The 72,089-nt window shown below is 31.7% G+C and overlaps 3 protein-coding genes and 2 pseudogenes across 3 annotated transcripts; all 5 read left to right on the top strand.

Annotated features, from left to right (window-relative positions):
* Positions 1–33,903: 33,903 nt before the first annotated feature.
* LOC116127243 (60S ribosomal protein L28-1-like) lies at positions 33,904–34,405 on the top strand. The gene has a single exon (XM_031412883.1). The coding sequence runs from the start codon at positions 33,905–33,907 to the stop codon at positions 34,403–34,405; it is 501 nt and encodes a 166-aa protein (XP_031268743.1). The 5' UTR covers position 33,904.
* A 157-nt stretch (positions 34,406–34,562) lies between these two features.
* Positions 34,563–37,652, top strand: LOC116127401 (4-hydroxy-tetrahydrodipicolinate synthase, chloroplastic-like). The gene is made up of 3 exons (XM_031413047.1): positions 34,563–34,748; positions 34,899–34,982; positions 36,460–37,652. Exons 1-3 carry the CDS (start codon positions 34,687–34,689, stop codon positions 37,385–37,387), a joined length of 1,074 nt encoding a protein of 357 aa, XP_031268907.1. The 5' UTR covers positions 34,563–34,686; the 3' UTR covers positions 37,388–37,652.
* Positions 37,653–38,826: 1,174 nt separating this feature from the next.
* LOC116127277 (cell division cycle 20.2, cofactor of APC complex-like) lies at positions 38,827–42,008 on the top strand. The gene is made up of 5 exons (XM_031412935.1): positions 38,827–39,182; positions 39,831–40,106; positions 40,529–40,798; positions 40,929–41,510; positions 41,630–42,008. The coding sequence occupies exons 1-5, from the start codon at positions 39,090–39,092 to the stop codon at positions 41,765–41,767; spliced, it is 1,359 nt and encodes a 452-aa protein (XP_031268795.1). The 5' UTR covers positions 38,827–39,089; the 3' UTR covers positions 41,768–42,008.
* A 5,413-nt stretch (positions 42,009–47,421) lies between these two features.
* On the top strand, positions 47,422–48,175 carry LOC116127242 (annotated as a pseudogene).
* Positions 48,176–48,682: 507 nt separating this feature from the next.
* LOC116127241 lies at positions 48,683–51,156 on the top strand (annotated as a pseudogene).
* Positions 51,157–72,089: the final 20,933 nt, after the last annotated feature.

Here is a 72,089-nt window from a genome sequence, read left to right as displayed (position 1 = left end):
TTAGCAGTGTTCCTAGAAAAGTTATAAAAAATTATAAATATAATTAATTACATCATGGTTATGGTTCGACAATGGAATGTAGACCTCGATGATACCTTGATCAGTCGAAATTCCAAGCATTATTAAATCATGATATCACAGTCGGTATTTGCCCTATCACCATTTCATAAGCCAAATTGATGGTTTGACAGTGAAGTTATTGACCACAGTAGGCTTTGAACAATCATAATTATAGAAAATGGTTAGGCAACGAATTCCATACAGTTTGTTAGACAATTTTTTAAAGATGTCGAACTATAATGTTAATAAAAAATAAAGTGGCTTAATTTCTCTTTGAGTTTATTTTAGCAAAGCTGTCGAACTATAATATTATTAAAAAAATTGAAGCAGCTCAATGTCTCTCTCAGTTGAAAATTTCAGTATTAATCTATAAACGATAAAGGTTATGATTTCCATTGTAATAAACCATTTGCTGTGCTGTAATTTATTCAGTATATCAAAGGTGTGGTTTCTGAATCATGGTATTTTATGTGGATAAGTTGTAATAAACAAAGTGCCAAACTAATCATGCAGCCTGATGGGTTAATACACTTACTTTTTCATTGATATGTTCGGTATTTTGATGATTTTTGGTGTTCTCATATTTAATGTTGTTCTTTATGGTGTTAGTCTTTTGATATCGTGTTTTGTAGCTTTACAATTGCTCCTTTTTGATGCGTTGGATTTGTACTATTAATAATTTTATAGGTGCATTGTGTTGACACTGTAAATATTTATAGATATATATTTATCCAAAATCAATGGGTGCGTTGTACTGTTATGTGATACTTTCAATGTGATATTACTATTAATGGTTAGGATATCAGAATTTGGGTTTAATTATGGGTTAATGTACTTCCTTTTTTATTGATGTGTTTGGTATTATGATGATGTTTGGTATTCTGATATTTAATGTCGTTCTTAATGTAGTGTTTTTGTTAAAGTGTTGATGAAATAAATGGTACTGTTTATGTCACATAATAGTATAAGTTTGTATCAAATGCAACTTAAATAAGAATTACAACTGTCCCCATAAAAAAATTACAAAAATAAAAAAATCCCAGTCATTATTTAATTTTGTTATTATTGTTATGTTGTTTATTAAGTGTTATTGAAGTTGATGCAGTTTTGTGGATTTATATTTATTTGAAAGAGATCGATCCATTGTATTTGCTATTTATTATGTTTAATGCAAAATTAATGTGAAGTGTGAGGAGTATTTATGTGAATGTGAAAGGTTTTATACATAACTCTTGAAATTAATGTGTTTGTTATATATATGTAGTTGTTTATGTTGTCGTACACGATTAAGAGAAATAAGTAAAGGTACTTGAAAGTACATCATTAGATCATTGTTCCCAAAAAAAAAAAAAAAAAAAATTGCTGGCATAATTGAGATATAGTTCCTGTTACAGGTAATGTGATACTTTCATTTGTTTTTATCTTTCTATTGTAATGCTGTATATGTTAGATTATGAATTCGTCTATAAAAGCCATTAATTTGCGTATAATAATATTATAAAATTGTAATAAAGAACTTGGCGAACAATATTGTAGTGACAATTGTAAATCAGTAAGTTCTTCTTGGAGTTTAAAATTTCAGTACCAAACAAAAAATTCCGCATACTATTCAATTGTGATAAGTAATAGTTATAGTATGAATTAGATTATAAAATTGAAACATTATTTTATTTATTTATAATTGTGATACAATGACATTTGCTTAGTTGTAAAATCTCGGTTGGAAATCTTTATTGCTTTTATTGAATTGTATTAAGGATGAATTTCTTTTTGCAGGCAAGTCATAACAATGTCTAATACTTTTCTTAAAGATATTGGTGAATCAAGAGATGATTGGATAGTCACTGTCAAAGTATCTAGATTGTGGGTATGTAGGAATTTCAGAATGGGTGATGAACTTATGAGCCTTGACATGATTTTGATTGATGAACAGGTATACCATATAATCTGAAAATAATGTTAAGACTTTTATTTCCGATTTATACACGTTTGTTTAAATTTGTGATTTTCATTGGTTTTTTAGAATCAAGTTATTCATGCCTCGATACCAAAGAATAGGATTGCAAAGTTTAAAAATCAGCTTCATGAAGGGTCGATATATTTGATCTGACATATAAAAGTCATACCATCTGCTCCCTCTTACAGACCCGTTGACGGTATATACCATATACAGTTTCTCATGATCACGACTGTACAAGAAATAAAATAACCGAGAGTTGTTATTCCAAGATATAAATCTGAATTGATGGTCTTCATGATCTTCAGAATAGAACAAATGATACAAGGTTATTATCAGGTATAGTTAATTTGAATATTTGTATTTTAAATGTGTGAGAAATATTTTTGCACATCAATATATGATAAATTATATGCAGATGTCATTGGAGTTTTGAATGCAATAGGAGAAATTGAAGAGATCAAGTCGACAAAGAACAAAAAAAGAGACATCAGATTGCAGATGGCAGAGTAAATTCCTTTGTTATTGTTTTTACGTTCTTCTTCCACTTTAAATAATTTACACTAATATTAATTTCAGAGAAGTAGTTGACATTACGTTATGGGGAAAATTTTCTGAAGAAATAGGTGAAGATTTGCAATCAGCAAGTACCAACCCAATTGTCAGAATAGTTACTTCAACAAATGTTAAAGATTTCCAAGGTAATAAAAATTTATTACATGAAATTAATAAAATTTTTATTACTAACTTATGTTTTTTTTTCCATACAGAAAGATTGTATCTCAATACAACTTCAGCATCTAGAATTTATATAAATTTAGATATTAGAGAGGTGCATTCTCTATAGAAAGAGTATGTGTTTGAGAAACAGTTTTTTAAAGTAATTTCACGGATAGAATCATATTTAAAATTTTATCTGCTCTTTGTTATTTCAGAATGGGAATTCTGCCAGTAATTCAATTACAGATCAAGTTCCGATTGAGAAGGAAATGTTTGAGAATAGAACATCACTCAAACATGTTACCAATCTCGTGTGGCATGATGTTGATGAGGTACATTATTCACTAAAATGTTAAACTGATTATTATAACATAGTTTGTGAACATAAATTACAATTGTATAGGTGATGGAGTATACAATTAAGGCCAAGATAACCGAAGTTAATGATAGATATGGTTCGTGTTACAATTCCTGCACCTATTGCAAGAAGAAAATCCTTGATATTAATACATATTCATATTGTGACAAATGCAACAAGGAATCAAAATCTCCTCAAATAAGGTATATCATTGTTTATTTTTTACTATTTATAATTATGTATTGTCAATGTAATAAGAAGTATATTCAATTTTAGACATTTATTTGTAACAATGTTTAGTTGATGTTATAACAGATACAAGGTAGAAATGAAAGTGTCAGATGGAACTGTCGAAGCAACTTTTATATTGTTTGATACTGTAACCCAAAGATTGGTTGGGTTATCATGTTCTCAACTGTTGAACAAACAAGGTAATGATCAAAAGAATATCCCAAAAATTTTGAGTGACCTGTCTGGACAAATGTTCGTTTTCAAAATCAAGTTGAGAATTATGGATCTGAAGGAAGGATACGAATCTTGTATTGTCACAAAACTTTTTCCGATTGATAAGAATCTTGAGGATGAATATAAGTTACAAGAATTGCAAAAGGTCAGTATAATTTTTATTCTTAGATAGTTAATTTTCATAATATTGAAGTGATATCAATGTTTTGTAAAAAACAATAGGCAAATAATGGAGAGTATGGATCACAATCGTCGATGTCAGATGTGACTGAATATGAAATATTGACACCAAAAATCAAAGATGTGTCTGGAAAAATGGTAGCAAGAGTTGAACCTGATGATGCTGAAAACAGGATAGATAATTCTTGTATAGACATGTTAGACACATTGAAAGAGAGGGAAAGAGGAAATGAGCAAAAAGAAAGTGACGATGAGAAAAGCAATCCAAGAAAAAAGTTGAGGTCTTGATAAAGTGATCATGTCACATTTGATAGATTAAGTATATAATGTAATTGGGACTTCGTTTCTGAAAATGCTTTATCTTGATTGATGGATGCCAACAAAAATAAATATAACATTAAACCACAATTAGTATAAAATAGTGAACAAACTATTTCGTGTAAAAAAAAAAAAATATATTGCAACCTTCACTCAGGAATAACAAAATTGAACATTTGAGTCTATGAACAATCAAGTTGAATGGTTGGAATATGAAATATGATCAAATTATATAAAGCGTAACAACAAAAGAAATGCAAAAATGTTATTAATAATCAAGTATAATTCTATATTCGACATATTGTTTACTACAATCTATTTCGTGTAAAAAAAAAAAAAAAATCGTACCCTTCACTCAGGAATAAGAAAATTGAACCTTTGAGTCTATGAACAATCAAGTTGAATGGTTAGAATATGAAATATGATCAAATTATATAACGTGTAACCACAAAAAAAATGCAAAAAATAATCAGGTATAATTCTAGATCCGACATATTGTTTACTACCATTAGTATAAAATGTTATGGTTTAGTTTTGATATTTTGAGCTGAAATAGATAGTGAATTACTTCATAGATATTATTGTGAAAGAATTAAATGTATGTCGTCCCCTCAAATTTATGTGATTTTACGTCAATATTTATTTATGGGATCAGATTTGTTTGAATTATAGTATATTGATAGTAATACATTATTGAGGAAATTTTTTTTAAGATAAATTATCGCAACATTAATAGTTCGATATACTTTTATATCTGAAAATCTTTATTTTAAAAAAAATAATAATAATGAAACTATGAAATTTTGAATCAATTATAGTTTTCAAATTATTAAATTTTTTTTTACTGTTTTAAATGAATAAAATAAGTATGACATATGTTTATGGTTGGTCCGGTAATATGACCATTCTTTATTTAATTTTAGTGAATTTTTCATTAATGTTATAACAAGAAAAATGTAGATGTGAGTATGTTTGATGGAACTGCCGAAATAACTTTTATGTTGTTTGATGTAGTAATCTAGAAATTAATTGGATTATCATGTTCTCAATTATTAAACAAACAAAGTTTTTGAATGAACTATGTGAACAAATGTTTGTTTTGAGAACTGGACTAGAGGTTACTGATTTTAAAGAAATATATGAATCATATATTGTGAGAAAAGTTTTAGTAGACAATGTTCTTATAAGTTACAGAAATTACGAACGGTATAAATTTTAAGCTTAAATAGGTGATCTCAACATTATTCAGGTAATATTAAATATCATGCACAATTCACTACGAAATACTGACATCGAATGTCAAAAACATGTCTGCAAATATAGTATAAATTGTACAAGCGGATGATGCTGAAAATATAATTAGACCATTTTTATACAAACATATTAGGGGCATCACAAAAGAGGAAAAGAACTATAAAAGCGATCCAAAAGAAACAACATAACATTGCAATATTCATGTAAAAAAGCGAACCAAATGTTTTTTAAGTTCACATAAAAACTATATAAGCAATCCAAAAGAAACAACATAGAAATTTTCATAAAGTATTCATTTCATATTGAATAGATTAGGTACGTAAACGAATTGGGTCTTCATTTGTGGATATTCTTTCTGTTGCTCGATGGGGGTCTACCCCTGCGACGAGGTTGATGCTCATGCATTGGTTGAGAGGATACATTGACTGTATCTTGAACTTCTATTGAATTTGTTGGCAAGATTGTGTTCTTTCGTTTGTTCATCAATTCCAGACATAATCCAATGTACTTCTCTATCTGCAAGCAAACAAAATAAACACAATTTTTTTGATCTTCTCAAGCATTCAAAATCATTTCACCAATTTCATATATAAAATATAGTTTGTGGAAAGACATATTATTTTGCTATAAAAATATTGTGAGTTTATAAAAGTGATACAACAGCATATCTGATTAATAATTTGTAGAAGTCATAATGCTTCAAGTTATCCAAATGCATTTTGTAGCTTAAAAGCCAATTGATGATTTTCTTCTGTTAAGATTTCAACCTGAATTTGAGTGAAAGCAAAATCATTAAAATCATTAATAGTACTTAAATAGATATAGCATTTGAAATAATCTAAAAAAGTGAATCATATTCTACCAGAATCTTTATACCTTCTTTTGGGATTCGAAGTACAAATCTCTATATTTGGTTTTCTGATTTTAGATTAGATGTATTAAATGGTCAACCTTTCCTTTCAAATTTTCAATTGTATTATTTGGTTTAGCCTGTTTCATTTGCTGAAGTGATTGCAGTTCGACTTCTTAGTTGCTGTCAGTGAAAACCACTGATTCTATCATACGCTAAACACTGTCATTATGAGTATCCACAACTGTTCCTTGGAGTCTTGCAGAGTGCTTACCAGGACCTCTACCGACTTTCTTCCGTTTAGTTTTCGGAGATAAATTCTTTGCATTTTCTTTCCTCTCAGTTTGTGATTCTACCATCTTTGATGATTGATTCATCTTTTCCATTCTACCAAGATTACATAACAAAGCAGATCAAATATGAAATTGAAATATATTAACAAGAATAACAAACGGTAAAAAAAAAAAATTGTTATCTCAAACATGTAAATTCTGAAACAAGAAATTTCTCTGTAAAAGTAGTTGTAACAAATTTTTTTTTTGTTTCTTCCCTTTTTGTGACCCTTCAAGTATTAATTTCTTATGAACAGTAAACCTAGGTTTTCATTTTCAATAATGCTTGATCCAAATTTTTTTACAGGTGTTATAATTGCTAGAAATAATTTCAATCCGTAGGAATGCCTATCAAATACAACTGTATACTATAACATTAAACAAATTTTCATGATAGATTACACAAACAAACAGATGAAACTACTACAAAAAACAAAGAACAATATTGAAAAAAGGGATGAGATATACAATAACTGAATCAACAATGTAGAAGATGTCGACACGAAAGCTTCAAACCCTTCGGAAGAAAATCGACACCGACACGAGAGAAAGCCAAAATGATTACACTGATAGCGTGTTGGACAGACAATGGGTGTGAACACAACTTAAAGAAATAGAAAATGCGTTAAATAAAGAAACACCAGATAAATGAATATATTAATGAAACATACATGACTGTTAATCCGTCGATTGTAGAAAATCGGTTGGACCGATGTTTTTGAAATAACAGGTGTACTTTTTAATAAAATAATATTTAATTTTTTAGGAATACCCCGAACAACATTATTGTTAAATATTGCAAAAATTAGGTGAAATATATTTAATTCAAATAAGCCAACCGGTGAAACATAAATGGAATGAAAAACTAAAATGTCATTAGTAATTTAATAAACTATTTACCTGATTAATATAAAACCATCAACTAGATTAAAATAACAAATTACTTTAATATACGATTTCATATTAATCAAGTTTGCTAATGTTTATAAACATTATATCATTTATTGAACTATAACATTCTTACCATTGGTCTATTGAACAAATTTTTATGCTAATATCAAGATATAACTGTTGTATGAAACAATGGACTTTAACTAAATATATATTATTGTTTCTTTTGAAACTATCGGAACAATTTTTTTTTTTTTTTTTTTATCATTATACTTATTTATTACTATTTCTTTGTTGGTTTTCCAAATGTAATTATTTATTAAATCAATGAAATATTTCAAGTCAATGCATATCACCTGGTTGGGTTTTTGATATTTTCGAATTCTTCAATAGTTGCATTCATTTAACAGAACACGTTTGTTTGTTTTCCATATGTTCATTTTCTCTTCTTATTTAAACTCTTCTCAAAACTGTATGTATATATAATTATCAATCTCAACTTTTTTTCATATAACTTTTATACGTTTGTAGACTCTCTTTATCTCTTTTACCTTTAACTGATTCGATAATGACTGGAGAAAGAGAAGACTTGAAACGGATTTTGAGCAACGTCGACCACAATGTATCACACCCAGCCTTCTGTCGGCTTGCCCGGTGGGCCTAGGCCCAGACCCGAGTGTGAATTCTACTCGGTACTGTCCCCCCCCCCAGGGATTTCTTCGCCTCCCCCACCACTCGAACCCAAGACCAAGGGGCTATAGTCCCTGATGGTACTCACCATGCTTCCCAATTGAGTATAGCCCTTTGGTCTTGGGTTCGAGTGGTGGGGGAGCTAGCCGTGGTACTCACCATGCTCCCAATCGACTATAGCCCCTTGGTCTTGGTTCAAGTGGTAGGGGAGGCGAAAGAATCCCTTAAGGTGGGGGGGGGGGGGGGGACAATACCGAGTAGAATTCACACTCAGGTCTGGGCCTAGGCCCGCCGGGCAAGCCGGCAGAAGGCTGGGTGTGATATTTAAAAGGCGCCTTTTAAATGTCACGACCCAATTTGCACTGTGGGCACGGCTGGGCTGGGCTCGCCCCAGGCCCACTATCGTGAACACTCTACTCAGTACTGTCCCCCCCTTAAGGGATTTCTTTCGCCTCCCCCATCACTCGAACCCAAGACCAAGGGGCTATAGTCATTTGGGAAGCATGGTGAGTACCATCAGGCTATTTTAAGTGTCACACCCAGCCTTCTGCCGGCTCGCCCGGCGGGCTTAGGCCTAGACCCGAGTGTGAATTCTACTCAGTATTGTCCCCCCTTTAAGGGATTTCTTCGCCTCCCCCATGGCTCAAACCCATGCCCAAGGGGCTATAGGCAAATGGGAAGCACCATGAGTACCATCAGGCTAGCTAGGCTGGGTGTGACATTTAAAAGGCGCCTTTTAAATGTCACGACCCAATCTGCACCGTGGGCACGGCTGGGCTGGGCTCGCCCCAGGCCCACTAACGTGAACACTCTACTCAGTACTGTCCCCCCTTAAGGGATTTCTTTCGCCTCCCCCACCACTCGAACCCAAGACCAAGGGGCTATAGTCAATCGGGAAGCATGGTGAGTACCATCAGGCTAGCTAGCCTGATGATACTCACCTCTCTTAGCACAATGACTTAAGCCTATAGGTCTTGTGTTCGAGAGGTGGGGGAGGCGAAAGAAACCACTTGCAGGGGTGGGATATCCTAGAATTCACACTCAGGTCTGGGTCTGGGCCTAGGCCCGCCGGGCAAGCCGGCAGAATGCTGGGTGTGACACAATGTTACCGATATAACTACTGCGAAAACAAAAATCAAAGAAGGCATGCATTTGCTGGTCAAGGTCATGAATCCTATAGTCGCTGTTGTTTCGGATTTGAAAGAAAAGGATACTTTGCTTTTTGCAAATGGGGAGCGACTTGGAATGGGAAGGCGTCAAGAGAGAAGGTAATACAAATTTTGTGAATATAAAACTAAACAAAAAATATTATAAATTCTCTGTTATTTGGAATTCAACTTTATATTATCCTATTATATATATATATATATATATATACAGTTATAATGCAATTTGTATTTCTAGCATGTTTAAATATTTATTTAAATTTATTCTTTTTTTTAAACCTGTTAGTGTGGCAATGGGTGTCAGACAAAAGAAGTTCAAACAGATACTACCCAATGTTCGTAGCAACATAGAAAATCTAAATGATGCAAGAAAAAAATGCAACGATATGATTGGTGCTTTATTTGAAATCGTGGATGATGTTAAGCTTATTGTTGTTGATGTTAAGACACGGAAGTATTTGATCGATCTCAAATCGAATGTTCTGATCAGATGACTATGGAACCTGGACCTACACCATTTGCTGAACCTTGATAAATATATAAAGCAATGCACGCATGTATTTTGATATTAAAATATATTAAACAAATCTTTGTTCTCATATAAATTGTTCTTTTTTTTTTTTTACTTTTTAAAATTATTTTGTATTGGTTAAACAATAGATTCGCAATATTGTAATACAAGTATTTCAATAATTGCTGATACAATCCAAATTAACGTTCTTAAGAGTGTACCAGTCATTAACCAATTATAGCAGTTACAATAGCTCCACACACAATTCATTAATAATATATCAGGGAATATTTTTATAAATACAAACATAAACCACTATGAAACGTAACCCAGTGAACACCAATCGTTCAACACAATCCCTGTTGATCGAAAGCTCACCAATTCGATTCACATCAATACCCTTCTCATTATTCTTCTTAAAGTCAATCCCGCATTGGCGCAACAACTCCACCGAATCACTTGCAAACCACAAGTAGGTAAATTTCCATTCTCATCTGAAAATGTTAGCCCCAACTGAATCAATTTCAACATATCGACATTATCTTTCAACGTCTGGTAGTTATAATTGTTTATATTCTTGAAACTCCCAACTAGACACAAAACAACGCCAGGAAACTCAATATCCATGGCAACGTAATTATACATAATTCCACATCTCTCAAAACATAGCATGAGTAACAGGAAACCTCAAAGTCTGAACTGAGTTATTGTTGTTACCAAAAATGTCAGCATTTCAATCATCTTTTACCAGATCTCTCTCTTCGTCTTGCAGAATCAAACTCCTTAAGAAACTAAAATCTTCATCAGGAAATCTGGACTTTAGTGCATCACAATAGACTTCTCGAGTGTTCAAGAACATGCGTGAGACAACATCAAAAGCTCTATCTCTTTCCTTGTCAACTGCAACAAGGGTAGATTTCAATTTGCTGTTGCAGTTCAACAATTCATTCTCCTTTCTTTCAAGAACATCGTTTTCTAACTTTGCATTTGAACATGATTGTTCAATAACTGATAATTTCTTCTTATGAAACCTTGATTCATTCATAGCTTCTGCCATCTGTTTCTCTAAATCCATTATTTCCTCTGTTATTTTGGCCCTATGAACAACAAATTTTTTTGTCTGTTGTCAAATTTGCAATGACTTTATTGGAGGCCAGCCATTACCTCTTGATTTCCAAATAAACCATAATTTTTTGTTCCACAAACATGTCAACAACAACAACAATAATATAGATTTTTTTTAATAAACTAAAAGTAAACCAAATTCATCAATTTTAAATCACAGAATTCACCTCTTCTAATGTAAGTTCTTCAAGATCTTTTTTAGACCTTGTCTTTAAACTGTTGGGAGGAATTGAAAACTCTAGCTTCCTCATCACAAACCTTTTTACACTTGCTTTGCCTGATCAGTGGTAGCTCTTCTATATCTTCATCTTTATGTTCAATTTCAAATGTAGATGGTGCCGTAGAAATAGGGCCCATCAATTTGGGCGTAGAAGTTGATATTGAAGCTATTGAATGTGGGGAAGCTTTTTTGATATCCACTATAACCAGAAAAAAAAAAAAAAAAAACTACATGAGAAACAATTAATAAATAAATGTAAACTGATCATATAAAAAATTACAATACCTGTTTTGAATTGAAGAATCGAGTATTTCTCCAACATATCGAAAACATCAAATGTTTGTTGATTGCGAATAAAATTCTCCAATGTTTGGATGCCAGATTCATTCACATGTATTTTATTGAGATTGTGGTGGGGTATTTAGCTTTTGTCTATTCTATGGGTTATCCACCCCAACCTTTGCAACCCAATAGAAAATATCTCATTCCATCCACGCACTTTATTTGATAATCCAGTTAACAATCCTCGATCTTTTCTACCCTGGATAAATTAGAACAGACTATTCGGCCTCTTTTTCAATGGGTAGAAGTAGTTAAAAATATAAAACGTGGGTAGAATATCATGCATCAAACATAGAGCTTCAAAACCCAAAACTATTTTCCAGGCATTAGGATGAAGCTGACTGGGTGTAACGTTATAAGAAATCATGACTTTTTCGACAAACGAAGAGAAAGGAGGAACAAGACCACACTGGAGAAAAATTTCAAAAAACGTGAAAAACCCATGCAAGGGATGCGAATCTACAAAAAATTTAAAACCATCGCACGGTAATAAATCGAAATCATCGTCGATATTGTAATGTTTTTGGAATTGCAAAAGATCAGCACAGGTAATTGTGCTAGGAATTTCCATAAGCAGATTGTCAGATAGAAAAATGAGATGCAAATAAAACCCAATAAGAAAAACTAAAATTACCCACAAATTATGGTTAATGCAAGTAAAAACAGAGTTGAACAGTGATGTGAGTCGATAAAAACAATAAATTTAGTTAGTAAAGTAATGTAATTCAGTTTGTTGATATATACGAAAGCTCTTGAAGTGCAACTGTGATTACAGAATAAACGGAAAAAATGCCCTTAATCCCTAATTTGGTTTTAAGGACGATGAACATGTTAAACGACAACGTTTTAACCAAGCAGAATGTATCCAACTCCGAAACCTGATAAAAAACTTATTGTAGCAATTTAAAACAGAAACAAAAATATTTTATACTTTAACGACAATAATTATTTATGAACTTCATGGTTTCGTTATTGTTTAAAAAAAAAAAATAAAGATTTCATGATATAAAAATATATCGAACTATTAATTTCCTAATGATTTATTTTGTAGAATTTAATTTGCTAATTAATAAATTGCAAGTGAGATGAATATGATCCTATAAATAAATGGTGAGTTATAATGCATGACATTTATAAATAAATAAATAAATAAATATATATATATATACATGTGAATTTCAACGGACTCATACATTGTATAAGTTATAGAATATTGTGTTTGATTGGTTATTGAAATGAATAACATTGCTATATATATATATATATGAGAGAGAGAGAGAGAGAGAGAGAGAGAGAGAGAGAGATTTATCTGAATGTTAGACTGCTGCTATCTTATGTATGATGTATTTGATCTACTTTAAGGTTTAGATTTTCTTTTTTCTTTATATCGTACTGCTTTCGTTTGTTAAATAATTTATGCATAATAATATTTATATGCTTCTTACTGATGTATTTCTCTTACATCTTTATCTTATTGTTCGTTAATATAGATATATGCAGTTGGATGAAACGATTGCTCTTTATAGTTACTGTGTAATTCCTATTAAAGGTGATGAATATATTTTTTCTGTTAACTATTTTTGTACAATTGTTAAATTGAATATTGATTGTGATATCAAATTCAAATTACTCAAGTTTTTTTTAATACAAGTCAATTTGACGATTTTAATTTTTGAAAATATTTATATAAATTCTTGGAAAAGCAATAAAGTACAAATTGAAAACTTCGTTGTTCATCATAATTTTTCATTAGAATTGTAATCGATTAAGATTTCCATGAGATCAAAAATTAATTGACAAACCATTTATTTATATATAATGGGCATGTAGAATTGTGAGGAGTTAATTAGAATACCATAATGTAAGTATAACTGCAATAGATGCAAGTATCTTTTTGGTTATAATGTCAGAGTTGAAGTTATTCTCAGTTGTCAAATCAACAAATGCATGATATACTTTTGGTAGACCATTGTCGAACCAACAATTTATTCAAAGTTATAATAATAAATGTCTCCTTTGTTTGGAAATCTCTTTGTTGCTGAACCATTTTAATGCGTGGCTGTAACAGATGAAGCTCTATTTCAGTTCAAATCTTGCTGCAAAACCATAATATTCTATGTAATAAAGTTTTAATAAAACAATTGTCGATCCATAAATTTACATAAAAAACTGTAGTAAATCATTTGTTATCAATTTTTGCATACAATTAAAATAATTTGGACTCAACCAAGCTGAAAAAATGAATGCAATTAACATAATATATTTTTTGTTTTGGTCAGGTACAAGATTGTAAGATGGTTCTTACGGATCAAGATGCAGCAACTATACAGTCATATATTTAGGAATTATATTTGCAAGCGATTGAAAATTACAGATTGGAATATGATTTTGGAAAAATAAATATCGTTGATTTGAGAACAAAAGTATGCAAGGAGAATAGAAAATTGAGAATGTCTATATGGAACAAAACAAGGCCTAAATTTCCAAAGCCAATTGGAAAGTCAATCTCCAAAAAGAAAAAATGGTGTTTAATATTAGAACTTCATATAATTATTATCTAGAGAGGAAACAAGTTCAATCTATATCTTTGTTGTTTTAGTTATTTATCAACTATAAATTGGTGTTTTGATGTAAGAATTTCACAGCAAAATGATCCATAATAAACTTCCGAACAAAAATAACTAGCTTATTTATTTTGGTATAGTCATACAATTATTTTGTATATTACATGGTTGTCAATACTTTTTTGATAGATATGAAACAATTGTTGAGCAAATTAATTTTTGTTTTCTTTAATGATATAATTTGTTGTGTAATATAGTCTCAATCATATTATTATTATTTTGAATTCCGAGTGACACATTTGAAAAGCAAAAACAATGTGCATCAAAGACAAAAAAAGATCCAATAATTTCTTTAAATACTTCTATAAATATAAATGAGATATTTAATTACTGTGTTTGCCTTTTGGGTAAGCTTTTCTATTATATAATTTGTTGCATGGTATAGTATTAATTATATAATTATTATTTTGAAATCCATATGAGAGATCTAAAAGCCAAAAACAATGTGTATCAAACACAGAGAAGGGTTCAACAAGTTCTTCAAATGCTTTTGTAAATGTAAATGAGAAACGCGAGGAAAATATAATGGAGAGGATGTCTAAATTAAAAAGGAAGAGAGGTAAAAAATATCATATTAGTGGTTACCTATGTTTTTTAGATTATAATAAGTTAAATTGGTTGACTAAATCTATGTTTTTCAAGTGCTTCTTCGTGTGCAGATCCAGATTCTAATATTCCAATTACTAATGCAGAACAACACAATCGTGAGTTTTAAATTTGACAATATACATTCAAACATTCAGTTTGTTATATTTTAAAAAAATAACGTTATTTCATTACATTGTAAAAATAAAGGTGTGGAACTTTGCCGAACCATTCTTAACATTGCAAGTGTTGTTGAATATTGTGATGACCTTTTTTTTTATTTTTTTATTTTCATTCCTAGGTCAGACATTGAAAAAACAAAAGAAATTTTTATCAAAGACAAATAGAGGTTCAAAATCTCGCTCAACAGAAAGAGGTGACAAATGTCATAATAAGTTAAATTGGCTGACTAAATCTGTGTTTTTCATATTAGTGGTTACCTATGTTTTTTAGATTATTTCATTACATTGTAAAAATAAAGGTGTGGAACTTTGCTGAACCATTTATAACATTGCAAGTGTTGTTGAATATTGTGATGATCTTTTTTTTATTTTATTTTCATTTCCAGGTCAAACATTGAAAAAACAAAAAAAATATTTATCAGAGACAAATAGAGGTTCAAAATCTCGCTCAACAGAAAGAGGTAACAAATGTCATATTGTTAGCTAGACATATTTAAATGTTGACTCAAATATTAAAGTTACTTGGAGAAAAAAAATGTCGTTGTGAGTTCCCAAATTAACAGAACACATCTAAGTATTAACTTTATTACTTTCTAAAAATATCACGTTATTTCTTTGCACAGTGGAAAAAGAGTCTTGGAACTTTGGTGAACCATCCTACAAGTGCATTCATTGTAGATCAGTCATGTGGTACGAAGAGCAAACTGTTAAGAACCAAGAGCCATCCACCCTTTGTCTTCATTATGTTGTACGGATGGCAAAGTTCAGTTACCGTTATTGAAAGAATCGCCAAGACCATTAAAAGGTTTATTGGATGTAGGCAATGGTAACAATGAGATTAGTTTCAAAAGCAAAATAAGGATATACAATTCATTGTTCTCATTTACATCGATGGGAGGGCATGTTGACCATGAGATTAACCAAAGGGGTGGTCCATATTTTTTCAAACTTTGCGGACAAAATTACCACCGAATAAAATCGTTACTTCCACCTAGAGGAAGGAAACTTCAGTTTGCGTAGCTTTATATTTATGACACAGAGTATGAAACCAGTCATAGATTAAATTCTATATGAGATAACACAGCTGAGGGTATTGTTGACAGGGAATTAGTGTAGGAATTGCAATTGATGTTTAATGTGAACAATGAATAGGTTAAAAGTTTTCGTTCTGTTAGGAACCATATGCATTGGAATGATATTAGAAATATGCATCTGCGGTTGAAAATGAATAGGGAAAAAGATGGAAGACAATACAATTTGCCAACTGCATCTGAAATTGCAGGTTTAATTGTTGGTGATATTGGAATTTCAGAAACTGGAAAAGATATCATTGCTCATCTTTCAAAAAAGGGTCTTCAAAGAATTTCTGACATGCATCCAAGCTTTATGGCATTAAGTTATCCAATATTATTCCCATATGGAGAAGATGGATGTAGAGTTGACATTAACCATAAAGAGTCTTCTAACAAAAAGTCTTCAAAGAGAAACAAGCTGAGCATGAGAGAATATTATGCATTTCGGTTGCAGTATGAACGAAATAGAGAAGCAACAGGAACAAAATAATAATAGTAAAACAAAACAAACAGTAAACAAAGAAATTATACGTGCGATTTACCCTGGTTCACCCAATGTGGGCTACGTCCAGCTGAGTCAATATTATTGAAATATGCCTCACCTCTCTCGTTTATAATGAATGAATTGCTCTCACCTCATAACAAGAGAAAAGTATGTTTATATACTAGGTTTAAGAGATTAAACCTAGTTTTACATGGATTCCTAAGTGCGTCTCCGTTACCCATTAATGCGGAAGTAGTCGACAACTCCAACACAGTATAGATTACATGAAGGGAATGCTCTGATGAGATCATGTAGATTATTGCAGCCATATATTGTGGATGCATATATGGCTGTTGAAGAGGAAAGATTTCGTTGGATTAGAAACAATCAGAAAAAATTGAGGAGTGATTTGTATAGTGGGTTGATGGATGCCATTTCAAAAGATGATGTTAATGCACAACATCTAGGGAAGTCTACATCGCTCCCTTCATCTCACATTAATAGTCCCTGATATCGTGTTTAGAATTATCAAGATGCAATGGTGATTTGCAGATGTTTAAGATATCCAGATATTTTTCTAATGTTCACCTGTAATCCCAAGTGGCCAGAGATACAATATCTACAAAATTGTATTGGAGAATGTGATCAAGAAAGTAGAGGAACTGTAGTTTGCAGAGTTTTTGAGATCAAATTACTTGAGCTAATGCGAGAGATAAAAAAAAGTTGAATATTTTGGTGAAACAGTGGCAAGTAAGTAATCCAATGAATAATATTTCTACCTTCCTTAAAAAAAATGGTTCATTGATAATTTATGATATGAAATTATATTATACCAAATATTGCTAAACACGTTATAATTTTTTTTGTCAGTTATCTACACTATCGAGTTCCAAAAGAGAGGCCTCCCACATGCTTATATATTGGTTTTTCTACATTCCGAATATAAGAATCCTTCAACATCCAAATTAGATGAAATAGTTTCTGTTGAAATACCAAATAAGGAAACTAATCTTGTTGCCTTTGCAGCTGTCGAGAATCACATGATCCACAGTCTGATGATGTTAACAAGAATTCACCATGTATGGAGAGAGGAAAATGTAAAAAACATTTTCCAAAGAAATTTGTCGATCAAACATCTGTGGATGACAACGGATACCTAATGTACAAAAGACAGAATAATAGAGCATTTGTTGAGAAAAAGGGAATCAAACTGGATAACCGTTTTGTTGTTTCTTATAATAGGAGTCTTTTGGTTAAGTTTGATGCTCACATAAATATTGAAATATGTAATCAACATAGATCGATCAAGTATCTATTCAAGTATGTCAACAAATGGCCTGACAGAATGAGAGTTTCTATGGGAATTAAAAACAATGGTCAACAAAATAATCTATGCGAGATTTTACAGAACGAAGATGAAATAAAGGCATATATGGATTGTAGGTATGTACAAAATACATCAAATATAATGTTTTTATATTGTTTGTTCATGTTTGTTATAAATATAATATTAATTGATTCAATCGAAAACATTACAGATATATCTCTTCTATGAAAGCTTGTTGGAGGATATTTCAGTTTGACATGTATTACAGAGAACCGACCGTCAAAAGATTACCATTCCACTTAGAGAACGAACAAACAGTTATTTTCGATCCAAGTAAGTGTTTGGTTAAACTTTTGGAAAGCAAGGTTGTTACGTAAATGAAATTGATTGAATGGATGAAGTGTAATCAACGATACCAATCCACAAGATCATTGACTTATCCTGATTTTCCAAGCAAATGGTTTTGGAAGGATACAGAAAGAAAATGGTCCCCACGACAAAAATCAAGGTGTATTGGTAGGGTGAATTTTGCATTTCTGGGTAGTGGTGAGAAATATTATTTACGAATTCTTTTGAACTTAGTAAGAAGAGCAACATCATTTGAAGATATTCGAACTGTCAATGGAGAAATATTCAGTACATTCAAAGATGCATGTTATGCATTAGGATTGCTGGATGATGATAAAGAGTGGAATGATTGCTTGGATGAAGCATCAACATGGGCTACCGAAAGACAGTTAAGACAACTCTTTGTTACTATTCTTGCATATAATGAAGTGGTGAGTCCAAGAGACTTGTGGAAAGCAAATGCAGAACTCCTATCTGAAGACATTCCCTACATTCTTAAATAGAAAATGCGGATGACAGAATTGAGATGCACTGAGGAACAAATTTAGAATCATGCATTGTTCAAGATTGAAGAACTAATGAAAAAGGTAGGAAAATCCTTGGCTGATTTCCCTGGAATGCCAATTTCAAACTGTTCCATTTTTTAGAATTCACATAATAGATTAATTTATGAGGAATTAGATTATGATATCGACAACATGAAAACACTGCATAGTGATTTATGCAAGGGTCTCAACAATGGCTAGAGACGCATATATGATTCAATCCTTGATTCTATCAACAATCAAAGTGGAACACCATTTTCTGTTTAAGAACATGGTGGAACAAGCAAAACCTTCCTATGGTCAACAATCATGGCCAAATTAAGATCTAACAGTAAAATTGTATTGGCTGTAGCTACATCAAGAATTGTTGTATTGCTGCTATCCGGTGGAAGAGCAACACATTCACGTTTTCGAATTCCTTTAGATATCATTGAAGAAAGTACATGTGATATAAAAAAGGGGACACAATTGGCAAAACTACTTGAGCAAACAACTTTGATCATTTGGGATGAAGCACCCATGGTAAATAGGCATTGCTTTGAAGCTCTTAATAGAACTCTGAAAGATATTTTTGCCTAAAAAAGATCAATCAAATGCAGATAGAATATTTGGAAGCCTCACTGTTGCCCTAGGTGGTGATTTCAGACAGATTCTACCAGTTATACCAAAAGGGAAAAAACATGACATAATCCATGCTTGTTTATCATCATCTACCCTTTGGAAACATGTAACAGTGTTGAGACTTACAGAGAACGTGAGATTGAAGACAAACTTGGTAAACCCAACATAATTGGATAACTTGAAGACTTTTGACAAATGGTTACTTGATATTGGACAAGGAAGGGACGTTGCAGAAGATGAGAGTTGCATCCAAACACCTGAAGACTTTAAAATCGATCAACATACTAGTCATGAAGAAACAATTATGAATGCTATTTTTCCAGATTTATTTGCTCAAATAAATAATATTGACTATATGAGAGAGAGAGAGAGAGAGAGAGAGAGAGAGAGAGAGAGAGAGAGAGAGAGAGAGAGAGAGAGAGAGAGAGAGAGAGCAATATTGCACCCAAAATGAGATAGTACATAGGTTGAATGCCTATATCACCTAGAGTTTACCAACAAATGGAAAGACATATTTCAGCTTAGATAGCACTTGCAAAGCAGCAAGTATCTCAAACGATGATGACATTCTCTATTCGACCAAATTTCTTAATTCTCTGATGTGCTCCAGCATGCCCAAACACAAATTACATCTGAAAATTGGCATTCCAATTATGTTGTTGCGTAATTTGAATCAATCTGATGGTCTTTGCAATGGAACCAAACTGATTATAAGCCATTTAGGAAAGTGGTCTATACAAGCAGTGATTATTACCAAGTCAAATATTGGGGATATTGTTACAATTCCTAGAATAATAATGTCAGAATAATAATGTCGAATGCAGATATGAAGTGGCCTTTCAGGTTGAAGAGAAGATAGTTACCTGTGACAGTTAGCTTCTGTATGACAATAAACAAAAGCTAGGGTCAATCACTCAAAACAGTAGGATTGTATATGAAACATCAGGTCTTTACACATGGTCAATTATACATCGCACTATTAAGAGTAACCTCAAGACAAGGTATCAAGATTCTGCTAGCCCTATAACAAGATGAATTGGCAGAGACATTGACAAATATTGTTTTCAAAGAAGTGTTTAATTGAAGGGATTGATATGTTATATATAATAAAAAACATTGTTTATAACAGAAAGAATTGATACATTGTATATAATATAAGACATTGTTTATGAGAGATTAATGTGAAGAATTAAAGATATTTATATGAATATGAAAAGGTCACATTAAATGATTGAATATATACAGAAACATAAATTCCTTGATACAAAGATATTTATACGTTTTATATTATTATTGTCAGATACAATGAATGCTACATTATATGTATTATGTGTTATAAATGCATATTTTTTACATACGCAACTCAACCACAAACCCTTGCACGATAGACATCATCAAGATATTTAACATCAATAGTACAATTAAACACTTTAAATATTTACAAAAGTAACATTACATGGGCTAGAGACTTTTTTTCATATATACAAAAATTAGCATCAACTGAATACATCCACGTTCGTAATAATAACACAACTATAAACACTTGTGTGACAAATATTGTCAAAATATTGGCAAATACTGTCAAAATATTTAACAAACGGTTTAAAAATTTACAAAAGCGGCATTAAGTGGACCAGAGAAAGGTACAACAGCATTGCAGTCAATATAATCTCTATTAGGCGACATCTTCTCATTTTTCAACACAATTGTCTCTAAAAAACTAGAATCTTCATTTGGGAATTTGTGATTAAATTCTTTGACACAAGCTTTTCTGGTGGCCAAAAACATTTCTAACACCAAATAAGCCTCTTCTTTATCTTTCTTAGCTTGTGCAATTAAAGATTCGATGTTATCATTTTCTTTAGACAATTCATGACTTTTCTTTTTAAAGACTTCCTTTTACTGCCGCTCATTTGCAAAAGACTGTTCAACATTTCTAAATGATTCTTGATAGTGTTTCAATTTGGTTTTGACCTTTTCAAACGCCTCCTTTGATATTTTCAACAATTTTTCCAATCTACGAACCTCGGAAATCACATCTTCATTTTCTTTTTTCAAATCTGTGATCACATCTTCTGAAACAAGCCCATGTTCTTTGATTACTAAGAAACTTTCATAAGCCTATTTCAAAAACAATGAAACCATGTTAACATCGTTGTGCCAAATAAAGTATATATTCGCATGATAAAGTGAAAAAACGTTACCTCTTTCCCCAGACTGAATGTTTTGCTGTCTAGCTCTTCTTTAGAAACATTTTTCCATTTTCGTTCAGAATTCGTATTTGAACCCTCTTGTTGACCGGTTTTCTGCTGTTTCACCAATTTATGTAATGGAATTTCTTCTGACTGATTATCTTCTTCTTCAATCAATTTAACATGGCAGGAACCAGAATCAGGTTTCACAGAATTGGAGGTTGAAGCAGGTAAAACAATAGTCTGTAAAGGCGTTAACAATTCTGACTTGGAATCACTGCTTGATCCTCCTTTATATAGAACTTCAGAATCAAGTCTTCGAATAAATTTCATCAAGTTTTTGGGAGCCATTACTACAATGAAAAAATAATATCATCAAATAAATAAAAATAGAGAAACAGACAAATTCAACTTAATAGAAATTGTAAGGCTTTGTTATTACTTGGGAGACATTTATTCTTTGTGATACGTGATAGAGACACAAATTAAATCAACAATATCTCAGATGTACTACAGAGAATACCAAAACCTTGGCAACTGTTCCGAAAAATAAATAGATAATTAGACGATGACAATGATGGTAACTTCTTCTGAAGCATTTTTACCACTGGCATTTCATTACATCAATTCATAAAACAACGACAGTATTACAATATACACTAAATACAACAAGACAATAAATAAAATCGTAATGAGAAAAACACCAATTTCAGTAGTAGATTTACTGAGAAAATAGTGTGCAATGCGACTACGAGAACAATAAATAAACAACCTGACCTGAACAAACAAAATCGTAGTAAGAAAGACACCAATTTCAACAGTAAATTTACTGAGAAAATAATCTACAACACGACTACCAGAGAAACCAATAAACAACTTGAGCACAACAAATTATCAGCACAACCATCTAACAACAACTTCTTATAACAATAATGACAAATCTTAGAACTCAGTAAGAATAACATGCACTTTAATCAAAGTTAAAATCGATGACAAATTAATTAGACCAATGTAAAATACATTGTCACTGTAACTAAAGAAAATTTACTTTACTTATCTCAACTTCAGTCAACGAGAAAAAAAGACGTGGAAAACGTGACAAACGGACTAGGACAAATGCCTTTAAAGCCGAAACTGACAGAGAAAACCCTAAATCCCCAAATTTACTTCAAGTAAAATACTGAATATTAAATCCACATATTTTCTTTAAATATCAACAGCATTTTAAACAACAACATTTTTCATCATTTACGAATTTTACAAAGCCAAAATGACAGCGCACTGTAAAACTTTAATATTACCACTTCAACCGAACAATGTCACTATAACTTAACATAAAAGTATAAAAGAAGGGGAAATCAGAGATTCCTTCAAAATCTCACTATCAAATACTAAACCTGACAATAGAAATGAATTTGACACTAACAATTACAAAATCAATAGAATTTCAAATTCAATAATATAAGCAATAATGATTCCATACATAAAATAACATGAATTGGAAACAAATAAAATACTCAATTGCGTATTACTTTGAAACCACTTCATTTTGAAATAACATTAATGGACAACAAAAATCAACTTGAAGCAACAGAAAGTGAAATTTCACCATATGTCCATAATTATGCAGACATATAATACTTTTCCCATGGGAGAAGATCATCATGCAAGTATTACAATGTTGACGACCTAAAACGAAAGCATTAGGAGGATGACAACCTAAAACACAATGGATCGATTGTATATATTCTTATTCAACAACATATTATGTAGATATTACATACAAGCAAAACAAAATGTTAAAATTATAGCCTCTACAGTGTTCTAATCAAAGAGTAAGAGACCTCGTCTCATCCATTTTCCATAGGCCTTCCTCATACTTGTACCACCTCATAAAACTTTCATCACTTTGAGTGTGCACAAGTGCTCAGTACATGTTAAGAACTCACGTAATCGAGTAGCCTTCTCCAAGATAATTTTGTCTAGCTTCTTAATAATTTTTTCGGGCATCAATGGAGGAAGCAGTGGACCTTTTATAAGAAGGCAATGTGATATGTTGAGGACTTCCAGGTTTGGTAGGTCATCCAATATAAGCATTAGGGCATCCTTAACTATCATTGAGCATCTCAAGCTCAAAATCTTCAAATTTGGAAGAAATATGGCTATTGTAGAAGCAAAGAGAATGTTAGAAGAACCCATGACCTTGAGTTCACTGACGTTCTTGCAATTTGGGGCTATTTCCTCTATAAGATAAGTAGATTTACTATACTAGGCATTGTCAGGGATTTAAGAGATCTCCATGTACGAATGACCTTGCAAATTACATCCTTCTTTATTCTATTCCAAGCTACCATAACGAGATGCCTTAGTTGGGGGCACCTGCAGACAACAATATATGGTGGGTTACTTCCCAATTCAATGTACCAAAAAGAAAATTAAAGACGATGATCACTGGTACCAAAGGCAATGCCAAAGACTCAGTCAATAAACGGAGAGAATAAAAAAAAATTACCTTTTAGCAAGGTTTTAAACAGAAACATAAAAAAATTACCTTTTAGCAATATAAGTAAATTGTTTGTCCCATACATACAAATTGAAGTGAAAAATCAAGGTTCTTATGTGTCCCCAGCTGAGACTCAACGAAATCTTCAACAAGTAGGTCAATGTCTTATCATAACACTCATCCACGTAAACATATGACTCTAATGGGATTTTGATGAAATTTGATCTCAACATTGACAAATCAAGAGTTTTCCAAAGCAGAGGATCACAACAAGCTGAACGCCATGAATTACGAACGTGAGCAATCCCTGAAGTCAACTATAAGACATCAAAACACATGAAGATTTTCACCAATATGTCAGTGTCCAGATCCTCCCTTCTTCTTACAGTAGAGGCACCCTCTTTCATTTGACCAGTTGCCCAATTATCTTATAGAACTTTGAGAGCATCAGACACCTGTATAAGATATGCACATAATACATGTACAATGCACAAAATATCATTCAATACATTAATTTATATGAATTTAAAAAGATTCATACTAATTGAATGTATTAAATACTTAATATACTTGCGTAGAGATATAGATGAATGCAAACCGTTTACACTTAAGATAAATTAATACTTAACATTAAATGATTACGACCAAAAAAGTTTATATTCATTGAATAGAATAATCGATTTTTCTCGGTAGAATCAACAATGAAGCAACGATATCTGATATATATAACAAAATCAAATAATTAATGTTCAAAAAAAAAAAAATTACCATCATTGATTTACAAAAATACTAAAAACGAAATTCAAATAACAACGCTAACTCTCATTAATAATTAACACGATAATATCTACCAAATCCAAACACACAGAAAACTGTTCACTATCCAATATCTACACAAAAATTATATAAACCACTAAGACCGTAACAACATTTTAATTTCCACACACACACACACACACACACACACACACACAAAAACACCACCAAAACATCATGATTCCTTACAAAAGAACGAAAACACAACCCACAAATCTGTTACAATTACCATCACAAATTGCGCAACGAATCATTGCAAAAGCAATTCAGAATAACAACACCAGTCTTCAAGTAATACGGTTAACGTAAATTTACTAATATCATCATGTTTCGTTAATCCGTTGATTTCATTGTTTTGTTAGTCATACAAAAAACCGTATGTCGACTCCCAACAGTTGAAATGGATTATGCCGAATCACTTGTGTCTTTAGTTCTTAACAGTTTTCTAATACATAAAAACCAAAATACATGTTAGAATCAATATTTAACTGAAACATATTTTTCACACTTTTTTATTGTTAACTTCTGATCATACAAGTAATGATATTATGATTACCAACTGTTGAAACTATTATTTACACCTTTTTTTTTGTTGTTGTTATGGATCTTGTGTTTGGAAACACTTTTATTATTATTATTATTATTATTGTGCATCTTGTGTTTGAAAACCATTATTTACCTTACAATTTACAGTTGCAAATCTCTAAACCAACAGACAAACGTAAAGCAAGTCTTACATAGAAGAAACATCTTCAAACAATGACACAAACTACCAACAATAACAACGGTGGGATTTCAATTCTGAAGATCCTTGTAGAAGCAGAAAATAAGCATGCTTCACTACTGCTTGGAACACATTTATTCTTCATGGAACATGATAGAAATTGAGGATTACAACTACTTATTACATCTTGCAAACAAAATAACCAGCAAGCAATGTATCAGACTGCTGTTGCTCTAATCACTATGCATGACAGTAGAGGTGTAAAAATTCTAATGAAATTAGTGAAACTAACCAATCAATTCCACAAACTGAAAAGTTGCAAGGAAGTGTTCAAGTCCACGACTCCAACTACGACAATTCTCATTAAAAGGAGAATATTTCAGATTTGCGACAAAGAGAATCAAAATCATATACATTGGGACAGATCAATGTCGCCAGAAAATATCACATGTCCAAGATGTAACGTAGATTACCAAATAGTATGTGTGAAATATAATCTTTAGTGAGTCCCTTATATGATTTATTACACATATAAAAATTTAAATGCTTTTTAATTTATTTTGAAAATAGAAATTAAAACTCATTGAATTGTCTGCACATGTTTGACAAACATCAATCTAAATATATTATAATGTAAATTAACAAAATGTATAAATAAACATTCCTATCGCACATAAAAAATACTTCCATTCTATTACCAACCAAATTAAATCCCACGCCGAACGATAACATCCATTTGGAGCACGGTTGCCGAACCATTATTCACTATCCAACCGATAAATTATAATATCATCATGACATATCAAAATTGAATACTTAACAAAATAATTATTACGTTTGCTACCGTTTTGTATCCTCTTATTAAAAAACATATTAACTTTTTTTCGATTGATATGTTTACTTATTCCTAGACATTTATACGTTTTCCCAAAGCACCTTTTGTATTCTAAAAAAAAAAAAAAATTAATTTTAAATAAATAATTTACAAATTAAATCCCATGCTGAACGATAACATCTATTTGGAGCACGGTTGCCGAACCTTTATTCACGATCCAACCGATATATTATAATATCATCATGACATTTCTGACTTGAACACTTAACAAAATATTTATTACGTTTGCTACTGTTTCATATCCTCTTATCCAAAAAGTTATTAATGTTTTTTCAATCAATATGTTTACTTGTTATTAGACATTTATTCATTTTCCCAAAGCACCTTTTGTATTCTCAAAAAACAAATAAATACTTTTAAATTTTAAATAAATAATTTACATAATATTAAAGTGATACAAATACAAATTCAGAGAAGTCATTGACCAGATGTTAAGATAAAATTAATAATTATACATCTATAATTATTAATATCAATTGTACACAGATGTTATTAAATCACTCATGCAAGTTGAGAAGACTATCTAAATATTATATGGTCTAATAGTACAATCGATATTATTTTTGTAGACATGTCTTTGATATTCAATGTCATATTTTCATGCATATACATTTTTACTGCCTTTTCCAATTTTTTTTTTTCTTATCCTTTCTATTAAACTCATGCCAGTTAGATCTTATTCTTCTTAAACAACCATGTTTATTTATACAACATCTTTATTCATATTCCATCTGTTTCTTTTGTATTACTAATTAAACAAAATAAATCAAAATATATTTTGATGTGAATCAACAAAATTTTAATTAACAAACTAACATACTCAATAAAACATAAGCAATTAAACAAGACCAATGCCGAACCGTATAAATATTTTATATTAATTGATATATTATCACATCATCACAACATCTGACTTGAATATTTAAAAAAATATTTATTACCGTTTCCTTTAAAATTGTGCCAATAAGATATCATTATTATTAGGTTACCATATTTATTTATTGTTGATCGATGCATTGTACTATTATGTGATATTTTTGATGTGACATTACTATTAAAAATCAGGATATTAGAATTTAGTTTTAATTATAGGTTAATGTACTTACTTTTTGATTGATGTGATTGATATTTTGATGATATCTCGTATTGTGATATTAAATGTCGTTCTTAATATACAGCTTTTGTTAAAGTGTTGATCAAATAAATGATACTGTTTATGTAGATATTTATACGATATTAATGGAATTCATCAAAAAAAAAAAAAAGACATTTATTTTGATGAAACATGATCCGTTTCCCACTGGTTTAAAAAAATTCGTACTAATCAAATGTCTCAAATGATTAATATACCTATATAGAAATTAACATGAATGCAGACCGTTTACATATAAATAAATATAAGTAATACTTAACATTAAATGATTAATACAACCATCATTAATTTACAAAACTATTAAAAACCAGATTCAGATAACAACGCCGACTCTTATTAATAATTAACAGAACATTATCTAAGTAGTTGAAATACAAAAAAAAAAAAAAAAATTTGTTCGCCACCCACACGTGAACTATATAAACCACAGATACCATATCGACAACATAATTTACATATACTTGCACCCAAAAAATAGCACCAAGACATCATGATTCCTTACAAAAGAACAAAAAAACAACCCACATGTCTGTTACAATTACCATAAGAAATTCTACAACGAATCATTGTAAAAGCAATCGACAAAGATGACACTGCTTTACAGGCAACACAATTAACGTAAGTTTTACTAAAACCATCGTATTTCATTAATCTATTGATTTCGTTATTTTCTTAGTCATATTGAAAATGATATTATACAAAATGGTTAAACGTACAACTAATAACAATAAGATAGTAGTTTATTCCGCAGCAGTTTTATAACAATAATGGTTAACCATACAACTGACTATGCCGAACCATGTGCATCTTTAGTTGTTAATAGTTTTCTAATACACAAAAAACAAAATGCATTTTAGGATCCATATTTAACTAAGTCATATTTGACACACTTATTTATTCTTAATTGCTTAATCATAAGGTAATAGTATTGTGATTTCCAACTATGGATTTTTTTTTTTACTATTACAAATCTTGTGCTTCGAAACCATTACTTACCATACAATTTATAGATGCAAATCTCTGAACAAACAAGCAAACATAAAACAAATATTACAAAGAATGGACAGTTCAAAACAACAACACAAATTGCCAACAATAACAACAACGAGACTTTCAATTTTGAAGACACTTGTAGAAGTAGAAAATAAACAAGCTTTGCTACTGCTAGGAACACATTTGTTCTTCATTGAATATGATACATATATGGGATTAAAACTACTGATTGCAATTTGCCAAAAATATAACATGCAAGCAGTATATCACATTGTCGTTGCTCTACTTACTATACATGACAATAGAGGTATACAAATTCTAATGAAATTAGTAAAACTTCCTAATCATTTCTACAAACTGAAATATTGCAGGGAAGAATTCAAGTCCCTGACTCCAACTGCAACAATTCTCATTAAAAGACGAATATTTGGGACTTGCAACAAGGAGAATGAAAATCCTATGCACTGAGATAGATTAACGTCCCCAGAAAGCATCACATGTCATAGATGTAACGTGGATTACCAAATAGTCTGTATGAAATTTAATTTTTAGTAAGTTTCTTATGTAATTTCTTGCACATGTACAAATTTAAATGCTTTTTGGTTTAATCTGAAAATAGAAGTTAAAACTCACTAAATTATCTACGATTGATCCAAATATTTAATAACTTATAAAGAAAAATTGATCAAAAAATTATAATGATCAGTAAAACGTAAACAATATTTAATAAAAATATTAAACACCAATGATTATGACAATTTCAAATAATTAAACATGTTCAACAAACAACAATCTAAATACTGTTCCTATAACATATAAAAATAAATTTCCATTCCATTATTCATTAGATTAAATTCTATGCCGAACCATAACATATTTTGGAAACCCGCTTGCCGAACCATTGTCAACTATTTATTACACTTTCCTTTAATGCACCACAAACAGTTTTGCTACCGTTTTGTATCTCATCGCGTAATAAGTTGTCAACACTTTTTCAATCAAAGTGTCTATCTGTAACTAAATGTCTGTTAATTTTCCCAGAGCAACTTTTATATTGTGTGATACAGTACCCCATAAATTGTTCAAACATTCTCGCATAAAAGATGAGTTCAAATTTATTCCCTCTGTTTAATTCCTATTTATAGTTACATAAAACAAGTCAAGATATTTTCTAATGTGAAGTAACAAAATTTTAATTACAAGACTAGAATACTGGATAAAACATAAACAATATTTAATATTTTAATAGATATTTAATAGCAATATTAGACAAAATTGTTTATAAAAATGTTAAAAAAAATGAACATATTCAACAAACATCAATTGAAATATATTATAATCTTAATTAAAAAAAATTAGAAATAATCGTTTCTTTACAGATTTAAAAAAAAAAAAAAAAAAAAAACTTGTGTAGCATTATTGATCAAATATGATCGAAGCCGAACTATATGCATGTTTCATAACCATATTGCTGAACCACAATTAAAAAATTAAAAAATATATTATGACATCATCATATCATCTTTGACTTTGATACTTGAAAAAATATTTATTGTCCTTTCTTTAAAAATGTATCAATAAGATTTTATTATTAGTAAATCACAGTGTTTAGTTATCATAATAACTCAACATCTTGCCGAACCATCATTAACTGCCTAACTAATATGTTGCACACTTAACAAAATATTTATTATGGTTTTTTTTTTAATATTGTACAGATAGTCTACTAACCCGTTTCATATTACCTTATCCAAATAATTATTAACACTTTTTCGATCGACACGTTTATTTATTACCAGTTTTATGTTCGTATTCCACCTCTTCGTATCCTATTCTCCTATAAATATTGCTCTGACATCAATCACTCATTTAACTTTCTTCAGATACTATACACTTTAATTTTTCATTTCTTCTCCACAACTTAATTCGAAAATGGCTGATAAAACATCACAACCAAAAGAATTTGCAACGAATACTAGCAACGGCCTCAACAACAATAATTCTCCACCGAGGCAACCAAAAGGTATGAATGGTCCACATCTTTTGTATCCTAAATTACAAAATGTCAAACAAAACGATGATACATATTTGCGGGAATATAAAAACCATTAATTTTTTTTTTTTTTGATATGTCGAGAGTTTATCTCATAATTATATTTACACATTCATGTTACTGTTTCCATATATTTATAAAATTTGATTGTATATTGTTTTTGTAATTGGTTTAGACATTTTTCAAGGAATGTTGGAATTGAGGGAGATTTTCAAAAAGGTTGAAATCAATCTGGATGATCTACATACTACTAGAGACAAATTCAGAGAAGTCATTGACTAGATGTTAGAAATCATGGAATCTGCCATGGATATTATTTATAACATAAACAAAAGAGAGTATGCATATGCACTAGAGGAACTGAACAACTAGAAGAAAAATAGAAAATAAACTCTACATCGTCCAAACCCACTTCACAGTATGAAAAAGCGATGTACTTATTTCTTTTATAATAAAAGAATTATTCTCTATATTCAATTTTATCTTGATTTTGGTGTTACTCATTAATTGATTGAAAATTGTTCACCATCATAACACGTTAGTTTTGATTTAATTTTTCCATCTTCACACATTGGATGAGTATTAATAATAATTATATAAATACATTACATAGGCATTCCAAAAATCTAACCATTTAAAATAAAAACGTATAAAGATGGAAGTTAGTATGTTTTCAAACCTTGGCTGGAGAGAATCCTATACTGTGAAAAAAAAATTTACCAATAAATGTCAAACCTGTAAATGAACTCAATATAAATTTTAAGTTTAAATAATTGATCTTCATAATATTAATTGATATTAATAATTATAAAGGTACAATTATTAATTTTATCTTAACACAACTCATTATATATATAGACGTTATATTTATTCTAAAACTTGTATAATTTAACAATTATTATCTCTTAATCTAATTACTTTATTCTGTTAGAATAAATTTGTTTACAACCTATTTAAAAAATATTAAATAAACATACCAGTGCAACGCGCAAGCCCCATGTCTAGTTGAACATAAAATAGGATTACTTCGAGGGAACTCAAAACCTCCTTTAAAAGAGACATTAATATTTTCTTTGATAATTCCCCCATTTTCTTTATTCCAATTGTCACTATTTATAATAAATACAATTGGTAAAAAATAAACATAAAATAAAATAAATCTAATCAACTAAGATAAAAATTATCCATATCCTAATCTAATTTATTTAAATTATTGAGATAAACTGAATATTAATTAACACATAAATCCATAAGAAAACTCCTAAAAAATATAAAAAAATACAATTTAATTAACATTTACCCATTATCGAAATGGGTATGTAACAATTTATTTTACATATCTAATGTAATAATACTCTTAAGGGGGCGTTTGGTTGGCGGTAATGTCAGATTATTGGGGTAATATCATCTTATATTACTTGATTACCACGTTTGGTTATCAAGTAATATAAGATTCCGGTAATCTTCAAATACCAATAGTAGTTACTATTGGTAATATTGGAGGTAATCTGATTACCTCCATTTTCTTAGGTATTATGAGATTATCAAGGTTATCTTTTTTTGTTACAATTTTATCCCTTATTAATGAAAATTTTGGACAATAATGCCCTCATTTTAAAATAAATTTACATTAATATCCTATTTCAATTTTACCCTTATTTAACTAAAATTTTGGACAATAATGTCCTTATATTTAAAACAATTTACAGACCACCACTGCCACTCAGCCACCACCACCACTGCCACCCAGCCACCACCGCTGACAGCGGCCAACCACCACGGACCGCCGTTGAAAACTCGCCGGAGTCCCTAAAAAAGAACGAGTTTCGGTGGGAGGCTTCGCTATGGCTGTTTTCGGCCATATCAGGCCAGATCTGGCCATTTTTTTTTGGCCGAAATATATTTAGCCGGAAATGGCCAGAATAGTTCTGGCCATTTCCAGCCAGATCTGGCCTGATATGGCCGTTTTTTACCACCAATATGGCCGGAAACGGCCACAACGAAGCCTCTTGGTCACGGTGAGTTGCTAATGGGGACTTTCAGAGACTTCCGGCGGTGGTCTGCGGTGGCGGCAGGAGGTGGGGTTGATTTTGTAATAAATTAAAGTTTTATATAAGCAGGGGTGTTTTAACTAAATCTGAAATATTGGGGGTTAAAAGAAATTATTCAAAAATTAATAATAAAAATAATATTATATTAATATTTGTAAAGGGGACAATTTAGTAATTTAAATAAAATACCCACCAATTTATTCTCCATAACCAACCATATTAATATAACATACCCACCAACTAACCAAACACATTTTCTTAAAGATTCCCAGTAATCTTCCAAGGTAATCTATCCTTCCAGTAATCTAACATTCCCAATAATCTAACATTCCTGAACCAAACGCCCCCTTATAGGTGTACACTTTATGAATAAATCAAATTAGATATGGTTAACATAAAATATTTTTGAAGTTACATATTTGTTTTTATTTTTATTTTTTATGATCATCAATTTGTTAATAAATTATCTAATATACTTATTTGCTTGGATTTAGTTTTATCGATGCAAAAAATAAATCAATTATATATTTGTTAAAAATGTAATTATAACAATTTAAAGGATAAATTAAATCGATTCTAACAACACCAATTTAAATTGATTTGTTGTGATTAAGCATATTAAGTGTATTAAATATTTAAATTTATACAATACACAAAGTTGAAAAACTATTACTTTACAAATTATAATGAAAGTTTAACAATAAACAATAACTACATCCATGAAAATTAGATATTTAAATGAATTTGAGTTGTTTTGGGTAAACTTAAGAATAAGATGAAGGGAAATAATTTTAGCTAGCATTAATTCTCTCTCTCTCTCTCTCTCTTTATATACTATATTATATAGTATATATATATATATATATATATATATATTATATATTATATATATATTATATATAATATATATATAATATAATATTATTCTTTTTTTAAGTAACCGGAGGTGTCCGAAAGATTACGTACACCTCAATTAGTTTTAAATATGAAGTTAATAGACAGGTAATATGAAGGTAAAAGGATATCGTATTTTACATTTAGTTAAAAATATTTTTAGAATTTTATTTATTGAAAGTAATTTTACAAGAAAGACCAAATCTAAAAGATTCATCAATTTGAAGTCAAACAAAGATGATATAAAGCTATTCAATTATAATAAAGAAAAGATATTTTATACAATGGGAGTTATCACATCAAAATTGTGACAAAAAATTTATAAGATTATGTTATAATTGTAGTGTGGTCTTTTAGTTATCACTGCCTTTCCCAACTGCCACTCGTAACAGAGGGACCTGTATGATTTGGAAGATCGCGAAGAAGAACAACTGTTTCTTGGTGAAACAGTTCGGCAATGGCACCGCCGGCGTTCGGTTCAGCAAGGAACCCAATGACCCTTACGATCTCAACTCCTACAAGCACTCAGGGTTGGCAAACCGCAAAACCGTGTCTATTCAGCCAGGTGGCAAAGATCTATCGGTGGTGCTAGCTACCACTAAGACCAAGAAGCAGAACAAGCCTGCTCGCTTGCTTCACAAATCCGTCATGAGGAAGGAGTTCCCTAGGATGGCCAAGAAGGCTGTTGTCAATCAGGTTGCTGATAACTACTACAGGCCCGATTTGAAGAAGGCAGCCCTTGCAAGGCTTAGCGCCGTTAACAGAAGCCTCAAGGTTGCTAAATCTAGTGTCAAAAAGAGAAACAGACCGGCTGTGAAGATCAGCGGTATGATTTTACGCACAGTGGGGGTGGGAGTGGGCTACGTTCTTGAGTTGGGCGGGGAACTTGTAGTTTTTCTATGAAAAAATCTCTCTTTTTCGAGAATAAAAGGGTTAAAATGGGTATTTTAACGCGCGCCGGGGGTCGGGAGTTATTTCCAAAACGAGATGGGGTTTACTATAATTAGGATATACCCGGGCGGTTTAGAGAAATTTTCCCATTTATTTATGCAAATTTTCCAAAGAATTATTGAAAGTATTTCTGTCGACACACTCACTCTTCTTCTCATTCTGAGTCCGGCGGCGCCGCCCCTCTCTTCGCTCTATCCATCTGAAGTTCCGGTGGGATTTTCTGCGGAAACAAAATGGGTCACTTGAATGTATGTAACTTGAACACTAAGAGCTATGGGCCTGCCACTATCTCCCGGTACACTACTTTCAATCTCATCACTTTTTACTTTCATGTTTAAGCGCTTTTTTTTTTTTTTTTAATTTAAAATTTAAAATTTTTACAAGAAATATTCAGTTTTGTTGTTAAGTGTTATTGATATTTCATTTCTCTAATGTTATGATCCAGTAAAAATTGGAAATGGAGCCCCCCACAAGCTGCCATAATCCCTGATCACCATCTTCCAATGCGAAGTTTTGAGGTCAAAAACAGGTAATTTGTTGATGTTTATGGATGAATATTGCAGAAATGTTGAATTTTACTCAATATGTTGTATGTGATGGTCACAATGTGGCTTTTGGTTCTGCCCTTTTATTTTTATACTTTTTAGGATTGTTGATAAGATGTAGAAATAAAGATTAAAGAGTGAACCAGTTCTCCACAGGGACGTCCGAAAACAATCTTGTTGTGGGGAAGTTTAATGTGGCACTTGGTTTTATCCGATTTATTTTGAGTTTGAAATTCGGAGTTGAAGTGTTTGTTGAAATGCAAAACTTGTTTCTTAACTCTAATTGAAGTTTTTTTACCTTTTCTATGCGTTGTGCGGAGGTTTGCAAGTAAAGAAAACATGGTTAATCATCTTGGTCTTTATACAAAACATTTAGTGACTTATTTCTCCGCTTTGCCCTTTTTGGTAAGTCTGTGGGTTACGACATTATCTTACAACTATTTGGTTAAAGGTTTTTGCATGCTCTTGGTAGAGGCTATATTCTTGTGGAGGTATGTTATGGCAGTGTTCTTTCTTGTTTGGAAATGAGAAAATAACTGGATTTTTTTAACATAAAGGCAACTTACAGATTAGTTTTTGTGGGAGTTTGGTTTTTGACTTCTCTTTGGGTGTCATTGTCAGTAGAATAACTGGGTATTTTTTCTCTGTTCATGCACCTAATTGTAGGGGGCTTTTGAGTTAAATCTGTTATATGTTGGAATATATTCTGTTGTTTGAGAGTTGGTTTGATATAAGCAGCTTGTTTTTGTCTCTAGCTTTGAACAATCTTGTTTGATTTTATATAGGACATTTTTTGCCTTTTTGGTTAGGTCTTATATTTCTAGGCACTTGTTCACATTTCATAAGTTTTTCTCTGTTAATATAAATAGTGTCCTATATATTGTGGACAATTTGTTCACTACATTGTAAATCCTTCTTCAATCAATATAAGTTTTTGGGAGTTTCTTACCGAAAAAAAGAAAAAAAGAAAAAAATTCCCTATTCAAAAGTAAAGAAAAGAAAAAGGTTGCATTTATCTATATTTCGCATCCAGAATCACTGAAGTTTTGATTGCAAAAATTTTTATTTTGGAGGGAAAAAGTGTGAATAGACTCATTTTGCCTAGAGTACTAGAATTTTAAGTTATTTTAGCCAAAAAAAAGTTTGAACATGTTTTAACAGATTCTCATTTCGGTGCCAGTAACTGGGGTATCAGATGATTTATGTGTCTGGATGATGTAAAAGTTGACACCAGGATTCTATATCATTTGAACAAGGAGAAACAATTTGTCAGGAATTGTATTTTGATTGAATAAAAATTAATATTGGATTAAGTTGAATTCTTTTGGTCTCCTTGCACAAAGAATTGGTGAAACTAGAGATGTGATTATTGAAACTAAGGCTTACTGGAAATGTGCTTGTTTGTTTTGAAAGGATATTTGCTAATGGGTTTTTTCTTTCATACTCTTACACTGATTGTAGGACATCAACAGAGGATATAAAGTCACTTAGATTGATAACAGCTATTAAAACGCCATATCTACCTGATGGGAGATTTGATCTTGAAGCTTATGATGACCTGGTTAATAAGCAGATAGCAAATGGTGCTGAAGGTTTGATTGTTGGTGGCACAACTGGTGAAGGACAACTGATGAGCTGGGATGAACATATAATGCTTATTGGCCACACAGTTAATTGTTTTGGTGGATCAATTAAAGTAATTGGAAATACTGGAAGCAACTCCACCAGGGAAGCAATTCATGCCACTGAACAGGGTTTTGCTGTTGGTATGCATGCCGCCCTTCACATCAATCCTTACTATGGTAAAACTTCTTTGGAGGGCATGGTTTCTCACTTTGATTGCGTGTTATCCATGGGGCCGACTATTATATACAATGTGCCATCACGAACTGGCCAAGATATTTCCCCGCGTGTGATTCAAACTCTGGCTCAGAGTCCTAACCTGGCTGGTGTTAAAGAATGTGTCGGTAATGATCGGGTTGAGCACTATACAGATAACAGGATTACCGTGTGGAGTGGTAATGATGACCAGTGCCATGATGCTAGATGGGACCATGGGGCTACTGGGGTGGTATCTGTTACCAGCAATCTTGTTCCTGGGCTGATGCAAGAGCTTATGTTTGGAGGAAAAAACCCTTCACTCAATTCTAAGCTCATGCCCCTGGTTGAGTGGCTCTTTCAGGAGCCAAACCCTATTGCCTTAAACACAGCTCTGGCTCAACTCGGAGTTGTGAGGCCAGTTTTCAGATTGCCATATGTACCTCTTCCTCTGCAGAAAAGGGCAGACTTTGTGAATTTGGTAAAGAAAATTGGGAGGGAGAATTTTGTTGGAGAGAAGGATGTTCAGGTTCTCGATGATGATGACTTTATTTTGATTGGTCGATATTAGTTATATTAGTTTTCCCGGTCCAGCGTTTTGCCTAGGTGGTTTCTGTTAGAAATAAAGTTTCATGATATTTTGGCAATTTAACTAGTGTATTAAATAGTTTCTACTGGGAATTTCAGCATGTGTGGGGTGAATCTCTTATGCTTTCTTGCTTGCTGCGGCTGCCTATAGATATTAGTTACAGAATACGATATTACGAGTGTTGGTGTTGTTGATTTTCTTTAGTAACTTATTTGTAGTGATGTTTACTTGTATGTTATACCTCTTATCTTTTATGGTCCTTGATTTTTAGGGTTAAGGGTTATCAAGTAGTTTGAACATTTAGATTAAGGGTGAATTGGCTGACTGGCTTCTGTGTTGCATTTTTAAAGCTTGTTAAAGTTCCCATTTCATTGATAAAAACAATGTCTCTGATCAAACCATACAAAATAAATTTGTAGACATCACTAATTTATACAAAAAACTTTTTCGGTCGGCAAAAGGCTGCCGTATTTGCCGATGATCTATTCATCGGTGTCAGCAACCGCCGGCAACCTATTGTACTTTCAATATTTTTATGATTTTATTAATTTAGTTTTAATTTTAATTTTTTTTTTTTAAATTTAGAATTTAAGCTAATTTCATTAAATCAGTTCTGGGTTTAGGCCCAAATTGAATCAGCCAATCGTTCATATGATTGGGTTGAGCCCTTACACATTCAGCTCTTATTTTCTTTAGTAATTCATTAATTCTCTTCTTATATAACATTTTCATTAAACCTAAACACCAAGTTATTTCAATTTCTATATTGAGATAAATCAACACAAACAAATTTTATAAATTCTAACATAAAATTAACCAACCCTTGGGTGACTGAGTGGTTCGATAAAGACTTTTGGGTGTAACTCAAAAGGTTTTGAGTTCGAATCTCTCCTCAGTTGCTAATAAGAGTTGTCATTGAAGTTCTTACTTAGTCGATAGTTCTAGGGTCTTGAGAGATTAGTTGAGGTACGCGTAAGTTGACCCGAAAACCGTGGGTCATTTAAAAAAAATAAAATTGAACCAATTGTACATATATCAATATTCAAATATTAAAAAGTTTGTTTGTAAAATTAAATAAATTTCAAGTGTTTTTATTTTTTTATTTTTGAAATTCATTCCTAGAAATGTGTTAGATTTTTTTTATATTTAAAAGATATACAAAATATAAAATGATAATTAAATTAATTTTTTAAAAATTATTTAGAATAACATTTTAATAAAAAAAAAGACGTTTATTTTTTCTCCAAACAAACATTTGAATTAGGAAGGTAAAATCTAATGAAAAAATCAAAATACTAAAATGCCCCGCGGCAGAATGAAACGGAAGTCTCACTAGGGGCAATTCCGTCAAATACAGATTCCAACGGTTAATTATCTTTAAATGGTAGGCATGGTTTATTTCTTGGCAACAAATAAATAAATAGAGTTCGGTCTCTTTGTTTCATGAAATTTCTTCTCAATTTAACGCTTCGCTCTCTGAGACTCGATTCTAAAATCAAGAAACATCAAGAACAAGCACCTTCTCGAATCTGAATTTCTCGTTCTTGTGCTCTGTTTTATTTGTTTATATTTCTTTTCTAATTTGTTCCTGCTTTGTTTAATCTGAATTTCTGTGTTTTTGCAGGCTTGGTTTCTTGTTTCCGTTTGATTTTTTTTTTTTTTTTCTATATATCTCTGTAAATTTATGGATGCAGGGCCAATGAATTCGTTTAATAAGATCCACTCAAGAAACCCGCTTCAAGAACGGTTTCATCAGAGAAAAAGCTCCCGGGATAATGTAAGAAAATTTTAGGGATTTTGATTATTTTCATACTTTAATTTCATTATAATGCTTTTTGTTTTGAATTTTCATGAATTCTGATTTTTTGGTTTTAATTTTTTGTGGGTATCTTATTTTCTTTGAATTTAGAGTTTAATATTCAATATTAGTGTCATGTAGCTTCGTGTCTACCATATGTTCTATTAATTGTTCGAAAGGGAAAAGATTACTATGATTATTCTATTTTTTGAACTGTTTTTTCTGTTCAAATGTTAAATTGATATCGAATTCTTAATTCTGTATTTCTTTTTTCAGAATATTCATTAAAAAACTCTTTAATGCATTTCAATCAAAAACGTTTTTTTCTTTGTTATTTAAAACAAGAGATAGAGGCTATTTTCTTATTTGATTTTAAACTAATTTTTAATTTTGTAAGCAAAGATATATATATATTTTATAATATTCTAAATCAGACAGCATATACATATTCCAAATAAGCAAAAACCATGGACGATGCTCGTGTTTTTTGGATTTGTAGTACACACACATGACACTCAGCTCAAGATTCATACTGATAAATTTTTGTTAGCTGAATTTTGTTGGCAATCAAGTAGGAAAAAGAGATTGTTTTGAGTTTCTGATTCAACTTTTGCTTGTTATTGACAGTTGGATAGATTCATACCTAATAGAGCGGCTATGGACTTCGACTATGCTGACTACATGCTGACAGATGGAAGAAAGGGCAAAGAAAATCCAGCTGTGCCATGCTCTCCATCAAGAGAGGCTTACCGGAGGCAATTGGCAGAGGCGTTGAACATGAACAGGACACGAATATTGGCGTTCAAAAGCAAGGCACCTACAGTGGCTGATCCGTTTTCAAAGTATTTTTCTTCTCCTGTTTATCAGTCCAAACCTGTCAAGCCCAGACGGTACATTCCTCAGGTATGTGTTTATCCTACTTTTACATCAGTTTTTTGTTCTTTGAAGAATTATGATGACAATTTGATGATCAAGAATATTTGGACCTAATATTAGGAAACATATGAAATTTGAACTGTAATTGTAGTGATGGTGGGCTAGGCAAGACATGGATTGATAGAAGTGGTTGTGAACATATGATTTTGAATGCAATTTTAGTCATTTAGGAACGTTATATGATCTGTATTATTGAAAATCCATGAGTTTTACTGATTGATGGTAAATTTGGGCAAGATGACATATAAGGGATGGTACAAGTGTCTATAGATTTATGAATTAATCAACGTTGGTTGGATTTGGTTGCTAATCATTTTTGTTATTTCTGGTCTTATGCTTTAACTCTATGCGAAATTATTGTTTTTAATATTTTGTACTTGCTTATACAGTCTTCTGTGAGGACATTGGATGCCCCTGAGATTGTAGATGATTTCTACCTGAATTTGCTAGACTGGGGTAGTAGCAATGTGCTGGCCATTGCTCTGAGCAACACAGTGTATCTCTGGGATGCTTCAAATAGTTCAACTTCAGAACTTGTTACCATTGATGATGAAAATGGGCCAGTTACAAGCATTAGTTGGGCTCCTGATGGGCAGCACATAGCCATCGGCTTGAATAATTCACAGGTCCAGATATGGGATTCTGCTTCCAATAGACTGGTTTGTGATTTGTTCTATTTGCTTTTGATTGTTCTTGAACTAGTATATTTTGGTTTTGAATATGCTGATGACTTCTTTTAATCTGTTTCATTGGTTTTCTTTGTATTTCTTTTTTCTTTCTTTTTTGCAGTTAAGAACATTCAGAGGTGGTCATAGATTACGAGTTAATTCACTGGCTTGGAACAATTACATACTTTCTACTGGAGGAATGGATGGTAAAATAATCAACAATGATGTGAGGGTCAGAGAACATGTCATTGATACCTATAGGGGACATCAGCAAGAGGTTTGTGGACTCAAATGGTCGCCTTCAGGCCGGCAGTTAGCAAGTGGGGGAAACGATAATCTCCTTTTCATATGGGACAGTTCCATGACCTTTGCAAATTCACGAAACCGGTGGCTTCACAGACTAGAAGACCATACGGCTGCAGTAAAAGCCCTAGCTTGGTGTCCCTTCCAGGGGAACTTATTAGCCTCTGGTGGAGGTGGGAGTGATCGATGCATTAAGTTCTGGAACACCCACACAGGTTCTTGCTTGAATTCAGTGGATACTGGCTCTCAGGTTTGTGCTCTTCTTTGGAGCAGACATGAGCGTGAATTGCTTAGCTCTCATGGATTTACAGAAAATCAGCTCACCCTTTGGAAATACCCATCAATGGTGAAGATGGCAGATCTCACTGGCCATGCCTCTAGGGTTCTTTTCATGGCTCAGGTACACTAATATCACATTGATTGAACATTACCTTCTAGATAGATCATTTTTGAGGAATGTTGGTTTGTCATTTATGTTCTAACTATTCCATCTATTGCATGATTGTTTTCTTTTTCCAGAGCCCTGATGGATACACAGTGGCATCTGCAGCCGGAGATGAGACTCTGAGATTCTGGAAAGTCTTTGGAGCCCCTGAAGAGGCTAAACCTGCGCCTAAAACAAACCATGAGCCATTCTCTCATTTAAGCCTCCGTTGAAGATCAAGACAAAAGTGGTCTAAGAATGTACCATGAATAATTTATTATGTTTATACATTTTCTGGTATAATATATATAGTCATAGTTTAGAGTATTCTTTGGACTTAGACAAGTACATAATTTTTTTTTTTTTCGTGCAGTATTATTAAATGGTTTATTTTATTTAATGAAGTTTCAATTAGAGATCAATTAATAGTGGAGGATCTTGTAGACATAGAAAGCAATGTTTGAACTAATTGAAATATAATATTATGCATGTAAATATATTTTTATAGAGTCCTACTCAAGTCCAGGTCATCATATGAAAATCATATTCGCATCTTATACTTTAATTTATTTTCTTTTTGTATTCATCATGTGTTTTATGTAAATTAAATATATAGCTTTAAATAAAAAGAAAATGGTCTCACTGTGACAACAATTTGATTGCCGGTAGCGGCAAGAAAATATAATTATAAGAGGCAGGCAAATACAATATTGTGCACTTCAGAAAATATAATTATATAGTTTCTATGTGGCACTTCAGAAATAAGCTAAGCCTCAAATACAATATTGAAGATATTTTTGTAGAGGAGGCCTTTGAATTGTATTGTGAGGGAAAGGTTGCATGTATTATGGACCCTATTGCGATCATGTTTTAAGCTACTGGAAAGCATGCTGGGAATGGCCCAATAGGGTTTTGTTTTTAAAGTATGAAGACATGATGAAGGATACTGTATTTTACGTGAAGAAATTGACTGAGTTTACGGGCAAGGTGCAATGGAGAAAATTGTGGAGCTTTGTAATTGTAGTTTATCTATATTTGCTAGCTTCTAATTATAATCAAATCTTTATTGTCATCCACATATATATACTATGTGAGAGTGAGACCCTTTTTTTTTTTTTTTTTTTTTTTAATATTATTTTAAAGCTACATATTTTTTGAAGAACTTAAATAATATTTTATAGTCATTGCATGGAATGTGCACTAGGATTCTCTAACAACAGAAGAATAAGAAAGTTATTGTTCATTTATGAATTCATTTCTTGTTTTTCTTTTTTGATTCCTCTCATAAAATGTGCAGAACAAGAGCTGACTCTTATTAATAATTAACAGAACATTATCTAAGTAGTTGAAATAAAAAAAAAAAAATTGTTTGCCACCCACACCTGAACTATATAAACCCAGATACTATATCGAAACATAATTTCCATATACCTGCACCCAAAAAATAGCACCAAGACATCATGATTCCTTACAAAGAACAAAAAAATAACCCACATGTCTGTTACAATTACCATAAGAAATTCTACAACCAATCATTGTAAAAGCAATCGACAAAGATGACCCTGCTTTACAGGCAATGCAGTTAACGTAGTTTTACTAAAACATCGTATTTCATTAATCTATTGATTTCATTATTTTTAGTCATATAGAAAATGATATTATACAAAAATGGTTAAACGTACAACTAATAACAATAAGATAGTGGTTTATTCCGCAACAGTTTTAACAATAATGGTTACCATATACTGACTATGCCGACCATGTGCATCTTTAGTTGTTAATAGTTTTCTAATGCACAAAAACAAAATGCATTTTAGGATCCATTTAACTGAGTCATATTTACACACTTACTTATTCTTAATTGCTTAGTCATAAGGTAATGGTATTGTGATTTTCAACTATGGATTTTTTTTTTTTTACTATTACAAATCTTGTGCTTCGAAACCATTACTTACCATACATTTACAGATGCAACTCTGAACAAACAAGCAAACATAAACAATATACAAAGAATGGACATTTCGAAACAAACACACAACTGCCAACAATCACCCAGTGAGACTTTCAATTTTGAAGACACTTGCAGAAGTAGAAATAAACAAGTTTTGCTACTACTAGGAAAACTGTGTTCTTCATTGAATATGATACATATATGGGATTAAAACTACTGATTGCAGTTTGCCAAAACTAAACATGCAAGCATATATCACAATGTCGTTGCTCTGCTTACTATACATGACAACAAAGGTATACAAATTCTAATGAAATTAGTAAAACTTCCTAATCTTTTCTACAAACTGAAATATTGCAGGGAGAATTCAAGTCCCTGACTCCAACTGCAATAATTCTCATTAAAACAAATATTTGGGACTTGCAACAGGAGAATGAAAATCGTATGCACTGGGATGATTAACGTCCCCAAAAACATCACGTGTCATAGATGTAACGTGGATTACCAAATAGTCTGTATGAAATTTAATTTTAGTAAGTTTCTTGTAATTTCTTGCACATGTACAAATTTAAATGCTTTTTGGTTAATCTGAAAATAAATTAAAACTCACTAATTATCTACGATTGATCCAAATATTTATAACTTATAAAGAAAAATTGATCAAAAAATTATAATGATCAATAAAACGTAAACAATATTAAATAAAAATATTAAACACCAATGATTATGACATTTCAAATAATTAAACATGTTCCAAACAACATCTAAATATTGTTCCTATGACATATAAAATAATTTTCCATTCCATTATTCATTAGATTAAATTCTACCCGAACCACAACAATTTTGGAAACTCGCTTGCTGAACCAATGTTAACTATTTATTACACTTTCTTTTAATGTGCCACAACCAGTGTTGCTACCATTTTGTATCTTATCGCGTAATAAGTTGTCAACACTTTTTCAATCAATGTGTCTATCTGTAACTAAATGTCTGTTAATTTTCCCAAAGCAACTTTTATATTGTGTGATACAGTACCCTAGAAATTGTTCAAACATTCTCGCTAAGAATGAGTTCAATTTATTCCCTCTGTTTGTTTCCTTTTCTATTTACATAAAACAGTCAAGATATTTCTAATGTGAAGTAACAAAATTTTAATTACAGAACTATATACTGGATAAAACATAAACAATATTTAATTTTTAATAGATATTTAATAACAATATTAACAAAATTGTTTATAAAATGTTAAAAAAAGAACATATTCAACAAACATCAATCAAAATATATTATAATCTTAATTTAAAAAAATTAGAAATACCCATTTCTTTACAGATTAAAAAAAAAAAAACTTTTGTAGCATTATTGATCAAATAAGATCGAAGCCGAACTAATGCATGTTTCATTACCATATTGCCGAACCACAATTAAAAAATTAATAACTATATTATGACATCATCATATCATCTTTGACTTTGATACTTGACAAAAATTTATTGTCCTTTCTTTAAAAAGTGTATCGATAAGATTTATTATTAGTAAATCACAATGTTTATTTATGATATAACTCAACACTTGCCGAACCATCATTACTGCCTAACTACTATGTTGCACACTTAACAAAATATTTATTACGGTTTTTTTTTTAATATTGTACAGATATCTACTAACGTTTCATTCATATTCCTTATCCAAATAATTATTAACACTTTTTCGATCGACACGTTTATTTATTACCAGTTGTCTGTTCGTATTCCACCTTTTCGTATCCTATTCTCCTATAAATATTGTTCGATCATCAATCAATCATTTACTTTCTTCAGAAATATACACTTTAATTGTTCATTTCTTCTCCCACCTTAATTCAAAAATGGTTGACAAAACATCACAACCAAAGAATTTGCAACAAATACTAGCAACGACCTCAACGACAATAATTCTCCACCGAGGCAACCAAAAGGTATGAATGTTCCACATCTTTTGTATCCTAATTACAAAATGTCAAACAAACGATGATACATATTTGCGGGAATGTAAAAAATTAAAATTTTTTTTTGATATGTCAAGAGTTTATCTCATAATTATATTTACACATTCATGAATTGTTTCCATATATTTATAAAATTTGATTGTATTTGTTTTTGTAATTGGTTTAGACATTTTTCAGGGAACGTTGGAATTGAGGGAGATTTTCAAAAAGGTTGAAATTAATCTGGATGATCTACATACTGCTAGAGATAAATTCAGAGAAGTCATTGACCAGATGTTAGAAATTATGAAATCTGCCATGGATTATTTATAACATAAACAAAAGAGTATGCATATGCACTAGAGGACTGAACAACTTAAGAAAATAAAATAAACTCTACATGTCTAAACCCACTTCACAATATGAAAAAGCGTGTACTTATTTCTTTTATAATAAAAGAATTATTCTCTATATTCAATTTTATCTTGATTTTGGTGTTACTCATTATTTGATGAAAATTGTTCACCATCATAACATGTTAGTTTTGATTTAATCTTCCATCTTCACACATTGGATGAGTATTATAATAATTATATAAATACATTACATAGGCATTCCAAAAATCTAACCATTTAAAATAAAAACTTATAAAGATGGAAGTTAGTCTGTTTTCAAACCTGGGCTGGAGAGGATCCTATACTGTGAAAAAAAATTTACCAATCAATGTCAAACTTGTAAATGACTCAATATAAATTTTAAGTTTAAATAATTGATCTTAAATATTAATTGATATTAAATTATAAAGCTACAATTATTAATTTTATCTTAACACAACTCATTATATATATGAGTTATATTATTCTAAAACTGGTATGATTTAAAAATTATCATCTCTAATCATTACTTTATTATATTAGAATAAATTTGTTTACAACTTATTTAAAAATATTAAATAATATACCAGCGCAACACGCAAGCCCCATGTCTAGTTGAACATAAATAGGATTACTTCGAGGGAACTCGAGACCTCCGTTAAAAGAGACATTAATATTTTCTTTGATAATTCCCTCATTTTCTTTATTCCAATTGTCACTATTTATAATAAATACAATTGGTAAAAAATACATAAAATAAAATAAATCTAATCAACTAAGATAAAACTTATCCATATCCTAATCTAATTATTTAAATTATTGAGATAAACCCAATATTAATTAACTATAAATCCATAAGAAAACTCCTAAAAAATATAAAAAATACAATTTAATTAACATTTACCCATTATCGAAATGGGTATGTAACAATTTATTTTACATATCTAATGTAATAATACTCTTATGTGTACACTTTATGAATAAATCATTAGATATGGTTAACATAAAATATTTTTGAAGTTACTTTTTTTTTTTTTTTTTATGATCATCAATTTGTTAATAAATTATCTAATATACTTATTTGCTTGGATTTAGTTTTATCGATGCAAAATAAATCAATATATATTTGTAAAAAATGTAATTATAACAATTTAAAGGATAAATTAAATCGATTCTAACAACACCAATTTAAATTGATTTGTTGTGATTAAGCATATTAAGTGTATTAAATATTTAAATTTATACAATCACAAAGTTGAAAAACTATTACTTTACAAATTATAATGAAGTTTACCAATAAACAATAACTACTCCATGAAAATTAGATATTTAATGATTTGAGTTTGTTTTTGGGTAAACTTAAGAATAAGATGAAGGAATAATTTTAGCTAGCATTAATTCTCTCTCCTCTCTCTCTCTCTCTCTCTCTCCTCTCTCTCTCCCTCTTCTCCTCTCCTCTTCTCTCTCTCCTCTCTCTCTCCTCTCTCTATATAATATATATATATAATATATATTTATTTATGTAATCGAAGATACCTGAACTATTTACGTATATCTCAATTAAATCCTAAATATGAAGTTAATAGCCAGTAAATGAAGGTAAAAATGGCATCAATTTTACATTTAGTTAAAAATAATTTTATAATTTATTTATTGAAAGTAATTCTTACAAGAAAGACCAAATCTAAAAAAATCATCAATTTGATAGTCAACAAAGAAGATAAGCTATTCAATTAAATAAAGAAAAGATTTATTTCATAATCTTGAGTTGCCACTAAAATTGTGATAAAAAGTTGATAAGATTAAATTATAATTGTATGTTGCTTTTTAGTTATATTGCCTTTCCAACGCCACTCGTAACAGAGGGACCTTTATGATTTGGAAGATCGCGAAGAAGAACAACTGTTTCTTGGTGAAACAGTTCGGCAGTGGCACCGCCGCGTTCGGTTCAGCAAGGAACCCAATGACCCTTACAATCTCAACTCCTACAGCACTCAGGGTTGGCAAACCGCAAAACCGTGTCTATTCAGCCAGGCGGCAAGATCTCTCGGTGGGGCTAGCTACCACTAAGACCAAAAGCAGAACAGCCTGCTCGCTTGCTTCACAAATCCGTCATGAGAAGGAGTTCCCTATGGCCAAGAAGGCTGTTGTCAATCAGGTTGCTGATAACTACTACAGGCCCGATTTGAAGAAGGCAGCCCTTGCAAGGCTAGCGCCGTTACAGAAGCCTCAGGTTGCTAAATCTAGTGTCAAAAAGAGAAACAGACGCTGTGAAGATCGCGGTATGATTTTACGCACAGTGGGGGTGGGAGTGGGCCACGTTCTTGAGTTGGGCGGGAGCTTGTAGTTTTTATATGAAAAACTCTCTCTTTTTCGAGAATAAAAGGGTTAAAATGGGTATTTTAACGCGCGCGCGGGGGTCGGGAGTTATTTCCAAAACGAGATGGGGTTTACTAGAATTAGGATATACCCGGGCGGTTTAGAGAAATTTTCCCATTTATTTTGCAAATTTCCAAAGATTTTGAAAGTTTTTCTGTCGACCCACTCACTCTTCTTCTCATTCTGAGTCCGGCGGCGCCGCCCCTCTCTTCGCTCTATCCATCTGAAGTTCCGGTGGGATTTTCTGCGGAAACAAAATGGTCACTTGAATGTATGTAACTTGAACACTAAGAGCTATGGGCCTGCCACTTTCTCCCGGTACTCTACTTTCAATCTCATCACTTTTTACTTTCATGTTTAAGCGCTTTTTTTTTTTTTTATTTAAAATTTAAAAATTTTACAAGAAATATTCAGTTTTGTTGTTAAGTGTTATTGATATTTCATTTCTCTAATGTTATGATCCTAAAAATTGGAAATGGAGCCCCCACACGCTGCCATAATCCCTAATCACCATCTTCCAATGCGAGTTTGAGGTCAAAAACAGGTAATTTGTTGATGTTATTGATGAATAATGCAGAAATGTTGAATTTTACTCATATGTTTTATGTGATGGTCACAATGTGGCTTTTGGTTCTGCCCTTTTATTTTTATACTTTTTAGGTTGTTGATAAGATGTAGAAATAAAGATTAAAGAGTGAACCAGTTCCCCAGGGACGTCCGTAAACGATCTTGTTGTGGGGAAGTTTAATGTGCACTTGGTTTTTTCCGATTTATTTTGAGTATGAAATTCGGAGTTGAAGTGTTTCTTGAAATGCAAAACTTGTTTCTTAACTCTAATTGAAGTTTTTTACTTTTACTATGCGTTGTGCGGAGGTTTGCAAGTAAAGAAACATGTTTATCACTTGGTCTTTATACAAAACATTGAGTGACTTATTTCTCGGCTTTGCCCTTTTTGGTAAGTCTGTGGGTTACGACATTATCTTACAACTATTTGGTTAAAGGTTTTTGCATGCTCTTGGTAGAGGCTATATTCTTGTGGAGGTATGTTATGGCAGTGTCCTTTCTTGTTTGGAAATGAGAAATAACTGGATTTTTTTAACATAAAGGCAACTTAGAAATTCGTTTTTGTGGGAGTTTGGTTTTTGACTTCTCTTTGGGTGTCATTGTCAGTAGAATAACGGGTATTTTTTTCTGTTCATGCACCTATTGTGGGGGGCTTTTGAGTTAAATCTGTTATATGTTGGAATATATTCTGTTGTTTGAGGGGTTGGTTTGATATAAGCAGCTTGTTTTTGTCTCTAGCTTTGAACAGTCTGTTTGATTTTATATAGATTTTTTGCCTTTTTGGTTAGGTCTATATTTCTAGGCACTTGTTCACATTTCATAAGTTTTTCTCTGTTAATATAAATAGTTCCTATATATGTGTGACAATTTGTTCACTACATTGTAAATCCTTCTTCAATCAATATAAGTTTTTGGGAGTTTTCGTACAAAAAAAGAAAAAAAGAAAAAAATTCCCTATTCAAAGTAAGGAAAAGAAAAAGGTTGCATTAATCTATATTTTGCATCCAGAATCACTGAAGTTTGATTGCAAAAAATTTTATTTTAGAGGGAAAAGTGTGAATAGACACATTTTGCCAGAGTATTAGAATTTTAAGTTATTTTAGCAAAAAAAAAAAAAATTTGAATATTGAACATGTTTTAACAGATTCTCATTTCGTGCCAGTAACTGGGGTATCAGATGATTTATGTGTCTGGATGATGTAAAAGTTGACACCAGGATTCATATCATTTGAACAAGGAGAAACAATTTGTCAGAATTGTATTTTGATTGAATAAAAAATATATTGATTAAGTTGAATTCTTTTGGTCTCCTGCACAAAGAATTGTGAAACTAGAGATGTGATTATTGAAACTAAGGCTTACTGGAAATGTGCTTGTTGTTTGGAAAGGATATTTGCTAATGGGTTTTTTCTTTCATACTCTTACACTGATTGTAGGACATCAACAGAGGATATAAAGTCACTTAGATTGATAACAGCTATTAAAACGCCATATCTACCTGATGGGAGATTTGATCTGAAGCTTAGATGACCTGGTTAATAAGCAGATACAAATGGTGCTAAGGTTTGATTGTTGGTGGCACAACCGTGAAGGACAACTGATGAGCTGGGATGAACATATAATGCTTATTGGCCACACAGTTAATTGTTTTGGGGATCATTTAAAGTAATTGGAAACACTGGAAGCAACTCCACCAGGGAAGCAATTCATGCCACTGAACAGGGTTTTGCTGTTGGTATGCATGCCGCCCTTCACATCAATCCTTACTATGGTAAAACTTCTTTGGAGGGCATGGTTTCTCACTTTGATTGCGTGTTATCCATGGGGCCGACTATTATATCAATGTGCCATCACGAACTGGCCAGATATTTCCCCGCGTGTGATTCAAACTCTGGCTCAGAGTCCTAACCGGCTGGTGTTAAAGAATGGTCGGTAATGATCGGGTTGAGCACTATACAGATAACAGGATTACCGTGTGGAGTGGTAATGATGACCAGTGCCATGATGCAGATGGGACCATGGGGCTACTGGGGTGGTATCTGTTACCAGCAATCTTGTTCCTGGGCTGATGCAAGAGCTCATGTTTGGGAGGAAAAAAACCCTTCACTCAATTCTAAGCTCATGCCCCTGGTTGATGGCTCTTTCAGGAGCCAAACCCCATTGCCTTAAACACAGCTCTGGCTCAACTCGGAGTTGTAGGCCAGTTTTCAGATTGCCATATGTACCTCTTCCTCTGCAGAAAAGGGCAGACTTTGTGAATTTGGTAAAGAAAATCGGAGGGAGAATTTTGTTGGGAGAGAAGGATGTTCAGGTTCTCGATGATGATGACTTTATTTTGATTGGTCGATATTAGTTATATTAGTTTTCCCGGTCCAGCGTTTTGCCTAGGTGTTTCTGTTAAAATAAAGTTTCATGATATTTTGGCAATTTAACTAGTGTATTAAATAGTTTCTACTGGATTTCAGCATGTGTGGGGTGAATCTCTTATGCTTTCTTGCTTGCTGCGGCTGCCTATAGATATTGTTACAAATACGATATTACGAGTGTTGGTGTTGTTGATTCTTTAGTAACTTATTGTAGTGTGTTTACTTGTATGTTAACCTCTACTTTTATGGTCCTTGATTTTTGGGTTAAGGGTTATCAAGTAGTTTGAACATTTAATTAAGGGTGAATTGGCTGACTGGCTTCTGTGTTGCATTTTTTAAAGCTTGTTAAAGTTCCCATTTCATTGATAAAAACATGTCTCTGATCAAACCATACAAAATAAATTTGTAGACATCACTAATTTATACAAAAAACTTTTTTCGGTCGGCAAAAGGCTGCCGTATTTGCCGATGATCTATTCATCGGTGTCAGCAACCGCCGCAACCTATTGTACTTTCATATTTTTATGATTTTATTAATTTAGTTTTAATTTTAATTTTTTTTTTTAAATTTAGAATTTAAGCTAATTTCATTAAATCAGTTCTGGGTTTAGGCCCAAATGAATCGCCAATCGTTCATATGTTGGGTTGAGCCCTTACCACATTCAGCTCTTATTTTCTTTGTAATTCATTAATTCTCTTCTATATAACATTTTCATTAAACCTAAACACCAAGTTATTCAATTTCTATATTGAATAAATCACACACAACTTTTATAATTCTAACATAAAATTAACCAACCCTTGGGTGACTGAGTGGTTCGATAAAACTTTTGGGTGTAACTCAAAAGTTTTGAGTTCGACTCTCCTCAGTTGCTAAAAAGTTGTCATTGAAGTTTACTTAGTCGATAGTTCTAGGGTCTTGAGAATTAGTTGATTACGCGTAAGTTGACCCGAAAACCGTGGGTCATTTAAAAAAAATAAATTGAACCAATTGTACAATATCAATATTCAAATAAAAAAGTTTTTTTGTAAAATTAAATAAATTTCAAGTGTTTTTATTTTTTTATTTTTGAAATTCATTCCTAAAATGTGTTAGATTTTTTTTATATTTAAAAGATATACAAAATATAAAATGATAATAAATTAATTTTTAAAAATTATTTAGAATAACATTTTAATAAAAAAAAGACGTTTATTTTTCTCCAACAAACATTTAATTAGGAAGGTAAATCTAATGAAAAAATCAAATATAAAATGCCCCGCGGCAGAATGAAACGAAGTCTCACTAGGGGCAATTCCGTCAATACAATTCCAACGGTTAATTATCTTTATGGTGGCATGGTTTATTTCTTGGCAACAAATAAATAAATAGAGTTCGGTCTCTTTGTTTCATGAATTTTCTTCTCAATTTAACGCTTCGCTCTCTAGACTCGATTCTAAAATCAAGAAACATCAAGAACAAGCACCTTCTCGAATCTGAATTTCTCGTTCTCTGCTCTGTTTTATTTTTTTTATATTTCTTTTCTAATTTGTTCCTGCTTTGTTTAATCTGAATTTCTGTGTTTTTGCAGGCTTGGTTTCTTGTTTCCGTTTGCTTTTTTTTTTTTTTTTTTTTCTATATATCTCTGTAATTTATGGATGCAGGGCCAATGAATTCGTTTAATAAGTCCACTCAGAAACCCGCTTCAAGAACGGTTTCATCAGAGAAAAAGCTCCCGGGATAATGTAAGAAAATTTTAGGGATTTTGATTATTTTCAAAAGTTAATTTCATTATAATGCTTTTTTGTTTTGAATTTTCATGAATTCTGATTTTGGGTTTTAATTTTTTGTGGGTATCTTATTTCCTGAATTTAGAGTTTAATACCAATATTAGTGTCATGTAGCTTCGTGTCTACCTATGTTCTTTAATTGTTCGAAAGGGAAAAGTTACTATGATTATTTCATTTTTGAACTGTTTTTTCTTTTTTAAATGTTAAATTTTGATATCGAATTCTTATTCTGTATTTCTTTTTCAGAATATTCATTAAACAACTCTTTAATGCATTCACATCAAAAACGTTTTTTTCTTTGTTATTTAAAACAAGAATAGAGGCTATTTTCTTATTTGATTTTAAACTAATTTTTAATTTTGTAAGCAAAGATATATATATAATATATATATATTATATAAATATATTATAATATTCTAAATCAGACAGCATATACATATTCCAACAAGCAAAAACCATGGACGATGCTCGTGTTTTTTGGATTTGTAGTACACACACATGACACTCGCTCAAGATTCATACTGATAAATTTTTGTTAGCTGAATTTTTTGGCAATCAAGTAGAAAAAGAGATTGTTTTGAGTTTCTGATTCAACTTTTGCTTGTTATTGACAGTTGGATAGATTCAACCTAATAGAGCGGCTATGGACTTCGACTATGCTACTACATGCTGACAGATGGAAGAAAGGCAAGAAAATCCAGCTGTGCCATGCTCTCCATCAGAGAGGCTTACCGGAGGCATTGGCAGGGCGTTGAACATGAACAGGACACAATATTGGCGTTCAAAAGCAAGGCACCTACAGTGGCTGATCCGTTTTCAAAGTATTTTTCTTCTCCTGTTTATCAGTCCAAACCTTCAAGCCCAGACGGTACATTCCTCAGGTATGTGTTTATCCTACTCTTACATCAGTTTTTTGTTTCTTTGAAGAATTATGATGACAATTTGATGATCAAGAAATTTGGACCTAATATTAGGAAACATATGAATTTTTGAACTGTAATTGTAGTGATGGTGGGCTAGGCAAGAGAGATGATTGATGAAGTGGTTGTACATGATCTTGAATGCAATTTTAGTCATTTAGGAACGTTATATGATCTGTATTATTGAAATTAACAAAGAATTATTAAAACAAGAATTCCTACAAAATTATAATAAAGAAAAAAGACAAATATTCTTTAAAAAATTTAATCCCGAATAACAAATTACTCTTACAATTTATAGGTGCAAATCTCTAAACCAACGGACAAATGTAAAGCAAGTCTTACATAGAAGAAACATCTTCAAACAATGACACAAACTACTAGCAATAACAACGGCGGGATTTCAATTATGAAGATCCTTATAGAAGCAGAAAATAAGCATGCTTCACTACTGCTTGGAACACATTTATTCTTCATGGAACATGATAGAAACAGAGGATTACAACTACTTATTGCATCTTGCAAACAAAATAACTAGTAAGCAATGTATCAGACCGCCGTTGGTCTAATCACTATGCATGACAGTAGAGGTGTAAAAATTCTAATGAAATTAGTGAAATTAACCAACCAATTCCACAAACTGAAAAATTGCAAGGAAGTGTTCAAGTCCACGACTCCAACTACGACAATTCTCATTAAAAGGAGAATATTTCAGATTTGCGACAAAGAGAATCAAAATCGTATACATTGGGACAGATCAATGTCGCCAGAAAATATCATATGTCCAAGATATAACGTAGATTACCAAATAGTATGTATGAAATATAATCTTTAGTGAGTCCCTTAAATGATTTATTACACATACAAAAATTTAAATGCTTTTTAATTTATTTTGAAAATAGAAATTAAAACTCATTGAATTGTCTGCACATGTTTGACAAACATCAATCTAAATATATTATAATATAAATTAACAAAATGTATAAATAAACATTCCTATCACACATAAAAAAAACTTCCATTCTATTACCAACCAAATTAAATCCCACGCCGAAAGAGAACATCCATTTGGAGCACGGTTGCCGAACCATTATTCACTATCCAACCGATATATTATAATATCATCATGACATATTGAAATTGAATACCTAACAAAATAATTATTACGTTTGCTACCGTTTTGTATCCTCTTATTCAAAAACTTATTCACTTTTTTTTTCGATCGATTTGTTTACTTATTCCTAGACATTTATACGTTTTCCCAAAGCACCTTTTGTATTCTAAAAAAAAAATTTAATTTTAAATAAATAATTTACAAATTACATCCCACGCTGAACGATAACATCTATTTGGAGCACGGTTGCCAAACCATTATTCACGATCCAACCGATATATTATAATATCATCATGACATTTCTAACTTGAACACTTAATAAAATATTTATTTCGTTTGCTACTGTTTCATATCCTCTTATCCAAAAAGTTATTAATGTTTTTTCAATCAATATGTTTACTTGTTACTAGACATTTATTCGTCTTCCCAAAGCACCTTTTGTATTCTCAAAAAACAAATAAATACTTTTAAATTTTAAATAAATTATTTACATAATACTAAAGTGATACAAATACATATTCAGAGAAGTCATTGACCAGATGTTAAAATAAAATTAATAATTATACATCTATAATTATTAATATCAATTGTACACAGATGTTATTAAATCACTCATGCAAGTTGAGAAGACTACCTAAATATTATATGGTCTAATAGTACAATCGATATTATTTTTGTAGACATGTCTTTGATATTCAATGTCATATTTTCATGCATATACATTTTTACTGCCTTTTCCAAAAAAAATTTCTTATCCTTTCTATTAAACTCATGCTAGTTAGATCTTATTCTTCTTAAACAACCATGTTTATTTATTATAACATCTTTATTCATATTCCATCTGTTTCTTTTGTATTACTAATTAAACAAAATAAATTAAAATATATTTTGATGCGAAACAACAAAATTATAATTAACAAACTAACTCAATAAAACATAAACAATTAAACAAGACCAATGCCGAACCGTATAAATATTTTATATTAATTGATATATTATCACATCATCACAACATCTGACTTGAATATTTAATAAAATATTTATTACCGTTTCCTTTAAAACTATGCCAATAAGATATCATTATTATTAGGTTACCATGTTTATTTATTGTTGATTGATGCATTGTACTATTATGTGATATTTTTTATGTGACATTACTATTAAAAATCAAGATATTAGAATTTAATTTTAATTATAGGTTAATGTACTTACTTTTTGATTGATGTGATTGATATTTTAATGATATCTCGTATTGCGATACTAAATGTCGTTCTTAATATACAGCTTTTGTTAAAGTGTTGATCAAATAAATGATATTGTTTATGTAGATATTTATATGATATTAATGGAATTCATAAAAAAAAAAATACATTTCTTTTGATGAAACATGATCCGTTTCCCACTATTTTAAAAAGTTCGTACTAATCAAATGTCTCAAATGCTTAATATACCTATATAGAAATTAACATGAATGAAGACCATTTACATATAAATAAATATAAGTAATACTTAACATTAAATGATTAATACAACCATCATTAATTTACAAAACTATTAAAAACCAGATTCAGATAACAATGCTGACTCTTATTAATAATTAACAGAACATTATCTAAGTAGTTGAAATAAAAAAAAAAAAAAATTGTTTGCCACCCACACCTGAACTATATAAACCACAGATACTATATCGAAAACATAATTTCCATATACCTGCACCCAAAAAATAGCACCAAGACATCATGATTCCTTACAAAAGAACAAAAAAATAACCCACATGTCTGTTACAATTACCATAAGAAATTCTACAACCAATCATTGTAAAAGCAATCGACAAAGATGACCCTGCTTTACAGGCAATGCAGTTAACGTAAGTTTTACTAAAACCATCGTATTTCATTAATCTATTGATTTCATTATTTTCTTAGTCATATAGAAAATGATATTATACAAAATGGTTAAACGTACAACTAATAACAATAAGATAGTGGTTTATTCCGCAACAGTTTTATAACAATAATGGTTAACCATATAACTGACTATGCCGAACCATGTGCATCTTTAGTTGTTAATAGTTTTCTAATGCACAAAAAACAAAATGCATTTTAGGATCCATATTTAACTGAGTCATATTTGACACACTTACTTATTCTTAATTGCTTAGTCATAAGGTAATGGTATTGTGATTTTCAACTATGGATTTTTTTTTTTTTTACTATTACAAATCTTGTGCTTCGAAACCATTACTTACCATACAATTTACAGATGCAAATCTCTGAACAAACAAGCAAACATAAAACAAATATTACAAAGAATGGACATTTCGAAACAACAACACAAACTGCCAACAATAACAACAGTGAGACTTTCAATTTTGAAGACACTTGCAGAAGTAGAAAATAAACAAGTTTTGCTACTACTAGGAAAACATGTGTTCTTCATTGAATATGATACATATATGGGATTAAAACTACTGATTGCAGTTTGCCAAAACTATAACATGCAAGCAATATATCACAATGTCGTTGCTCTGCTTACTATACATGACAACAAAGGTATACAAATTCTAATGAAATTAGTAAAACTTCCTAATCATTTCTACAAACTGAAATATTGCAGGGAAGAATTCAAGTCCCTGACTCCAACTGCAATAATTCTCATTAAAAGACAAATATTTGGGACTTGCAACAAGGAGAATGAAAATCGTATGCACTGGGATAGATTAACGTCCCCAGAAAACATCACGTGTCATAGATGTAACGTGGATTACCAAATAGTCTGTATGAAATTTAATTTTTAGTAAGTTTCTTATGTAATTTCTTGCACATGTACAAATTTAAATGCTTTTTGGTTTAATCTGAAAATAAAAGTTAAAACTCACTAAATTATCTACGATTGATCCAAATATTTAATAACTTATAAAGAAAAATTGATCAAAAAATTATAATGATCAATAAAACGTAAACAATATTAAATAAAAATATTAAACACCAATGATTATGACAATTTCAAATAATTAAACATGTTCAACAAACAACAATCTAAATATTGTTCCTATGACATATAAAAATAAATTTCCATTCCATTATTCATTAGATTAAATTCTACGCCGAACCACAACATATTTTGGAAACTCGCTTGCTGAACCAATGTTAACTATTTATTACACTTTCTTTTAATGTGCCACAAACAGTGTTGCTACCATTTTGTATCTTATCGCGTAATAAGTTGTCAACACTTTTTCAATCAATGTGTCTATCTGTAACTAAATGTCTGTTAATTTTCCCAAAGCAACTTTTATATTGTGTGATACAGTACCCTAGAAATTGTTCAAACATTCTCGCATAAAAGATGAGTTCAAATTTATTCCCTCTGTTTGTTTCCTATTTCTATTTACATAAAACAAGTCAAGATATTTTCTAATGTGAAGTAACAAAATTTTAATTACAAGACTATAATACTGGATAAAACATAAACAATATTTAATATTTTAATAGATATTTAATAACAATATTAGACAAAATTGTTTATAAAAATGTTAAAAAAATGAACATATTCAACAAACATCAATCAAAATATATTATAATCTTAATTTAAAAAAATTAGAAATAACCATTTCTTTACAGATTAAAAAAAAAAAAAAAACTTTTGTAGCATTATTGATCAAATAAGATCGAAGCCGAACTATATGCATGTTTCATTACCATATTGCCGAACCACAATTAAAAAATTAATAACTATATTATGACATCATCATATCATCTTTGACTTTGATACTTGACAAAAAATTTATTGTCCTTTCTTTAAAAATGTATCGATAAGATTTTATTATTAGTAAATCACAATGTTTATTTATGATAATAACTCAACATCTTGCCGAACCATCATTAACTGCCTAACTACTATGTTGCACACTTAACAAAATATTTATTACGGTTTTTTTTTTTTAATATTGTACAGATAGTCTACTAACGTTTCATATTACCTTATCCAAATAATTATTAACACTTTTTCGATCGACACGTTTATTTATTACCAGTTGTCTGTTCGTATTCCACCTTTTCGTATCCTATTCTCCTATAAATATTGTTCTGACATCAATCAATCATTTAACTTTCTTCAGAAAATATACACTTTAATTGTTCATTTCTTCTCCACAACTTAATTCAAAAATGGTTGACAAAACATCACAACCAAAAGAATTTGCAACAAATACTAGCAACGACCTCAACGACAATAATTCTCCACCGAGGCAACCAAAAGGTATGAATGTTCCACATCTTTTGTATCCTAAATTACAAAATGTCAAACAAAACGATGATACATATTTGCGGGAATGTAAAAAACATTAAAATTTTTTTTTGATATGTCAAGAGTTTATCTCATAATTATATTTACACATTCATGATATTGTTTCCATATATTTATAAAATTTGATTGTATATTGTTTTTGTAATTGGTTTAGACATTTTTCAGGGAACGTTGGAATTGAGGGAGATTTTCAAAAAGGTTGAAATTAATCTGGATGATCTACATACTGCTAGAGATAAATTCAGAGAAGTCATTGACCAGATGTTAGAAATTATGAAATCTGCCATGGATATTATTTATAACATAAACAAAAGAGAGTATGCATATGCACTAGAGGAACTGAACAACTATAAGAAAAATAGAAAATAAACTCTACATCGTCTAAACCCACTTCACAATATGAAAAAGCGATGTACTTATTTCTTTTATAATAAAAGAATTATTCTCTATATTCAATTTTATCTTGATTTTGGTGTTACTCATTAATTGATTGAAAATTGTTCACCATCATAACATGTTAGTTTTGATTTAATTCTTCCATCTTCACACATTGGATGAGTATTAATAATAATTATATAAATACATTACATAGGCATTCCAAAAATCTAACCATTTAAAATAAAAACTTATAAAGATGGAAGTTAGTCTGTTTTCAAACCTTGGCTGGAGAGGATCCTATACTGTGAAAAAAAAAATTTACCAATCAATGTCAAACTTGTAAATGAACTCAATATAAATTTTAAGTTTAAATAATTGATCTTTATAATATTAATTGATATTAATAATTATAAAGCTACAATTATTAATTTTATCTTAACACAACTCATTATATATATAGAAGTTATATTTATTCTAAAACTTGTATGATTTAAAAATTATCATCTCTTAATCTGATTACTTTATTATATTAGAATAAATTTGTTTACAACTTATTTAAAAAATATTAAATAAATATACCAGCGCAACACGCAAGCCCCATGTCTAGTTGAACATAAAATAGGATTACTTCGAGGGAACTCGAGACCTCCGTTAAAAGAGACATTAATATTTTCTTTGATAATTCCCTCATTTTCTTTATTCCAATTGTCACTATTTATAATAAATACAATTGGTAAAAAATAAACATAAAATAAAATAAATCTAATCAACTAAGATAAAACTTATCCATATCCTAATCTAATTTATTTAAATTATTGAGATAAACCCAATATTAATTAACANCACTATAACAAAATGAATATCAAGAAAAAAGAAAAATACCAAGTTATCAGATTTCTTTCTTTCCCGTGTTTCTCTTTATCTCTCTTCCTTTTCTTTCTTACTTTATCTCATTTGGTATTAGAGCCATTGACTAGCGTCAAAAATGGTTGATCTGATACATTCTTCTTTTAATTCAGCTAATTCAGCTCATAAGGTACCCACTGGTTCAATCGATTGCGCAAGTTCCTCGTCAATGTCCCACTCAGCTCTTCCAGTAATTTCCCCTAAACTAACTAGGGATAATTACAAATTTTGGAAATCCCAAATTCTGTTCGTAGTTGGATCTCACGATTTAGAAGAGCACCTCACTGGAGTAGTCTCATGCCCAGCTCCATTCATCAAGATTCAGGCTAAAAACTCGGAAGGAACTGTGGAGAAAAGACCTAATCCAGAGTATAATCAGTGGAAGAAAATTGACAAATTACTTGTAAGCTAGCTTCTTAGCTCAATCTCTAAATCTATGTTTAATGTTGTTTCAAAATGTCAATTTTATGCCGACATGTGGATTACCTTGGAGAAAGAATTCCTTACTGAATCAAGAACCAAAACCTTGCATGTTAAGAATTTGTTGCAAAATACTAAGAAGGACAATCTAAATATTCATGAGTATTTCGTTAGAATGAAAGGATTTGCAGAGATCTTGTCTGGTAGTGGAATTGTTGTTACCGATGAGGAGCTTTTGAACTATATACTTGATGGATTAAACTTTGAATATGATCCTGCTATAGTGAATATAACTACCAGATTAGAGTCTCGCTTAGATCCATTAACAATTCAGGAAGCACAAATCATTCTGCATAAGTATGAACTTAGGTTAGAGAAAGCAAATTTGGCCATGAATTCTAATATCAACACTGAGTTTAGTAGGGGGTCAATGCATCTTGCTAATATCACTACAAATGAACCAGACAAGAAGTATCAGAATGAATTACAATCTAAGTTCAATTTTGGACAAACCAGCTCTGAGTAATCTAGCTTTGGACAATCTCAAATTCCCAGTCCAGTTATTCAAACTCATAGTTTCACACCTCATCCATACACCTCTACACAATCCATTCCCAATCCTAACCACCCTATTAACCCATCATTTTACAACCTATCTTACTCTCCACAATTTGGTGGTAACCGAGGTAGAGGCAAAGGTTTTGGAAGAAACAGGCTGGTGTGTCTAGTTTGTGGAAAAACTAGACACTTAGCATTAAACTGCTATCACCGATTTGATGCTAGTTTTACTGGAGCAAATAATGTGCCAGGCAGAAATAATTTTGCTCAGAATTATCTCAGAGCACCAGAGAACTTTCAGCCATAATTTTACCCTTCACATGTTCCTTACAACTCCAGTGCACATAATCTTGTGACTTCACAGCTTGACTTCTCCAATACTGTCTCACACAGTTCAAGTGCTAATTTAGTTGGATTTCCAAACAGTTCTCAATCAGCTCCAATGCAGTCTCAACCATCTATGCACAATCCTCAGAATCAAGCATTTTTATCTCAAACACATGTTCATCCTGGTTCTACTCCAGCTGCACATTACACTGCCACTCCTGCCACAGTTCAAGATGTCTCTTGGTACATGAATTCTAGAGCAACAGACCATGTGACCTCTAATGTATCTCAGCTTAGACTGAAATCAAACTACACTGGCAATGAGCAGCTTCAGGTTGGAAATGGTGAGCTGCTTCCTATCTCTCACACTGTTTTTACCTCATTTTCATGTCAATCTAGATCTCTTCATTTGAAAAATGTGTTATGTGTGCCTTCTATTACCAAAAACCTGTTAAGTATTTCCAAATTTACCAAAGATAATAATGTCATTGTTGAATTTTTTGTTGATCACTGTGTGGTTAAGGACAAGCACTCCAAAGCTATTCTTCCTCAAGGAAAGCTTAAAGCTGGCCTATACCAACTCCAAACTTCAACCAATCCATCTTCTTCAAACTCAAATTTGTCTACTAGTCAGTCAACTCCTTCATCTTTAGCTTTCAACTCGTCAGTCAAGACTTCACGTTCATTGCCCCTTGAGCAATCTTTGCCATTTGTAGTTACACAGTCATGTCAAACTAATGTTGCTAGCTCTTTGTATATTTCAAATAGTCTACTGATTCAGTTTCTGTTAAGGCTGATTCAGTTCCCTCTAATCTGTCCAATCTTGTATCTACTTGTAATAATGCTACTAATGATAATAAAGGCAACATTTTTCAATCATTTCCAGTAGAAAAAACCAACTGCATGTTGTGGCATAAACGTTTAGGACATCCCAATGCTACTATCCTTACTAAAGTCATGAGTTCCTTGCATTTCAATTGCTCAGTTCAAGGATCATTAGAGTTCTACATAGCCTGCCAATTTAGAAAACTTCACCAATCCACTTTTCCTAGATCAGCCTCTAGAACTTCTCAACCTTTAGAATTAGTTCATTCAGACCTTTGGGGACCAGCACCCATTTCACCCCCTGAAGGCTTTAAATATTACATCCAATTTTTGGATGATTACAGTAGATTTACTTGGATTTTTCCCTTAAAAACTAAGTCTAAAACAAACCTGGTTTTTCAACAATTTCATAAACTTGTAGAGAGACAGTTTAATTAGACCTTGAAAAGTGTTCAAACAGATTGGGGAGATGAGTTTAGGAGTCTAACATCTTATTTTGCTAATCATGGTATTGTTGTAAGACACCCTTGTCCTTATACACATCAGTAAAATGGAAGGTTTGAGCAGAAACATAGGCAAATAGTTGAACAAGGGTTGACCTTATTGGCTCAAGCCAGCATACCCCTAAAGTATTGGTGGCATGCCTTCCAAACAACAACCTATCTCACAAATAGATTACCTACCCCTGTTTTGTCCAATTCCTGCCTTTTTCAAGTTTTATTCAAACAAAATCCAAATTATTCAATCATAAAAGTCTTTGGTTGTGCAGTCAACCCATTTATACGACCCTACAATTCTCATAAGTTTGCATTTCACATAACTCAATGCACATTTATTGGATTTAGTATGCATCATAAGGGATACAAGTGTATGGACTCAAATGGAAAAATTTATGTCTGTATAAGTGCTAAGTTTGATGAGTCTACATTTCCTTTTGCTCAAAATTCCTCTTCACCATCACATAATAGCCTTCCTTTGTCATCACCAACATGTCCTTCTTATACCTCTTCTATTGCCTTTATTATTCCTACTCATTTGCCTACATGTGATCAGCAATATTCAACTGTGTCAAAATTCCGCTCTCTACCAACAAATGATAAGTCTGTATCTACTCAGTCCCCTCCTCCTGTCACAAAACCTGTTGAGTCTTTACCTTGTTTTGATTAGTCTCACAATTCATCTATATCTACTCAGTCTTCTCCTCCTGTTCCAAGCCTTACTGAGTCTTCTCCTTGTTCTGATCAATCTCCTAATCCCTCTGTATTTGCTCCATTTTCTGCCTCACCTTCATTAGACACTTCTCTTAAAAATATCCATCTGATAGTAGACCTACCCTTTGACCCTCAGTCTTCACCATCACAGCCCTCTCATCCATCTCACTTAGCTGACTCCTTGAAGGGTACAAATCTCACAATTGAACTTCCTTTTGATTCCCAATCTTTCAACATTCACCCTATGCTCACTAGATCTAAAGCCAAACTTCATAGTTCCATGTTAGCTTCCTCCACAGTCTCCTCCTCTTCTCTTGATACAACTGAACCTACTAATGTCTATGAAGCTCTTAATCATCCTTCCTGGAAAGCTACCATGCAAAGTGAGTTTGATGCCTTGCAATCAAATAACACTTGGGAACTTGTCCTTACTGAACCTAACATGAATATAGTGGGTTGTAAGTGGATTTTTCGAGTCAAACACAACTCAAATGGTTCCATCCAAAGATACAAAGCAAGATTAGTTGCTAAAGGTTTCCAACCCTTGGAGTTGACTATCTTGAAACCTTTAGCCCAGTCATTAAATCAACTACAATTAGAGTTGTGTTAAGCTTGGCTATCATCTATGGTCGGGATATTTAGCAGGTGGACATTAACAATGCATTTTTAAATGGTGAGTTAAGTGAGACAGTCTACCAGACTCAACCTACAGGTTTTGTTGATGCTCAAAATCCCCTTCATGTTTGCAAGTTAGTTAAAGTCTTAAATGGGTTAAAACAGGCCCCTAGAACCTGGTTTGAGAAGCTGAAAACTGCATTTCTTCAATGGGGTTTTGTACCTTCTATAGTTGACTTCAGTTGTTCATCTATAGACATAATGATGAGGCACTCTATGTTGTTGTTTATGTGGATGACATCTTATTAACAGGAAGTGACTTTGAGTTGGTTAAAACTATGGTTCAGCAGTTGAATGATGAGTTTGCATTGAAAACACTAGGATCTCTCAAATATTTTTTAGGTTTTGAAGTCCATAAAACAGCCTCCAGCATTCACATGAGTCAGGAGAAGTATGCCTGAGATCTTTTAATTAAGACTAGAATGATGGATTGCAATCAGTGTTCTACCCCTATGACAGTCGGCAATAAGCTCACATTTGAGGGCAGTGAATGTTTTGACAAACCAACCCTCTAAAGAAGTACAATCGGGGCCCTACAATACTTAACATTATCCCAGCCTGACATTGCTTATTCAATGAACAAGCTAAGTCAGTTTCTCAAGGCCTCTACTCATCTTCACTGGCAGGCTTGCAAGAGACTCCTTAGATACATTAAAGGAACTATGGATTTTGGAGTTACATTTCACAAAGTCCATAGATTTCACCTAGAATGCTTTACAAATGCTGATTGGGCAGGTTGTATCCAAGATAGGAGATCCACAAGTGGCTGCTGTTTATTTCTCGATCCAAACTTGCTTTAGTGGAGTTCACGCTAACAAAAGGTAGTAGTTTTATCCTCTACTGAAGCTGAATATCGTGCCCTTGCATAAGGAGCCACAAAAGTAGCCTGGTTTCAAAGTCTCTTCTCTGAAATGGGACCGCCTCTTCACACTAAACCTATCATTTGGTGTGACAATCAAAGTACTAGATCACTAACTTTTAATCCAGTGTTTCATGCAAGAACCAAACACATAGAGTTGGATGCTCATTATGTTCGAGAGCAGGTTGCAGCCAATCATCTCAAGGTCCAATATGTGCCTACTGATTACCAAAAAGCTGACATTTTTACAAGCATTATCCACTAGCAGGTTTGAGATTCTTCGAGACAAACTGACTGTTGTGGCTGGCTCTCTTAGTGATACAGATACTAAATCTGCTAATGTTAATGTTGTCGATGCTAACAACTCATTTACTAATGTTGTTGATATTGATAACTCACCTACTAATGTGAAATTGGTAACATAGTAAGCTTGATACTCTTCTGATTTTGACAGCAAAGATGAAGTTGGTAACTGAACTAGTAGCAGAATGTGATTGTGACTGTGATGAATGATGTTGTTATTGTATTGAAGAATGAATGAAGTTGGTAACTGAACTAGTAGCAAAATGTGATTGTGATTGTGATGAATGATGTTGTTGTTGTATTGAAGAATGAATNATATTATTACTTTATCACCGTTGAATTGGTAAACTGGATCTATTGGTAATAATATATTTTGATCTTCTTAATTTTGTATTATCTCACTTAAATCATTTAATTAATTATTTCTGTCTACTTTAATAACGAATGAAGAGTTGTTGATTAATTAGAAAAATGTCAATTGTATTAATTGTTGATATCGGACTTAGAACAACGGGGACCCTAGCTTACTAAAAGCTTGTTTGACCGAGCTTATGAAAATTAGTTTATAAGCAATTAGTGCTTATATAGTAATTTGAGTTTATAAGCAGTTGAAATTTAAGCAGTTATGTATTTAGTTAAAGTACTTATAAATGATTGACAAGTAATTGACGCATTTGATAAAATGTGATTTATAAGTATATTTTATTATTAAAATAACTAAAAAGGGTATTACATTATTTTATCAAACAATAAATAAGGTTATATGATGAAATTTTAAAATTAAATTGAGGTAATGTAATAATATACTTAGTCAAAATAACTTATAAACAGAGTGCTTATAAGCCCAAAAAAAAAATTGGTTCTTTCAACTTTTTTTTTTTAATTATTATAACTCAAAAAAGTTATAAACAAATATATCTGTTTAATTTTAGAGCTTATAACTGGTTTTATTGGCTTATAAGCTCAAACAAATACCCTCTAAAATTTAGAGTTCTCTTATTGGAAACTTGCTCTTTTAATACTAAATTAATGCACCCAAATACATTCTAATTATACAATTGATTAATATAATATAGAGTTAAATCACGACTTAATCAACATAATCAAATTATTTTGAAGTACAAAAAATATGTATGCTATAAGATATGTCAAAAGAATTTGATTATGTTGATCAAATCATAATGTAAGTCTATATTATATTAATCAATTATTTAGTTAAAAAAATTTAACTTACCGAATAAAAACCTACTTTATTAAATAAGATTTCATAATATGAGTCATAAATACCTTTGCATATAACTATCTTAAAACATAAATTTGTTTTGACTAATATTACAATTTCTAAATTGAAATCATAAATTTCTTATCTTAGGTAATATGTCGATTTATATGGACTTGGCATATCATTTACTACGTCAACTCATCATATATATATATATCATTTACCTCAGCTTTCATAATAGCGTTGCTACAAGGGCGTATTTTAATACATACAGCAGTGAATTGACTAATGACTTATTCAAATTTATGATGCATGGACAGATAGATTATGTTTTATAAAATTAATTAATGATTCGTTCATGAACAGATAGATCAGTGTTGGGTGCATTAGGATTTAGGTGGGTTTCTTTCCCACCTAAATCATGAGACTTAGTTAATTAATTAGTTTCCTTTAACATTGTCAAAGAGATTTGAAATTCTATGACATGTCCATATATATAACCATTAACCAAATACACTGCACAACTCAAGGAGAATCAAAACACATTTTTGTTTTTGGGTTATTCATGAAAATGGGTTTCTGAAAAAAAAAAAAAAAAAAAAAGGGTTTTCTTATTAAGCTGGTATCCACCAGTAGGTTGACTCTTGCATGTATGTCATTTTATTTCTTTATGACATGAACAATATTCTTACAGAGACTAATGGAACTTGACTTTGAATCTTCTATCAACTTTTATGTGAGTAGTCTGCTTTTTTAGACCACCGACTTAAATATATTACATTGTAATTATTTCTAGGAATTTTTGCAGTTTATATTATATAATTATTATCATTTAATTGTTTATATATTATGTCTCTCCCTTGTTACTAAAATTATATTCCAAGCTAACTGCGTAAGAAAAATATATCAAATAAATAATTAGAGACTCTCCCAATATAATTATATTAATTGCTGTTCAAACAGCTTTGTTTTTGTCAATGTTTACATTAATGTAGGAGGGTAAGTGAACCGTACTTTATGGCAATGTAGAATTTCTACATTAATTTGTGGTCAAGACCAGCTTGGGCAATGTAAATCTCATTGCCAGTTTTGATCTTCAGGCACCATGCAAATTGACATTTTTTTCCCTTGATCTTGAAACTGGCCAGGCCACAGTCTTGACGGTTCAACATTCAACACCACATTAGTACAACCTATCTAATCAAGATTTATAGGTTTTTAAAGTCCATATATAACACCCAACTAATTGGAAATATCACAATCGTGGTCCTCCATGTATTACAAAGTTACAACCTGAAAATAAATTTATATTTCATTCATCTGTACTTTATCATAATTAAACTTAAATCCTCTTCTTTTAGTTAAGAGCAAAAGCCCAGCTCGTTTAAGAGTTCCGAAAATTTATCAAATACAACGATCCCTAATACAGCTTCCAACTTTTCAAAGTTGACATCTACTTAATTTATTGTTATGTGGAAAATCCATACTAGGTTGATTCACGCTACGTGTCCCAAGGCTTTACTATAATCCAGGTTGAGTGTCACTCTATAAAGGGGTTACTTCAGTTGTAAGTCTACCAATGACTACTTCATTGATAAGTTTCAAGATTGTGTTGTTGTCAGGTCGCATGTCACTCTATGAGAGGATTACTTCACTTGTAAGTCTACCAAAGACTACTTCATTAGTAAGTCTCAAGATTGTGCTATTAGTCAAGCCGTGTGTCACTTTATGTGAAAATTACTTTATCTGTAATTCCACCAATGTAACAGTATATAAACTAATCTCTTACCCTAATGAAGGGATCTTTTAGACCTTTTCTCCTGCTATTTAAAACTGCCCCATCTATGCTAAGAGCTAAGCTTGCTTGTACTTGAAAATCACACAAGAAAAGTAATAAAATAACAGTAGATGTAGGATTTGCATCTTACATCTGAACCACTTTAAAAATATTTTGTTCTTTGTGTTTGCTTATTATCTTCGTATTAATCTAGCATTAAAATTTTCACAGTTTGAGTTGGAAGGAAGGCAGAAGAGGCAGAACACTGCCGAAGAATGCCAATGGATGGAAGCCTGACAAAGTGACTGAAACAGTGTCGAAGAATGTCAAGAAAAGAGATAATAAAAGACTGTAATTTTTATGTATATTTCTTGTATTGTAATGAGTACATCAGCCAATTTATATAATGGCTTTGAATACAATAAAGGTAATGAAATAATAAAGTAAAGGAAATGTAATAAGGTCTTAATTACAAAATATTACAATAATCAATCAAATAATTGTAAATCAATAATTGCTTGATTCCAGCATAAATATCTTCAGCATTCCATATTTCATCACTCCCCCTCAAGTTAGTGGTTTGTAGATGTCGAAAACCCCAAGCTTGTGTAGTAAATAAGAATGCTGATGACTACATAAAGGCTTCACGAATATGTCTGCTGGTTGTTCTGATGTTCGTATGTGCATAGTCCTAATAATCCTTTCCTGAATTCTCTCCCTGACGAAATAACAGTCAATTTCTATATTTTTGGTTCTTTCATGGAAAACTGGATTTGCTGTGATATCATTAGCAGCTTTGTTGTCGCAGTATAAAGTGACTGGTTTTCCTGTTTTCACTCCTAAATCTTTGAATAATCTAAGAATCCAGACAATCTCACAAGTTGTTTTTGCCATTGTTCTATATTCTGCTTCAGCTGAGGAAAGTGATATTGTTGATTGCCTTTTTGTTTTCCATGATATAAGGGATCCTCCAATTTTAATGCAAAATCTTGTAAAAGACTTTCTAGTCATAGGACAGGTACCCCAATCTGAATCGCAGTATGCTGTGATGTCAAAATTCCCATCTCGAGGTAAAAGGAGTCTTAATCCAGGACATCCTTTTAAATACTTAAGTACCTTGATTGATGCATCCATATGAGATTGTTTTGGTCCATGCATGAACTGACTTAGTATATAGATTGCATAACTTATGTCAGGCCTTGTCATGGTGAGATAGATAAGTCTTCCTACGAATCTCTGATAAGGAGATGGGTCTTGTAACGGAGGATCATTTTCTAAAGAGGCTGTCTCATAGTCATATTGTTGTTATGTGAGTTTGATGTTTTGTTCCATAGGAATGATGCTGGGTTTGCATGCTGATAAACCAGAATCGGACACACAAGTTCTAAAACATATTTCTTTTGACTTAGAGAAATACCTACCAGGGAACGTGCAATCTCAATGCCTAGGAAATACTTTGGTTCCCCCAAATCTTTTATACGGAAATGTTTGTTGAGATGCTCTTTTAGGGTGCGAATGCCATCCTTATTATTCCCAATGATTAGAATATCATCAACATAAATAATAAGAGCAATGAAGGTGGTACCTTTGTGCCATGTGAAGAGAGAGTAGTCATGCTTGGATTGAGTGAATCCCATGTTTATTAGAACCTCTGTGAATTTTGCATTCCATTGACGGGATGCTTGCTTCAAACCATATAAGGACTTGCGTAGACGACAGACCATATTCTCCCCTTGTCTACGAAGTCCAGAAGGAAGATCCATATAGATTTCTTCATGAAGATCTCCGTGAAGAAAGGCATTATGGACGTCCATTTGATGAAGGGGCCAGTCACGTATGGCAGCAATGGACAAGAAAGCCCAAACAGTGACATGCTTGGCTACTGGAGAAAAGGTGTTTTGGTAATCAAAACCTTCTCTCTGGGTGAAACCTTTAGCAACGAGACGAGCCTTGTAGCGATCAATGGATCCATCAGCACAGTGCTTGATCATGTAAACCCATTTGCAACCAATGGGTTTCCTGTGAGAAGGACGTGGAGCAAGATCCCAGGTATGATTCTAAGATAAAGCATTGAGTTCATCAGCCATGGCCTGACGCCAATGTATATGGGGAATAGCGTCAGAGTAACAAGAAGGCTCTTGTTGGGCGGAAATCTGATTGATACAAATCCTGTGGGCAGGAGACAGTCGATCATAGGTAACATAATTGGAAGTAGGGTAAGTAGTACCTGCGGTAGTCTGGATGGTAGGGCAGACATAATCTGCTGTCCAAACAGGTGGGCGAGTGACCCTTGTGGAACATCTCTGAGGAGGTACAGGAACAATAGGAGTATTATCCAGTGGAGTTGGAATGGGAAACTGGTTCTCTGGAGATGGATTGGGAAGTTGGTTCTTTGTGGAAACTGGTTCTGAGGTCGACTTGGAGGGTCCCATATCATGGATGGGATGCATGGTATAATAGGGTCTTGATAGTTCTGCTGCTGAAGGATCTTTTAAAAAAAGTGGAGATTGCGGAGATTCATTAGAAAGGGACCTATCTAAAAAAGGATAGGAATCTTCATGAAAAACCACATCCCTAAAAACCAGGAATTTCCCTGAGGTGATATTATATAGTCGATAACCTTTCTGATGCATTGGGTAACCCATAAAAACACATGAAATAGCCCGAGGAGAAAATTTATCATGCCCCCTTAAATTTATAGAGTAGCATAAACACCCAACTACTCGGAGATGATCAACTGTTGGTGGTTTACCAAAAAGAACTTCATAGGGTGTCTTGCCATCTAGAACTTGACTCGACATCCTATTGATCATGTAGGTGGTCGTGACCACACATTCGCCCCAAATGGTGGTAGGGATGTTGGCTTGGTGTTTGAGGGCATGGGCGACCTCTAAAAGATGTCGATGTTTCCGTTCAACTATGTCATTCTGTTGAGGGGTATAGACACAAGAGCTTTCATGGATAATACCAAGAAAGGAAAAAATGTCCGAACATTGAGTGTTGAAAAAATCCCTAGTATTATCAGTTCGAATTCGTTGAACCGAAAAATCAAATTGGGTTTTGACCATGGACAAAAAATGTCTGATGTGAGTAAGTGTCTGTGTTTTAGATTGCATGAGGTAAACCCAGGTTCCCCGAGAGTAATCATCAACAATAGTTAGAAAATATCTAGAGTCGTCGTGATTGGCTGTGTGATATAGACCCCATATGTCCATATGAACTAAGGAAAATTTACGGGTGGTGGAAGGCGTGTGTTTGGGAAATTTTGTGCGAGACTGTTTTGCAAGAGGACAAATAGGATAATTGGGGTGAGGAATAGATGCACTATGACCTAGACGTTGATGCAAAATAAAAGAAGTTTTATTAATGTTTCTATTAA

Source organism: Pistacia vera, unplaced genomic scaffold (genome assembly GCF_008641045.1).
Source record: "Pistacia vera cultivar Batoury unplaced genomic scaffold, PisVer_v2 Contig190, whole genome shotgun sequence".
Taxonomy (NCBI): Eukaryota; Viridiplantae; Streptophyta; class Magnoliopsida; order Sapindales; family Anacardiaceae; genus Pistacia; species Pistacia vera.
Note: the sequence above shows the minus strand (reverse complement) of the source record. Positions and strands in the feature narration are given on the sequence as shown.

Bases quoted from the DNA above. Each gene is read 5' to 3' on its own strand.
- LOC116127277 (XM_031412935.1), top strand. From the start codon at position 39,090: ATGGATGCAGGGCCAATGAATTCGTTTAATAAGATCCACTCAAGAAAC. The intron at 40,107-40,528 runs GTATGTGTTTAT...TTGCTTATACAG, and splicing joins CCAGACGGTACATTCCTCAG to TCTTCTGTGAGGACATTGGA. The intron at 41,511-41,629 runs GTACACTAATAT...TTCTTTTTCCAG, and splicing joins GGGTTCTTTTCATGGCTCAG to AGCCCTGATGGATACACAGT.
- LOC116127401 (XM_031413047.1), top strand. From the start codon at position 34,687: ATGGGTCACTTGAATGTATGTAACTTGAACACTAAGAGCTATGGGCCT. The intron at 34,749-34,898 runs GTACACTACTTT...GTTATGATCCAG, and splicing joins GGGCCTGCCACTATCTCCCG to TAAAAATTGGAAATGGAGCC. The intron at 34,983-36,459 runs GTAATTTGTTGA...CACTGATTGTAG, and splicing joins AGTTTTGAGGTCAAAAACAG to GACATCAACAGAGGATATAA.
- LOC116127243 (XM_031412883.1), top strand. From the start codon at position 33,905: ATGATTTGGAAGATCGCGAAGAAGAACAACTGTTTCTTGGTGAAACAG.